Below are 72,089 nucleotides of genomic sequence, written 5' to 3'. Positions count from 1 at the left end.
ATAATATATCATCCAATATGTTTTTCCAACAAAAACAAAAGAGATGAACGTATAGGATAAGTTCACCCTTAGGTGAGTTCGTCCGCAACGGATTAACTAGGGCGTGGGAATTGCCAATAAATAGCTAACCATGAATTTTTTTATACATGTATAGTATAACAATAATATATCATCCAACCTGTTTTTCCATAAAAAAAAGCTAAAAAAAACCCCTATAATTTGAGTTTTTGACTGACATTATTCACACAAGCGCCCTTGACTTTCTTTTGGATATTTGAAAACGAATAAGGGGAGAAAAATGAAGCACAATACAATAACTCTGGTGATTTTGATGGCCAAAGTATAATGTTATTAGACGAATAAATTATGTTGGTAGAAAGGTTACTCATCGTTCATACAGATACATTAAGAATATTTGGAGCACCGAGCAATCTTTGTATCTCCAGAATTGAAAGCGGTGAACTGCATTGCCATAATTTATTAATGTACTGGGTAAGTATGTGGCGAAAGTGTTAATATATTAGAGAACTTAGTTATGGTGGTAGAAAAGTGAAACGACATTCACATAGAGAAACTACAGAGAATGAAGATTCAATCTCCGTTTTTTCTCAACGAATTAAATTATCACAGTAGTTAATTATCTCGATTGAAAAGTGAAACAACATTCGAGGAACTACAGAACATGAAGATTCAGTTGACGAGATTGGGGATACCGAGCAAAATTTGGTTACCTGGAAACGAATAAGGGAGAAAGAAGAAGCACAATATAATAACTTGGTAGATGTTTATGCCCAAAGTACAATGTTATTAGACAACTTAATTATGTCGCTAGAATAGTTGCTTATCATTCATGCAGATAATTAATAATAACCAGAAATGAAAGCGGTGAACTGCATTGCCATAATTTATTAATGTACTAGCTAGGTATGTGGCAAAAGTGTTAATATATTAGAGAACTTAGTTATGGCGGTAGAAAAGTAAACCAGAAGTTACACAAAGGAATTATTAAAAATAACAATCAATGTCAAAATAACGAGATTGGGAAACCTTTGGAAAATCATAAATTATCACGGATTCACGGGAAGACGCAACAGAATAATTTTTTTAATGTAATTCGATCTCCGTTAATTTCCAACGAATTAAGTTACTATAGTAGTTAATTATGTCGGTTGAAAACCTCACAAATACGAACTATAGAATATGAAGATTCAGTTGACGAGATGGGAGAACCAAGCAAAAATTTGGATATCTGGAAAGGGGAGACAGAGGAAGAACAATATAATAACCCGAACGATTCTCAACCTCTACCAATTCTAATCTATGTAATTTTTTCTACTGACATCATTGGTTCTCAGGCGCCAAGCTTAGATTTCAATAAACACTGATCGATAAGCTTGCTACAAATATTTGATATATGAGATCGTCCGTAATGTTCAAGCAAAGATGAACTACTGTTTTGCGTATGTTGTTTAGTGATCGTGCAATAATGCAGTTGCGGGACACTACTACATCTACCCACTGGGTAGATAACCCACCAACAATTAAAGCCGACTTGGATTCTACTACCCAGCTACTACTGTCTATTGTGGTATTACCACAAAATACATTAACAACAAGCACAAAACTTACATTACCCACTAAAAGAGAGGAACCAAAAAAGTATAATATTCAGAATCATAGGCTTCCTCTACTGCGTCATCATTTACATAAGCTTGCCTTGCATTATCACAGACTGTGGCCCTATACGTATTACCAACATTTCCTGCACCCTAGAAAAACGTATGTTCATTAGTTTTCGTTAACCTGTAGCACATGACGAATAAGGAGGTAACCAAGAGGAGACTTTAATGTAAGATTCACAAGAAAAAATATACAAGTATAGATTATTTCACAACACCATAACCGCTAGGTACCAAGCGGTCCCGATAGGCTGCCCAAGCAAGCGTTTCTTCCATCTCCCAAGCCTAGCTCTCCTTATACTGTTAAAATTGGTTCTTCAAAGTGTTAGCTATTTAGTTCCTTAATTTTAGTAATTTACAAATTAGTCAGATTAGTCAAATAGGTTAGTTTTTATTTAAGAGATATCACTAAGTTACTGGAGGAGATTGTGGGATATGAAGGAATTATGTCCTTAGACATTTCCGGCAATTACTAAATACAAATAGGAATTAATTATGAAGATAATAAGTTAATTATTTTAGTAATCATATTTGCTTGCTAGAGAATAAATGTGATTAGTAGGACAATATTGATTGGACCTACAACTAAAATAATTTAATCCTATAAGGTCACACATATAAGCACTAATTGGAATGGGCCCAAAAGGCCCGATGGCAACTGGTCTATTAAGGGAAAGAATGTTGGGCCTTGGTTTTGTGTTAACCTAAAACTCTCACATTATAATAGTTATAATGTCAGGGATTTAGAAATCACGTTCATTCAATATATCTGACAAAAAGAAAAACACAAAAACCCTAATTCTAATTCTCTAAACGCCGTACATCCCAAACAAAGCAAGAGACAGATTGTGATCGTTCTCTTCCGTACTAGCATACGTGGGATTCAATTCGTGCTTGTGGACTGAGTAGAGGAGCAACAAGTGGGGCTCTAAGATCTTCGAAGCTTGCATACGAACGGGAGAACACGCTTCAAAGGTGATTATTCTTTCGACTTAATCTGATCTATACTATTGTTATGCATGAGATCCTGTGATAGATGTTAGGAAATTATTTCCTGAAATTTCGCTTTATGCATCTATATGTTCCTACAGTGGTATCAGTTTTAGCCTCTTGCATAATATTTTATGATCATGATTGTATGCAACATTATTATTTTGATTCAATTAAGGGAAGATTTATTTATGGCTTGAATTTGCAAAATTAATATATGATATTAATTGATTGGAATCATTAAATCGTGATTTAATTAATTTTTGCTCAAAATAAATTTATAAAATTCCGAAATTTTTATCACAGGGTCGAAATTAACAGTTAATATCACATAAAAATTTTCGGATTTTTTAAAATTAAATTCGTCAGATTTTAAATTATTTAATGGTTAATAAGATTAATCATGGAAATAATTTTTTAACAATTAAAGATTTGATTTTTAATTTGTTAAATAAATCTACTGATTATCCCCTAATATTTATACAATAGCCGAAATTTTTTGGTAATTTTTTAACTAATTTTCGGAATTTTTGTATATTAATTATTGAATTTGGTTAATTTTTATGTTTAATTCGATTAATCATAAAATTTAAGGATAACAATTAAAATTTTTGATTTTATTTGTTAAGAAAATTCAATAGAACTTCCTGGTAATTTAATTCGAATTTTTTGGATTATAATTGTTATTTTCTTGAATTATTTGAATAAAATGAGATAATTATGCCTTAAATTTTGAATTCTTGTTAGATTTAATTTTAATAAAGAGTTTAAATTGAAATCTAACTTCTAAAAACCCTAAAATTCAGTTTAAGGATTGTTAATTTATTCAAATTGTTTTCCATTATTTTCGGATAATTAAACCCTAATTAAATTGTTAATCTTTAACAAAAGTTGAATAAAGATTAATTTAATTTAGGTAATTGTTACCCAAAAAATAACAACCTCCATGGCTGGGTGGCCACCACCCGCGACGGTGGAGCCACGTTGGAGGATAATTAGGGCGGCGTTCCGGCGGGAAAAGGGAATTAAAAATTGGAAATAAGATCTCCTAATTTTTTGGAAAAGTTAGAAATTTTCTCAAATTAAAGATTGTTTTCCAAAAGGTTTTGGGAAATAGTCTGGGTTGAAGGTTTTGGAAATTTGGTGTTTTGGTTCGATTCTCATTTATTAATTGAAATTGATAAGAAGAGTTGGAAATTAACTTGGGTTTAGTTCTTCTAAATTAAAAATAATTTCCAAAATATATTTTGAGTAACTTGAAAATATTTTTTTTTGAAAAACATATTTTCAATGTTGAGCATAAATCCATAAATTTCCTTTCAAATGCAAATTTTTGATTAATAAGATTATTCTAGCCATATTTAAATAGTAATTGAATTAAAATAATAAAGTTTCCCAAATAACGTTAAACTTAAATTGTTTAAGTTTTTTAGTATTATTTTGGAAATGTTATTTGCTTATTAATAGTTAATAAGTAAATAATTTTTGTCTAATATATTTTAATATTATATGCGTGTATGGAATATTATGATATTTTGTTACAGGCAAGTGACTAGTATGGCCCAAAATAGGATAGAAAATACGATCTGCGTATCGTTTTGTATTCTTGTAAATTTTGAAATACGATCTGCGCATCGTTCTGTATTGTTGTAATTTAATTTAAAAGTTTAAATTAGATTATAAAGTTCGTATTATGAGTTCGATGAAGTAAGAAGGTTCAATCAAAAATTCAAGGATGGAGATCCAAGAAAGATGAACAGGAACCCAAGAAGATTTGAGCTTATTTTTTAGGGGCCATACTAGGATCACATTTATTTTTATGCATTTTATATTGCCTTAAAATGCTTATTAAGTTTATGTATGTGGTTATTTAAAGCAATGTGTTCACTTTTAATTAACCAACATAGTAAACTTAGGTCCCAAAATAATATTGAGTTTAAGTGCTTTTCCATACAACACCTATAAAGCCTTAGATCATGAGTAATAGGTTCTGCCAAAGCAGGGTGTTGCTTATAATTCCGGGGATAGTAGGGTAGGTTTTTTGAAACTTACATGTTAATGTTTGGTTTAACTCAACAAAACTATCAAAAGACAAAGTTTTGGGTTTTGAAGCTAAGAGATAGGAAAATACAAAGAGTTGTTAACCTGTCTACCAAGAGTTATAATCAGTTATAATTAGTAAAATGTTTACTTACCTCGAATACTATAAATTAAAGTAGCAGGGCCAAAGTCCGTTTGATTGTAGTGGGAGGGGATCTTGGTTAATTCTTTATTCAATGGGGACTTCTAATTTTGAATAAAGGGTAGTAGTGAATTGAATTTATTTAATTGCTACTTTTGATAAACATTATATTGAATCTTGCTTTACTTTTTATTGTAGTTATCATGTCTGGTGCAAACAACGTAACTCTACTTTTAACTTGCGCCCTCTAATTGAAAACAAACTGAATGCACACAACTTCCTACAATGGGAAAAGGCTATGAGAATTGTTCTCAGAGCGGAAGGAAAAGAAAGTGTTCTTGAAAATCCACTCCCTCTTGAACCCCTACCAGAAAATGCTACTGAAGCTCAATGTCGAGCTAAACAAACTCTCCAGGATAACTCTCTGCAAGTAACATGTTTGATGCTTGCTTGCATGGAACCAGAGTATCAAAAGATTTGATGGTCTGGATGCCTACACAATAATCCAGCAACTGAAAACTTTGTTTCAGAAGAATGCTAGATTAGGGAGGTTGCATAGTATGATGGTTCAAGACGAGGGGAACTTACCTGGTGAACCTGAACATAAGGATGTTCTAATGGTCAAGAGAGGTAAGCAGTTCAAGAGTATCAATGTCATAGAAGTTAATTTAGCTACAACTACTTCTTGGGTATTTGATACCGCTTGTGGGTCGCACATTATTGGTAATGTGCAAGGACTAAAAAGAAGTAGAAGCTTGAGCAAAGGCGAAGTGGATCGCCGAGTATGCAATGGAGCAAGAGTTGCTGCTTTAGCTGTAGGAGATTATAGTTTACGCTTGCCTTCTGGTTTAATATTAGAACTTTATAATTTTTATTACGTTCCAGTTATTACCAAGAACATAATTTCTATTCCGATTTTGGACTCGGAAGGTTTTTCATTTCAAATTATGAATAATTGTTGTTCAGCATATTTGAATGGTATGTTCTATGTCTCTGCTAAATTATCAAATGGTTTGTATGTACTAGACTTACAAAACCATATCTATCACATAGAAAACAAGAAACACAAACCAAATGATTTGAACCCTACTTACCTATGGCATTGTCGATTAGGCCACATAAGCTCAAAGCGCATAGAGAAACTTCATAAGGATGGAATTCTCAAATCATTTGATTTTGAATCATTTGAAGTATGTGAGTTTTCCTTATTGGGGAAAATGACAAAATATCCTTTCACAGGCTCAAGTGAAAGGGCCAATGATCTTTTAGCCCTCATACATACTGATGTGTGCGGACCTATGAGTACTTTGGCTAGGGGAGGGTACGGGTATTTCATTACTTTTACTGATGATGTGAGCAGATTTGGATATGTTTACCTCATGCGACATAAGTCGGAATCCTTTGAAAAGTTCAAGGAATTTCAAAATGAAGTACAAAACCAACTTGGAAAGAAAATTAAAGCATTGCGATCCGATCGTGGTGGTGAATATTTATCTCAAGAGTTTGGTGATCATTTGAAAGATTGTGGAATACTTTCGCAATTGACTCCACCAGGGACACCACAATTGAATGGGGTTTCCGAAAGAAGGAACCGAACTCTATTAGATATGGTTCGGTCCATGATGAGTCTTGCTAACCTTCCTGCCTCATTTTGGGGATTTGCGCTTGAAACAGCGGCATTCACACTCAACAGAGCTCCGTCCAAAGCAGTAGAAAAGACGCCATATGAGATGTGGACTGGAAAAGTTCCAAAATTGTCTTTTCTAAGGACATGGGGTTGTGAAGTTTATGTAAAACGTTTACTTTCTGATAAGCTTTCACCCAAGTCCGATAAGTGTCTTTTTGTGGGTTACCCAAAACAGACTAAGGGATACTACTTCTACAACCAAAGCGAAAACAAAGTGTTTGTTGCTCGCGATGGTGTCTTTCTGGAAAAGGAGTTTATTTCCAGAAAAACAAGTGGGAGTAATGTATATCTCGAAGAAATTCGAGATGAGAAACAAATGGATGAGGTTCACACCTCGTCAGAGACGACCCAGCATGAAAATGCTCAGGAGGCGGTGCATTCCATTCATGCGCCTTCTACCGTCCCACTTGGAGATAATCCATGCGAAGTCCCTCAACCTAATGAGGTGGAAACTTCTCCTGTTGTTCCCCAACGTAGGTCTAGTAGGACTGTCATTCCGTCAAAGAGATATATTGATTTCCTTTTGACTGAAAGTTCTGAAATAGAGATTTTAGAACATGAGGAACCTATTAGCTACACAAATGCTTTGACGAGTCAAGACTCCGAGAAATGGCTTGAAGCCATGAGATCCGAAATGGATTCGATGTTTGAAAATCAAGTATGGGACTTGGTTGCTTTGCCTGATGGGGTTAAACCCATAGGTTGCAAATGGATTTTCAAACTGAAAAAGGACAAAGATGGAAACATTGATGTCTTTAAGGCAAGACTAGTGGCAAAAGGTTTTAGACAAATTCATGGTATTGACTATGATGAAACCTTCTCACCAGTAGCCATGCTGAAATCCATTAGGATAATTCTTGCGATTGCTGCCTTTCATGACTATGAGATCTGGCAGATGGACGTCAAAACCGCTTTCTTGAATGGGTTCTTGAAAGAGGATGTGTACATGACACAACCACAAGGTTTTGAAGATCCAAACAGTCCAAGAAAAGTTTGCAAGCTTAAGAAGTCCATTTATGGGCTTAAGCAAGCATCCCGGAGTTGGAACCTCAGATTTGATGAGGCAGTCAAATCTTTTGGCTTCCTCAGAAATGAAGAGGAATCTTGTATATACAAGAAGTTGAGTGGGAGTAGTATTGCTTTCCTAGTCTTGTATGTGGATGACATACTTCTCATAGGAAACGACAAGACCATGCTTGAGTCAGTCAAGGAATGGCTTAAAAGTTGTTTTTCCATGAAAGACCTAGGAGAAGCTGAATACATCTTGGGAATAAGGATCCATAGAGATAGATCCAAAAGGCTGATTGGAATTAGCCAAGAGACTTATATTGATAAGGTTCTTGCAAGGTTCAAGCTGGAAAACTCCAAAAGAGGTTTCATTCCCATGCAACATGGCATTTCACTTGGCAAGACTCAGTGTCCTTCGACACCTGATGAGGTCAAGCGCATGAGTAATGTTCCTTATGCCTCTGCAGTAGGGTCCATTATGTATGCCATGGTATGCACTCGACCGGATGTTGCATATGCTTTGAGTATGTGCAGCAGATACCAGTCAAACCCAGGAGAGGCGCACTGGATGGCAGCAAAGAATATCCTTAAGTACTTAAGAAGGACTAAGGATGATTTCTTGGTCTATGGTGGAGATAATGAGTTGGTTGCCACTGGATACACCGATGCAAGCTTCCAAAGTGACAAAGATGATTTCCGATCACAATCTGGTTTTATATTTTGTCTCAATGGAGGGGCTGTGAGCTGGAAGAGTTCTAAGCAGAGTACCATCGCAGATTCTACAACAGAGGCTGAGTATATTGCAGCAAGTGATGCAGCAAAAGAAGCTGTTTGGATCAAAAAGTTCATTAGTGAACTTGGTGTAGTTCCTAGCATTGAAAATGGCATTGAGTTATATTGTGACAACAATGGTGCCATTTCCCAGTCCAAGGAACCCAGATCGCACCAAAAATCCAAACATGTGCTCAGGAGATTCCATCTTATTCGAGAGATCGTTGAAAGAGGGGATGTGAAAGTAAGCAAGGTTCATACTGAGGATAACGTGGCTGATCCTCTGACTAAACCGCTTGCTCAACCTAAGCATGAGAGTCATACTAGGTCTATGGGGCTTAGGCATATGGGAGAATGGCTTTAGTTTGTTTACTTTATGTTTACAATTGTAAAGACATTTATTATGCTTTGAATGTTTATCAATAAAAGTTCATTCTTATTTAATTGTTTGGTTTAGTATTAAATAAAATGTTCAAATAACTTGTGTTTTCAAATAGGATTATCGAAAACGTTTTGATAATGGAACCCTATAAATGAACTGAAATCACAACTTATTAAGTCCCTAGTCTGAATCACTAAATTGGACATAAGTGATTTATGAGAAGACTAGCATGTAATTAATTGATAGTGCAGTTCCATGGGCTATGGAGACATAGGGATGTCTAATTGATTATATGGATGTATACTTGATGCATTGAGACTTGACCTAACTAGATTCTAAAAGTAGAATCAAAATTCTATATTTAGTGGATTCCTTAGACATGAGTATGTCTTAATAACCATGAGACAATTAGTTTAACCTTGACTCTGTTAAACGCCGCGCCGTAAAAGGAGGTTATAAAAGCAGTGATCAGGTGGGCTAAGAATTGAGTGGGAGTTATGGTCATACAAGAGTGAATAAGTCCTCCTATTTGATAGGAATGGTGTCTGGGCCTCTTGATGAGCGAGAACTGAAAAATTGCATGGCCATGCGGAATGGGATTAAAATGTTAATCTTTATTTGAACAGTTCGAACTCGGCGATCAAGAAACTAGAATTTGAGAATAACAGTGTGTTATCAAATTTTGGCATTAAGAGACTTAAGGAATTTAGCATTGCCTTCTTGTCTTCGGACAAGTGGGAGATTGAAGGAATTATGTCCTTAGACATTTCCGGCAATTACTAAATACAAATAGGAATTAATTATGAAGATAATAAGTTAATTATTTTAGTAATCATATTTGCTTGCTAGAGAATAAATGTGATTAGTAGGACAATATTGATTGGACCTACAACTAAAATAATTTAATCCTATAAGGTCACACATATAAGCACTAATTGGAATGGGCCCAAAAGGCCCGATGGCAACCGGTCTATTAAGGGAAAGAATGTTGGGCCTTGGTTTTGTGTTAACCTAAAACTCTCACATTATAATAGTTATAATGTCAGGGATTTAGAAATCACGTTCATTCAATATATCTGACAAAAAGAAAAACACAAAAACCCTAATTCTAATTCTCTAAACGCCGTACATCCCAAACAAAGCAAGAGACAGATTGTGATCGTTCTCTTCCGTACTAGCATACGTGGGATTCAATTCGTGCTTGTGGACTGAGTAGAGGAGCAACAAGTGGGGCTCTAAGATCTTCGAAGCTTGCATACGAACGGGAGAACACGCTTCAAAGGTGATTATTCTTTCGACTTAATCTGATCTATACTATTGTTATGCATGAGATCCTGTGATAGATGTTAGGAAATTGTTTCCTGAAATTCCGCTTTATGCATCTATATGTTCCTACAGGATAGTGGGATACTAAATCAACTACATGTACTCCACGTTTAGGTAGTTTCCTATTGTTTTGCGAATTTCTGTTTGGTTCAAGCCTATATAAAAGGCAATATTTCTTGTTGATTAGTTGAATGAGAATTGCAGTATATTTCCTTCGACACTTCCAACGTCTATTCTATTGTATCTGCTTCCTCATATCCAATGAAAATGAAATCATATTTATAAGCTATGAGCCTATGGGATGTTGTTGCGAGTGATAACTCCCCTTCACCTCTTTCCCAAAATCCAACACTAGCCCAATTAAAAAAATATGATGAAGAATAGCTCTCCTTATACCTCCTTGGTTGTTTCCTAGTATACAAAGCTATGAACCCATTATAGCTCTCCTTATACCTCCTTGGTTGTTTCCCTAGTATACAAAGAGAATTTTATTGCACGGCAAGAATAGTTCTAATCCAAATTCTAAAGAGGATATTGCAAAGTGCTACAGTAAACCAAAACAAGGAACTTACTGGATTTCCGTTTTAGTAGTCTTGCAAGTACTTCTTTATGCTTCCTTTTCTCCACACAATCTGATACATTCAAAGGTACTTCAACTAGAAAAGGAGCTGCTTCAGAAAATGTCTCTGGCGTATTTGATTCTTGTCTGGGTAGAACAACAGACTGTTCCTGGAGAACTTCTATTGCAACATCTCCAAACCTGTTATTAGCTTGGTCACCAATGTCTTCTTTTATTTTTCCCCATTATTCTGGGAGGGACAAAGCAACAACATTCCCAGTGTCACCAGCTTGAGTGGTAACATCAGAATCTCCTTCAATAGCAATATTCCCAAGAGAAATACCGGAATTTAGATGTAAAAGGGAGATAACTTCATAATATAGTTCAACTCTGGATTTTAAGATCTCAGATAGATGCATTTGTTCTCCAGGATTTCCTGCACAATTTAAAAGCAAAAGTATAAATATACGATCGTGCATTACACAATAAACTTGAAAAACATACAAGCTACGAGTTCAAGGAGGCTTATCCTCCATTAGTATATCCGGAACACACCCTAAGGGTTGCTCAAATACTTTTTTTTCTAACTACATGAAGTATTGTGACTGACAAAATCTTAGAACCTTAACACGTTTTTGGGTAAAAATACCAACCAAGTGAGGTTAAATCAGCGGGTTTTTAACTTATTCCCACCTTTATTTTCTTGTTTACTCGATTTTCCAAATTTCAGTGCAACATGACGCAATATGAAACTAATTACGGATATTTCATGAAATGCCCTCGAGTTTTTCCATAATTCACCAAACGCCCATCAAGTTTCAATAATTCATAAAATACCCCTCACAATTCGTACAAATACCCAACATACCCTTACTAATAACGGACCGTTAGTCTGCCGTTAGCCAAGTTTTCTATTCACCCAAATGCCCCTATTCTGAAACTTATTTCACCAAATGCCCCTATTGTGAAACTTATTTCACCAAATGCCCCAAACTTATGTATAGCTATTTTGATGTTTCAGCGACTAGTTTTTGTGTTTGAAAGGTAGCTGTTGGTCACGGTTGACTATAAAAGCCCCTTTGCTGAATGGTTCTTGTAATTTAGATGTTATTTTGATTTGCATTGCTAATTTCATAAGATTTTTGTCATGAGTTTTCTTTCAAAATCATCATCCAAACCCAATGAGTCCACATATACTAGAGTACCTACCAATTTTTGTTATTGTGGTAGGAAATTTGTCATTCGAAGCTTTGATACAACACTCAATCCACAAAGGTTGTACTACAAGTGTGATCCTTGAAACAATCTGAGATGGTGAAAGGGAGTAGTTGAGCAAAAAAACAAGGGGCAACAACACGAAGGACAATGCGGGGGAAGCTTAGGCGAAGGAGAAAGTATTGAAAACAGGCGAAACAGTAAGATGCAAGAAGAATTGAAGCAAATGAAGAAGAAGCTAAAACAACAACAAAAATTAGTCAAAGTTGTAATACAAATGGGGATATTGATGTTTGTAATTTTACTGTTTGTAATCATGAAGTAAACACAAGTAATCAGAAACAAATTCACATTTCATAAATAATTGATGTTGCATAATCTGCACAAAATACCAAACTGGGAAGCATTTCTGTTTTTAGCTTCACTTACAAAACATCTTTGCACCAACTACATTTAATGTTATTTTCTACTCAATGAATATGTGCAAGATCAAAACAGATGTGCAAAAAACTACCCCAAAAAGCATTAGCAGCTATCCAGAAGAGCTTGTGGAACACCACTTCAACCTCCATTCCTACTACAATAACAAAATTTGTTAGGTACCCTAATATATGTGGACTCATTGGGTGTGGAAGATGATTTTGAAAGAAAACTCATGACACAAATCTTATAAAATTAGCAAAGTAAAGTAAAATAACATCTAAAATACAAGAACCATTCAGCAAAGGGGTTTTTATAGCCAACCATGACCAAGAACCACTTTTCAAACACAAAAACTAGCTGTCGGAACATCAGAATAGCTATATTTAAATTTGGGGCATTTGGTAAAATAAGTTTCCTACTAGGGGCATTTGGTGAAATAAGTTTCAGAATAGGGGCATTTGGGTGAATTGGAAACTTGGCTAACGGCGGACTAACGGCCCGTTATTAGTAAGGGTATGTTGGGTATTTGTACGAATTGTGAGGGGTATTTTATGAATTATTGAAACTTGATGGGCGTTTGGTGAATTATGGCAAAACTCGAGGGCATTTCATGAAATTTCCGAACTAATTATTAGTACAATTGTGGGTCAATAATAATAATAACTTATTTTGATTAAACCCAACCTCCTTATGAAAATATGATAAAGAAAAGGTGTGGCAAAAATAAACAAATTCAAGTGAGTATATGATACTTCGTAGCACTTCAATGTGAGTAGATACCTAAAATGGATAAGATAGCAGCACCTGTTGCTAACTCCTCAGCCCCTTTCTTGTTTTCATCAGCTTTACCAACATATATCACCCCATTGAAAAACAAAAAGGAAACGAATCCAGGAAACAAAATGTTCTCCGATTGGGCAGTATGATACTCTGGTTTTTCTATTTCCATTTTCAAAGCCATCTCATCTAGTACAAACTTAAAAAATCCCCCCTCCTAAGAAAGGAAAATAACAAGAAAATGATCAGATCAAACTAATAAAGGCATAGAAACTATAATGACACAATAATAATTGTCAAAGAATTTAAGTGTCGGATTGTTTTCATAGTTGGCAAATTGACCATCAATTTTTGGGTAAATTAAACATGTCCTAGCAATGCAACAAGTGTCTCATCTTGTGTTCATGTTGATAATTTAAATCCTAAACTCACCTCGTCGGCTTGAGTTATACAATCATTATATCCATTGCTTGGTAGCGAATAGGAGATAACTTCAGGTAAAAGTTCAACTCTAGATTTTATGATCTCAGATAGATGCATTGGTACTCTTGCATTGTATGCAAAAATTATACAGCAAGAAAGACACATATACACAACCGTGCACTACACATATAACTTATTCAAGCAACAAAAAAAATACTTCGTATGGAATGCGGAGTACTTCGGAGAACTTAATTGTGAGTAAATACCCAAGATGGATAAAATAGAAGCACATGCTGTTAATTGCTCAGCTCCCTTCTTGCTTACACCAGAATATACTGCTCCTCTGAATGACAAACCGGAAACAAATGAAGAAATAACCCCCTCGGATTGTGATGATTCTAGTAAAGATGAAGAGGGAATTATGCAAATTGACCATCATAATTTGGTTTTTTAATGTTCATCTTCGCAGCGAACTAATCAAGTATGGACTTGCATAATTCCCTCTTCTGAAAAAGAAAAAGAAACAGAAAATGATTAGATAAAAATCATTTATGAAGGCAGAAAAATATTGAAACTAGACTAATTGTCGATAAATCCTAGTAAAAATGTATGTTTAAATCCTCATATGGACCATTACATCAAAGAGAAAAGTTTCATCATTTTTATTACATCATGCTCAACCATCAAGTAAATACATATAGGGTATGATATGGAAACAAATGATCCATAATACAGGATATCCAAAGAGATATCCAAATATACCAAGCATAAAAGCATAGGCCAATGGAAACCAAGCGCGAAATAAGTGCAAGGAAATCTAGAAAACAATAACTTCAGATCAGACATGAAACATACCAGATAAATTGGTGGAATTTCTTGTTCAATTGAATGATTGGATATGTAATTCTTTATCTTCTTAGAAATGCCTTCCAGAAACATTGGTGAAATTCCTCCTCCATTTGAATATCTGGATATGTAATTCTTTATCTTTTCAGAAATGCCTTCCAACGCAAGCTTTGTAGCATCTTGCTCAGCTGCCTTTTTTGTAGAACATTTGTTTTCAGCCTTGTGTGTTTCTCCATCTACCTCATTAGAAGACTCGAAACTTGGGCCCTGTGATGATTCTCCGTGGTATATAGTACGAAAAACAGGCAATGGTAATTTTGATATTTGAGTACACTGTTACAAGCCAGACGCGTACAGAACATGCTCCCAAATACCTATATAGGGTCAAACATAAGAAGTGGTATATGATCAACAACAAATCTGACGTTTTGGCGAGAGTGCAGATGTTTGCATTCTGTTCCATCACTCTTTCTTTTGACCTTTTAGTACTAGAAAACTTTTAGCTTAGTGCAAAAAAAAACTATTGCACATAGATTTACATTGAAGTAGTACACAACCAAGCAAGGTATGGCCTAGGGGACCAAAGGTTTGGCAACATAACCTCAAGGTCATTATGAAACTCAACTGGAAACTCTTTGGAGGTGACGATTCGCCTCACATTCAACGAGAAATACCTGTCAAAGCTGGCTATAAATACCTGCGATAGCTACCAATTCCACTGGGTCCTTCATCTTACCTTGTACAAATTAAATAAAAGTATTATTAGTAGCAGACAGATGTCGCATACAAATTGTAAGCATGCAATTTTACACAAGCACATCACGCTCAGAACCCATAGGAGCTGCACCAGTTAAACTATACGCTAAACTACTTCCCATTTTATTTTTTACGACTCAGTCTCAAGTGTTTCAAGGGCATATACATGGTTTGGGCTCAACGGATACTCAGATAGTGATACATTAGTAACTCTTCACGTTCATTTTTGCGATTGTCATTTATTCAAGTTTCAGACTTTTTTTTGCTCGTAAATAAAAAAAGTTTCAGACATTTTCTTCTCCAACAACTTATCCTTCTTCATCTTCATCTTTTGATAATATCTTTAGTACCGGTATAAGTACAAAGCCCATTATCTATGTTTTATGGTAATATTTTTTTTTTGTGTGTGCTAAAAGGTAATAACTTCTATTGACATGAAGCGCAAAACAAGAACAAGTCTACGAGACTTAGCCAAATAGACAAGTTCTTTGAAGAACATTTTTACAACAAACATAAGTGTGAGGGGGTCGAAAAAGCACGAGGCTAATGCGTGACCTCGTCCCTCGTGGGTGTGACGCTTCTTTTTGTCAAATCAAGTGTAATTGGATTTCCTGTGAGTTTACACCCAATTGACTAGTAATATAGGAGTCACCATTCAGTTTTTAACGACAATGAGAAAAACTGACAAAATCCGGTTATCGTGACATAAAGGGAGTGCAATTATGTTTGACCACGACGGCCGTAGGTTCCCTTGTGATCCCTGGTGGTGGGGATCGCTCAACGTACACTCGCAGGGTAGAGATTGAGGGTTCGGGGGACTGTAACTACCGAGAGGAGTACTCGCTCTTCGATAACTCCAGAGGCAGGATATCCTTACTAGCTCAGCATAAATAATTGAAGGGACATGCGTTAACTATTAAACTAATCTGAGTCGATTTTAACAATATGCAACATATAATACTAGATCGAGCGCGATTATCTGATTTAGATTGTATTAAGGGACCTAGCATGATAATCCAATTTCCCAAAAACATAATCTTTATTAGACGTGATAGAACAATCAGATTTAATTAGTTTAACATTTCATAAAAGGGCGAGGAAAGCAATTAAATCATAGAAAAGGGACACATTACGACGCACCCTTGAGAGGTACGTCACGGTTCTCAGAAAACTAACCACTTTGACTTTGCTATTTCTCCTTTTATTTAACGAATCTCAAATTATGGGACAGGATACGTTCTGTTTGATTTATGGATCGATTGCGACAGAACGCGTGATCAATTTCGCAGCGTGAGGCTTAGGCTTAGGGGTTGGAGTCAATACTCAGAATAATAATTGTGTGTTGTGTCACGTCGAACTTAAGGCCCTATTTATAGAAAAGAGTTCGTGGAAAGATAGAATTGTAGAACTCTAATCCACGAAGAATTAGGAAAGAACACGTCTCAGGTGTTTTCAGCGCCCAGGCCTGGGCGCCGAAGATTTCGGCGCCCAGAGCCAGGCGCTGAAAATAGGATCTGGGCCGTTTTCTTAGTCAGATTCGGATTCCTAGAATCCGGAGCGTTTGAGACTTAATCAAGTCTTTTAGTGCTTATTAACCTTGTGACGGAATGCGTCTGGGCCCGTTACGAACTCTAGGCTCGCTAGGATTTTAATTAATACGTGACTCTTATTTTCGAATCATATTAGGAATAGGATTCTCTCATAATCTCTATCTCATTTAGGATTTATGTTGGAGTGCAACACCTAATTCTGACAGGTTTCTATCTTTTATGACTTGCCACTTTTAACAACTACCCATTACGACAGTTACTATTTTTAGCAGGTTTCCATAAATAGCAGATTTCTATAAATAGCAGGTTTCGGGTGAAATGAAAAGGGGAATTGAGATTCGTTATTTTATAGGAGATGCGTTGTCAAGTGGAGATTTGTGTTTTCATCATTGAACCTTTCCCTTTCGGGAATGGGGACAAAAGTAGGTGTCTACAGTTAGCCCCCACTTTGACTGAGTCTCGGGATGAGACGATGGTCAAAGTACTGGACGGAGTGCGCCACACAAGCCATGGTGTATGTGACCTGTTTTGCGAGGGTCTCACGAGCCCCCGAGTGATAACATTTGACTTAAGGGTCATCACTTGAAGTGTCGACATATCCCTCACGTGTCATTGGGATTTGTCAACTGATAGTATAGAAACTTCCTCACTTTGTCATTGGAAGGATCTAAAGGTGCGTAGAAACTCCCTCACTTTGTCATTGGGAGTAGCTACAGATGTTTTCGAAATCAAAGCTATAAAGTGTAATTGGGCCTGGCCAAACCCAATCACGAGGTAAAAATGTTTATAAAGATTCTCATTTTCAGGGTTAGCTAAACGAGAAAACTCCCTTGTTTTTATGGGACGTAAAACGAAGGAAAATCCAGCACATCGTTCTTTTTGGAAAAAATGGAAAACCATTCATTTAAATTTTGGAAAAAAGGGAAAGCTACTCATATCGTTCTTTTTTGGAAAAAACGGAAAACCAATCTTTGGAAAAAGGGAAGCTACTCACATCGTTCTTTTTTGGAAAAACGGAAAACCAATCTTTGGAAAAAAAGGGGAAGCTACTCACATCGTTCTTTTTTGGAAAAAACGGAAAACTAGAAAAAGTTATCGCTGCAGTGATTAAGGACCTGCGCGATTAGTGACGCAGACCCCGCCGGCTAAAGATGGCGAGCCTGTCCGCTAAGGGTGGACACCCCGTCCGATAGAAGTGACGAATCTGTTTTTGAAATTTGAAAATAAGGACCTACGCGGTTTTGTGACGTAGACCCCGCCGGCTAAAGATGGCGAACCTGTCCGCTAAGGGTGGACACCCCGTCCGATGGAAGTGGACGGATTTGTTTTGAAATTTGTTTTGTGTTTATTTTTGAAAATAAGGACCTACGTGGTTTGCGCCGTAGACCCCGCCGGCTGAAGATGGCGAGCCTGTTTCATTTTGAATTTTGAAAATTTTATATTTGGAAAACTGAGGATTTGCGCGGCTAGTGACGCAGACCCCGCCCGCTGAGGGTGGACGAACCCTGTCCGCTGAGGGTGGACGTCCCTGAATTCGTTTTTTCGTTTTGGAACTCGCGTGGTTCGTGACGTGATCTTGCCAACTGAGACGGGCAAGTTTCCTATTTTTTTAATCGTGATTTCTTTTTCTTTTTTAGAATTTCTTTCGTTCATTCTTGCAAGAGCGAATTCTTTCGAGGGATGCTCGAATTTAGTTGTAACCTGAACGTGGGTTGACAACGGGTTTAGACAGACCTTTGTCTTGCGACCGTCTGCTTTCGTGGTTTCGAGCTAGTCTTTATGGCTCGATTTTTGCCACCACTTGGTCTTTGATCAGAGGACCACATAAAAGTGTCAATGACGACCCTTTTCTGAGGTCGAACCTGTTCTTTTGAGATCATCCAAACATGGGACGGCGCATAACGTAGTCCGGGAATGTGATTTCAATTGCGCACTCTTTGTTGGAGTATACTTTTCGCGAGCCCTCAAGCACTTGGGCTTTTGTTGGTCATTTTTCGCATACTTCATAACGTCTTTTAATCATGTTTTGGGGTCGTGCTCGTATGTGCGAGCGACCTTTCATAGTGGTGTGCTATTTTGGCGAAGTCATGGGGTGCGACTTCAGTCTTCGGGCGACGAGGTTTAATATCATCCGGTTTAGCTTGGCCCGGATTAATCTTTGACTGACAAACATTTTTTGAGAAACCAACGACTTAACAACATTTTCTGGTGTTTCGAAGAATGACCTTGATATTTCATATTTATTTTGAAAAGTGTACATATATGTTCCTTGAGACAAGTCTAAGTTTCGACCACGTTTTACCATTTTTGCTATTTGGGAGCTTAAAGGTGCTTTTGGGCTTGATCTTAATTGCAATAGGGCCTCGTGTCTAGCAACACGGTTTTAAGTCTTTTCCTGCTCCGCGTTTTGTGAAATCTGGGCCTTGGGCTGCATTTTCGGCGCCCAAGGCTGGGCGTTAATTATTTCGGCGCCCAGCTTCGGGCGCTGAAAGTCCTTTCCTGGCGAATTTTGACTTTCGAATTTCTTAACGCGTTTCCGAATGGGATCAGGATGTCACTTGATGCGTTCCGCTATATATATAGGGGCTAGATACGTCCCTATTTTCCATCACTCTCGATTTCCTTCTTTCTTTGCTGTGTTTTAGTTACTCCTTGCTTTCGTCATGTCGATTCCTACTTTCTCACTCCAACAGGCTGTTAGGCGTTGGCTACGGGCCCTTACTCCTACAGAAAAGGCTTTGTTGAAAGAATACCACTTAGAGGCACTTTTAGGCTTACAACAAATTAACATTGACTATAATTTTCTGCACGCAGCCCTAAGCTTTTGGGATTCCGATCATCATGTTTTTGTCTTTCGGGGCAACGAAATATGTCCTTTGCCAGATGAATTTGCTGCGATCCTTGGTTATCCTACTAATGTTACCCCCGCCACTCCTGGCACTATTGAAGAGGGTAAAACAACCATAGGGGCTTTCCTAGGACTAGATGCTAACATGCTTGCTGAAATTGTTGTAGGTGATGAGGTTAATTTGGCAAAACTTGTAAAACATCACTTTAGGCCTAGTAAGAATATGACCGAACAGAAATTGAATATTCGAGCCCTTGTATTTTTCTTTTTGAATCATTATTTGCTGTCGAATAACAATGGTGAGTTCGGTGACATAAGGTTTATCCCCTTGATTAGCCAGATGGAGAGTTGCTAGTATATTATGCCGTTGGTGGTTGCCGAGACTTTGCTGAGTGCGGATGAGATGAAGAAGGACGCCAAATCTGAATATTTTTTGTTCTTTGCGCACGTATACGTTTTTTTGAATATATATTTTTTATTCGTCCTGCCTTGGGGCTGAGTTTCAGCGCCCAGGGCTGGGCGCTATAATTATCGGCGCCTGGTCCTGGGCGTTGAAACTGCACCCCAGGAACCGTTTTCTTTTTATTATTTTTTTTGATCGTACCCGTTTTTGCAGATTTGGCTCGTGGAACGGCTTAGGCTCTTGGAAGCTCCTGCCGATCTTAAACATTATCGCCCTATAGCCTTGGGTAACCGAAAATATTTGCACCGAGGCCAGGACGAGGCCGAATGGGCCTCCTTTTTTACTCATGGCATCTGTTCTATTAAGTGGGTGGTACCATGGTGGGGTTTGACTACTATGACGGGGGATTCTGATGTATCGGTTTATGTTTCTTTGTTGGGGCTATCTCGACCCACTTATATTTTCCCTTACCGAGTCATGCGTCAATACGGTTTAAGGCAGACTATCCCCTTATCTGATACGGTACCACCTAAAGTAGCGGCCTTTTCACAAGCACAGGTTCAAGCGTGGGCTAAGTATTATGATGGTCTCCCGCGTTGGGCCGTAGCTACAAATGGCTTTGTGGGTCTTTCTGAAAACTACAAGCTGTGGATGAGCTCCGATGATAAAGCTGTGAGGACCGAGGCTCGAAATGGGGAGCCGGCTGAGCTTTTGATACCTCGTATTCGTGTTAAGTATGAGGGTCCTGATTCTGCCAAACCTCGTACCCATGGTATTAAGACTGTGAAAGCTCGTCCTGATCGAAAGCGAAAGGAAGTTCCTCCCCGTTCCAGTTCCATGCCTAAAAAGATGCCTAACATGAAGGGGCCTGCTGTTGTTAAAAGAAATGCAAGCTCTCGCGGAGATTGTCGCCGGAACAATGTTTGGGTTAGGAAGGCTCAGCCGCCTGTAGAAACAGTGACTAGTCTAGTTGATGATAATAATCCTTCTCCCACCATTGTCTGTGCCCTTGAGGCTGAGCGGGCTATAACTGAGAATGTTTCTGAAGCCTTGGCATCTTTGGAAGTTAGTGTCCAGGAGCCGGTTCTTATGGAGATTGATATAGGGGCAGCGCAGAAGACTGTGGGGGTGGATCCTGCGAACATTGCCCTCTACAAGACTTTATTTGATGATCCGGAAGAACTAGAGTAGTGTAGTTCTTGCTAGGGTGTAGGTGCCCTTTATTTATTTCAGTTGTGTTTGTTTTTCATTCCTTAGCACTTTGTTTTCCTTCTTATTTTTTTGAATAAAGGCGTATTTTATTTTTTCATTTTTATTTTTTGTTTCTCCTCTTTTTTTATATTTTTATATGTCTAACACTTTTTGCACAATTTATATATGTTTTTTTTTATTGGACCGAATCCGTTGGTAAGGATTGCCTACGTATCTTGTCAGAATCAGGTCACGCGTAGTTCTAGCTAGAATAAGTTCTAGGATGCCGGATTTTAATAGATATGCCCTAAGGTGGTAGCATATTACTTAATCGGTCAAATGAGTGAAGTATTATCATTATTTTCGTCTCGTCTACCGTTTTTGCCGTAAGTATTATGTAAAAATGAAATTCGACTATTTTTGTATGGCTATATTTTTTGGTAAGCCTGTTTGGATACGTGCTGTACGCCCCAAGTGTTCGTTATTTTTCCGTTATGTGCGGATAAAATGACGAGCACTTCTAAAAATTAGGCAGGCAGAGAGTTTCAACGCCCAGGCTGGGGCATCAAAGATTTCGGCGCCCAGCCCTGGGCGCTGATAATGATTTGGGCGGTCGTTTTTGACGCTTTGCTTCACGTGTTCTTGCATTTCTTTTTTCTTTTTTTTCCGTTTTAGTGCTTTGATTTTTGCTCGTATTTAAAATCAATTTTGAGGCTATTTCGGAGGCTTTTTTGACCGTTAGCGTGAGATGCATTTTTATCCGGATTAATTTTTTCTATCCGTGACTCAAAACGGCTTTGAAAATGGAGTTAGGGTGTGGAAGATATGAAGATCTTTGTGTAGGCTTTTGAGGTGGGTTGAGGTGCGTGTCGTTTTTGAAGGGTATGGCGGGGTTACATTTTGTTAATTCCCTTTTTAAGCAACATTTGCATTTGTTTTGGATTTTGATTTCCTTCGATTTCTTTGGGTTGCATGGATTGACTTTTATGATGACACTGGTTGACCCTTATGTTTTGGGGATATGAAGGGGATGGTGCGGTTTATTTTGTGGGTTTCGGGAATTGGTTCCCATGACACTATTTCAAGACCGAGTGGGCCTCGTTTGTTGGGCCTAGAGTGGGCCGCCTCTTTATTTTTGTATTTCGCAAGTACATTTGGTGCTTACTTTAGTGTTAGGATAAAAATTTTAGGAGAAATATTACGCCTTTATTAATTTGGAAAGTAAGGAAAACACACTGAAACAAAATTGACCTATATTCTAAGGGGTCTTAGGACCATCTAAAGTCTTTATTTTTATTTTTTTTTTACCAATCTAAAGAACTACTAGGCGCTTTTTACTACGGTGCTCTATGTGGCTCAAGCCTTGGGTTTAGTCTCGTAAAACTTTGGTCCTTCACCGGTACTCATCTTGAATTCTATTCCTTTTGCATTGACCCACTGATATGTCTTCACCCATCCGTTCTCGATCTCTTCTAGTGTTGATGCAGGAGCGATTAACCGGTGGATCGAAACCTTCATCTTGTAAAGCTAGGGTAGTCATCACAGTCTCGTCCTCCATAGGCCTCGATTCGTTAAACAATGTCCATAGAGCCTGGTCGTCCAATATTTCAGCTGTTTTAGTCTTGGTGAGGTGGGGTGCCTCATCCAAGGTGTGGCAGTCATGGAAGATTTCAAATCCTGGTTTTAGCAAGCCATCCTGAACGAAGGGTTCAGGGAAATCACAGCATGGGTGTCCTTCTCCTTCCCGAACGAACATTCCGTTAAGGGTTCTTTGATACGGGGGAAGGAGGGTGGTTTGTTTGGCCTTGTTAAGGCGTAGCCCAGACAGGCGGTCAGCAATATCTTCCTCCGTTGGTTCATAGCCTAAGCCAAAGGGAGTAGATTTGTTGGGTAAATGATGGAATGTGCATTCCTTCTTCCTTATGCCCAATGGGGTTCTAGGGAAATAACCTTGAGCTAACAGCATCCTAGGGATGACTCGGGATGCGTGCGGGTCTAGGAATGCTAGATCATAGTCTTCGATGAACTGGTTTGCTTCTTCCATTTGAAACCCGTAAAGGTCGTCTGCAGTTTCGGCCGTTCCAACCATAGTACAACTGACGTCGAGAGGAGGGGCACGGATTTCTAGTATTACCCCGTTATGGTTAAGTTTAACCATTTGGTGCAAGGTAGAAGCCACACCTCCTAAGTCATGGAGCCAAGGTAGCCCCAAGAGGAGGTTGAAAGTGGGCTTGATGTCGATTATTTGAAACTCCGTGATGCGTGCCACAGGCCCGGTTTGTATGGTAAGGTTGATTTTTCCCAACACAGGCTTTCGGGAGTTATCATAAGCTCGTACCCCTTGCGTGGAGGTTTAGAAGTGATACGGTTATGGATGAAAGTGATAGTCTTATGCTAGCAATTGGAACCAAAACTGATTTGGGTTCAATGGATCATTTTGTGTGCATGGTGACTTGGATTGAGTGAGCTCGTTATATGGTCCTTATTATCAAGGTGGTACGTTAATCAAACTGGTCCGTTTAATCACATTGGTCCGCTTGTTTAAACAGATTGTACGCACTTATTATTTTTAATTGCTTTGGTTAAAGTCGGTTTAATAAAGGGATATTTGTTTAAATCCCCAATTTAAATTCAGTCATTACTTAGCTTTGATTATTGCTGTTTGTAAGGAGAGTTTTAAGCCTTTGTAACCTCCAATTTAGTGACTGAATTAGGAGGCTTTAGAGCTTGTAATTGCCAGTTTTAAAGGCTCTTAAATGGCTCTTAATTAACCGTTTAAAGCTCTTGTAGCTGTTGGTTTATGGCTATTTATAGTCAGCTTCTTGATTGGAATAACAACCAACTGGATGATTAAAACACTTGTTTGTTACATTTCGAATTATAGTTTATAATTCAGCCTTTTTCTTTGTTTTGGACGCATTTCCTATTCAAAGAACTGATTGTGAGTCAATAGGTCTTGTCTTGCATTCACGATCAACGAGTTAAAGGTCTAGCTTGTTAATCAACTATCCTTGTTTATACATCGAGTTTTTAAACTCGTGTCATTAGTGGTATCAGAGCTGCCGTTCGTGTGATCCGCCCAAAAAAAAAAAAAAAAAAAGAGCTGTTGTTCGTAATTCTTACAAACTGAAATATGGATTTTGATGATCCTGACTTTCTACAACATCTCCAAGAAGCCTTGAAGAACATTCGAGATGGGGGATTTCGAAGGCATCCTAGACGTGATCCACTACGGGTTGTGGATGAATTCAAAGTCACAGAACTTCCTAAATTTGTTGGTGGACAGATCCGGAAGCTTATTTGGAGTGGGAGCGCAAGATAGAGCGAATGTTCGATTTCAAGGACATTGATGATGAGAAGCGTTGCAAATATGCCATATTGAAGCTAGGACGAGGGGCTTATTGTGGTTCGAGGGACTGAAATCCAAGAGAATACGTGAAGGGAAGGAGAAAATTACCTCTTGGGAGTCTTTGAAACGTAAGCTACGTAAAAGGTATGTGCCAACAACTCATAGAATAACAACTTATCGTAAAATTGCCGAATTGAGGCAAGGAAAAATGAGTGTGGCTGAATATATTGATGAGTTTGAAAAGTTGTCCTTAATGGGAGAAATTGAGGAAATTGAGGAACAAAAACTGTCCAGATTTTTAAGGGGTCTAAATTATAATATTGCCAATACCGTAGACCTTTATCCATATTCTGATTTTGGCACTCTTTGTGGACTTTGTTTAAAATTGGAAAATCAAGGGAAGGCAAAATATGGGGGAGGGTCTAGTATGGATGGTAAAGCCAAGTCTTGGGCTAAATCCGAACCTAGCTTGAAACCAAACACATCACCTAGTACCGTAGGTTCAAGTAATTCTACGGCTGCCCCTAAACTATCTAACCCAACCAAAGAAACAAGTCTGTCCAAGGTGCGTTGTTTTAAGTGTCAAGGGTTTGGGCATTATCAAAATGCGTGTCCAAATAAACGAGTAGTGACCTTGAGAGAAGCTGTTGAATGTCGTGAGGAGTTGTTGGAAGAGGAAAAGAGGTTGGGGGACGTATTTGTGTTTGATGAGAGTGGTGATGAGGAGGAAGAGGAAGGGTATGAGGCTCCAATTTATGACACAAATCTGGTTCTTAGAGCGCTACAAACTCAAATTTCACCTACTGATCTAGACCAACGAGATCAGTTGTTTCATACTAAATGTCTAGTGAAAGATAAGTGGTGTAGTGTAATTGTTGATGGGGGGAGTTGTACCAATGCTGCTTCTAGTGAAATGGTGTCAAAATTAGGCTTAATCCACTAATGCCCATCCTAGGCCATACGCACTCCATTGGCTTGATGATGGTAATAGTGTAAAAGTGTCGAAGCAAGTAAGGGTTTGTTTGACTATGGGTTCGTATGTGGATGAAGTTCTTTGTGATGTTATTCCTATGGATGCTTGTCATATTTTGTTGGGTCGTCCTTGGCAGTTTGATAGGGACGTGATTCATAAAGGGAGAAGCAATGAGTATGAATTGAGAGACAAAGGCAAGAAAATTGTGCTAAAGCCTATGTCATCTCAAGCGGTTCGATCCATGAGTGTGAAACAAAAGAAAAAGCCGAATCTCACCATGTTGGCTAGTGAACGAGAAATTGAGCAAGCTCTTGATCATGGAGAGTTGGTGTATTTGCTCGTGTCTAAGGAGAGTCCAATTGAAGGCCAAAATTGGAAAGAAGGCAGTCCCATTGCCGAATTGCTGTTTGAGTTCAAGGATGTATTTCCGGATGAATTACCACCAGGTTTGCCCCCTATTCGTGGTATTGAACATCAAATTGATCTTATTCCAGGAACTTCTTTGCCTAATAAGGCTGCCTATCGTTGCAATCCGGAGGAAACAAAGGAATTACAAAAGCAAATTGATGAACTTGTGAATCGAGGCTATGTTAGAGAAAGCTTGAGTCCATGTGTTGTTCCGGTGTTGCTTGTGCCTAAGAAAGATGGAACATGGCGAATGTGTGTTGATAGTAGGGCTGTGAATAACATTACCATTAAGTATCGTTTTCCAATTCCGAGACTTGATGATATGTTAGATGAGCTCCATGGTTCGAAGTTGTTCTCAAAAATTGATTTGCGAAGTGGTTATCATCAGATTCGGATGCGTGAAGGAGATGAGTGGAAAACGGCTTTCAAGACAAAACATGGTTTGTATGAGTGGACCGTCATGCCATTTGGTCTCACTAATGCTCCTAGTACGTTTATGAGGCTAATGAACGAAGTGCTTAAATCATTTTTGGGCAGATTCGTTGTGGTATATCTTGATGACATCTTGGTGTATAGTAGGAACGAAGAGGAGCATCTGATTCATTTGAGGGATGTTTTTGAAACACTTAGAGCTCAAAGACTCTATGGGAAGCTAGAGAAGTGTTCATTCCTTGTTGACAATGTTGTATTCTTGGGCTATGTGGTTTCGAAAGATGGAGTGTCCGTGGATCAGTCCAAGATCGAGGCTATCAAATCGTGGCCTAATCCTAAAACTATAAGTGAGGTGCGTTCATTTCATGGTATTGCTTCATTTTATAGACGTTTCATTCGTGATTTCAGTACTATTACTAGTCCTATCACTAGTTGCTTGAAGAAAGGTGCTTTTGTATGGGGAGAGGACGCTCAAAAGGCGTTTGATGTGATTAAAGAGCGTTTGTGTGCTGCTCCTATTTTGGCGCTGCCAGATTTCTCTCAACCTTTTGAGGTCGAGTGTGATGCTAGTGGAGTGGGGATTGGTGCTGTTTTGATCCAAGGTAAGCGTTCCATAACTTATTTTTCGGAAAAGTTAGGGGGTGCTCGTTTGAATTATTGCACTTATGATAAAGAGTTCTATGCCATTGTTAGAGCTTTGGATCATTGGAGTCATTATTTGCGTTCTAGCCACTTTGTTTTGCATTCTGATCATGAATCTTTGAAGTATATTAATGGGAAACAAAAATTGAGCCCAAGGCATGCTAAGTGGGTTGAGTTCTTGCAATCCTTTCATTTTTCTTCGAAATACAAAGATGGTAAAAGCAATGTGGTGGATGATGCATTATCATGAAGGTACACTTTGCTTGCTACACTTGATGTTCGTTTGTTGGGGTTTGAGACCTTAAAAGATTATTATCATGATGATGGTGATTTTGGAGTTGCATTCGAGAAATGTGCAGTTGGTGCTTATGGGGAGTACATGTTGCAAGATGGGTTTCTTTTCAAAGGTAATCGCCTTTGTATTCCTAAGCATTCAATTCGTGAGTTACTAGTGCGTGAGGCTCATGCTGGAGGATTGGCTGGTCACTTTGGCATAGCCAAGACCTTGGAAATCTTGAGAGAACATTTCTTTTGGCCTAAAATGTTAGGTGATGTAACGAACATTGTGAATAAATGTGTGACTTGTCATATGGCCAAGAGTTCTTTCAAACCCGGTTTATACTCACCTTTGCCGGTTCCAGTTCGCCCTTGGGAAGATGTATCCATGAATTTTATAGTGGCTTTGCCTCGTACTCAAAGAGGTAAGGATGCTATTATGGTCGTGGTGGATAGATTTTCAAAAATGGCTCACTTCGTTGCTTGTCACAAAACGGATGATGCTTGTAATGTGGCTGATTTGTATTATAAGGAGATTGTTCGTTTGCATGGAATTCCAAACACTATTGTTTCTGATCGAGATTCCAAGTTCTTGAGTTACTTTTGGAATACATTGTGGAGAAAGGTGGGAACCAAGTTGTTGTTTAGCACTTCACATCACCCTCAAACTGATGGGCAAACAGAGGTGACAAATCAAACCTTGGGAACGCTATTGAGAGGGTTGGTAAGTAAAACGCAAAAGGATTGGGATGTCAAGCTTGCTCACGATGAATTTGCTTATAATCGGTCTCCTACTTATGTTACTGGTCATTCTCCATTTGAGGTAGTATATGGGATTGATCCATACTTGCCCTTGGATTTAATTCCATTACCAAAAGATGAGTTGGTTCACAAGGATGCCGATGCTAAGTTAAACTCTATGATGAAACTGCACCAACAAGTTCGTGAGCGAATTGAAGCTATTAATGCCTCTTATAAACAGAAATCAAATAAGAATCGCAAACCGAGGTTGTTTGAAGAAGGTGATTTGGTTTGGGTTCATTTAACGAAAGAGCGTTTTCCAAGCAAACGCAAGAACAAGCTTATGCCTAGGGCTGAAGGTCCTTACAAGGTGGTTGCACGTGTAAATGATAATGCTTACAAGATTGAGCTTCCGGGAGACTATGGTGTCCATGCTACTTTCAATGTAGGTGATCTTTCACCTTATCTTGATGATGATGGCCTTGCTGAATTGAGGTCAATTCCTTTTAAAGGGGGAGGGGATGATACGGTTATGGATGAAAGTGATAGTCTTATGCTAGCAATTGGAACCAAAACTAATTTGGGTTCAATGGCTCATTTTGTGTGCATGGTGACTTGGATTGAGTGAGCTCGTTATATGGTCCTTATTATCAAGGTGGTACGTTAATCAAACTGGTCCGTTTAATCACATTGGTCCGCTTGTTTAAACAGATTGTACGCACTTATTATTTTTAATTTCTTTGGTTAAAGTCGGTTTAATAAAGGGATATTTGTTTAAATCCCCAATTTAAATTCAGTCATTACTTAGCTTTGATTATTGCTGTTTGTAAGGAGAGTTTTAAGCCTTTGTAACCTCCAATTTAGTGACTGAATTAGGAGGCTTTAGAGCTTGTAATTTCCAGTTTTAAAGGCTCTTAAATGGCTCTTAATTAGCCGTTTAAAGCTCTTGTAGCTGTTGGTTTTTGGCTATTTATAGTCAGCTTCTTGATTGGAATAACAACCAACTGGATGATTAAAACACTTGTTTGTTACATTTCGAATTATAGTTTATAATTCAGCCTTTTTCTTTGTTTTGGACGCGTTTCCTATTCAAAGAACTGATTGTGAGTCAATAGGTCTTGTCTTGCATTCACGATCAACGAGTTAAAGGTGTAGCTTATTAATCAACTATCCTTGTTTATACAACGAGTTTTTAATCTCGTATCAGGAAGTCATCGTTTCCTAGCCCCAAGCAATGGGCGGTTCGCAATGGGCAAACATTAACCTTCGAACCGTTATCTACGAGCGCTAGGGGGATGTCTTGTCCTTTGCATCCAACTACTAGATAGAGGGCTTTATTGTGAGCACCCACCTCTTTGGGCAAGTCTTTGTCAGTGAAAACTATGGCCTTTTCTCCGGCATCTCTAGTGACATGGCTAACCAATGAGTAAGGTGTGATATATGTAGGTACTGAGATGAGGTCGAGTGAGCGAATAAGCTTTTCGCGATGTTCCTTTGAAGTACACATGAGATCCCAGATGGTAATTTCGGCTTTAGTTCTTTCTAGTTGTTTCAAGAGAGGATTTTCAATGACTTCCGCGACGGTGGTGTGCCGTCCATTCTCAGGAGTTTGCCTAACTGGGATATCGCCCATAGGAGGTGGGCGAATATCCGGTTGGTATATCCTTCCGGATCGGGTGAGGTTGTCGACCTCGGGCTCCTGAGGGGTGGTGTCAGTGAGAGCATACCCGGGCCAAGTTTCAGTAAAGAGGTCATGGCCCGACACTTGAGATAGGTAAATATCTTCAGCATCATCATCCCACACACCGCACACTTCTCTCTCGATTCGATCCGCAGGGACCACAGCGAGTGGTGCACCTTGAGGTGTAATGTATACCGTAGGGTCAAAGTTCTCATTTTCTGATTGGTCGAGAGAGATGTGACAAGAGCCGAGTGGGCTCTTGTTGTTGTTGGGTTTGCCAACGTTAGGGAGAGGTATCACTTCATCCTCTATCATGTCCTGGATTGTATTTTTTAGGTTCCAGCAGTTTTCAGTGTCATGTCCATTTCCTTGATGGAATTTGCAATAAGTACCTTCGACCCAATATTTGCTCTTGACAGGAGGGTCACGGGTGGGGCCTATAGGTCTCAATTTTCCTTGATTGGTTAGTCTTTCGAAGGCTTGTACCAAAGTCGACCCGAGTGGGGCAAACGTTCGGTCTCGGACCCATCTTCCAGGGCTTCTTCGGGCGGGAGTCTCCTCTACGGCATGGACTTCTTGGGCTTGGGATGTGTTGCCCCTGTTGTAGGTGTTGCTTTTGTATGCGGGTTTACTTTGTATTGTTTTTGCGAGATCATCCTCGATCTTTATTCCCACATCATAAACTCTTTTGAAAGTGTCAAGTCCCAGGTACCTAAGGTGTTGTCTGTAAGCCGGGTCCAGGTTGTCAATGAATTTTTGGACCAATTCTGTTTCGGGAGGCCTATTGATTAGTTGGGCCGCCTGATCCCTCCATCTAGCAAAGTAGGTTGTGAAACCCTCATTTTTCTTTTGGAAGAGAACTTCCAGCTCGCGCATGGTGACTTGAAAATCCATGTTCGACATGTATTGCTTGATGAAGACATTGACAAAGTCTTCCCAAGTGGGGAAGAGCTTAGGGTCCTGGTGATAGTACCATTTGAGCGGCACAGGTTCCAAGGACAAAGGAAAGGCAGGTAAATACATGGACTTGTCCGCGCCTTTCAAGTTCATGGCATTCACAAAGCTCAATAGATGATCACGGGGATTGTCCGTGGCTTTAAACTTTGGTAAGTCAGATGAAATAAACTTTTCTGGTAGTTTGCCAGGAAAAGGTTCAGGATCGAGGGAGAAGTACTTGCTCCCCATGGTTTGCTGTAGGACCATTTTTTCAATCCTCTTCTCGTTATCAAGGTCATTTTTGGCTCGTGCAGCCGCTAAGGCTTCGTTTTCCATTTTTAGTTGGCCCATGAGTTGGGTCATTTGAGCCATCTAGTCTCTCAATTGTTCGATGGACATGTTTGAGGGTGCGAATCGAGGTTGGGGAAGCGGAGATCCTTGAAATGAGGGATGACGGACGGAGCTTGGAGTCACTAAACCTGGTGTTGGCGATGTATCTTTGAGGCGCACTAACCGTTGATTTCCTGATCGGCACCAAGTGGCAGGACCAGTCCTATGCATAAGATAAGCTAAAGTTTAGGCCCCCAAGTATTACTTAGTCTAGACTTCGACTCTCTCTATTGGTTTTTTTACTCTTTCTTTTGTTGGTACACTTTTAGTTTTTTTCTTTTGGTCATTCTTTGGATTTTCGAAACACTTGCCCGTGTGACATTCATAATTATTAGCATGTTCGGTTTTGGTGCCGAGCATTGTCGTCGTAGGAGGCCTAACAACGACGCAAAGAGTTACTCTTTTTCATGAGTCGCTTTTAGAATCGAGTGCTTTTCTTACGCCCTCGCAGCAATTTTTTTAAGAACGATTTTCTTGCCACGTGTTTTCTTTTTTGCGGGCACCGAGGCTGCTGCGCCTGACCAGAAGGCCAAGCAGCAACTTCAGCGCCCAGCGTCGGGCGTGAGAAATTCTGGCGCCCAGCCAGGGGCGTTGAAAATGCGTCCCTGGCTGGTTCTCGTTTTCTGTTTGCGTCTACTTTTGTTTATGCGACTTCGATTTTGCGTGCTTGCCTAATAACGTCCTTTACGCGTTGTGCAGCGTTTGTGGGATTCGTTACGGGCCATCCCGAGCGTCGCTTATTTTTGTGGCGATCGTTCGGGTTTGCGGAACACGTATTTCTGTATAATCTTTGGCAAATTGGTTTATGAATGTTTGGGCAATTTTTAAGGTCGTTAGTTTTTCTAGGATAGTTTGCCACACACAATCATATATTTCGCTACACATAACTAACATTCCATCATGAGGCAATAATAATATGTCATGTAGTTTATGATAGGCTTCTATGGGTAGTTATTTGCGCCTGGCTTGGTACCGCTTCTATCGCAGATCCAACACATGCCCCGGTCGAGGTAGTGTCTTCAACAGACGAATTTCGCCCAAGAGGCCAATCACGATGTAGGCCAAGGGGCCATGCACCAATGAGAGGGACCTAATGGGCGAGCGATTGGGTTTGTTACGGGTGTACTACTAGCGAAAGTGCCGAGTGGACAACATTCGAAGCGTATGCACCCCCCGGTTGGCGATGGGTATCCTTAGTCCCAACTCCCGAGATGAAACACCAAGGGAGCCAAGATTCGTTATGCGGTTCTGTCCGTTCACATTAATATGCTGATTTTCAGGTCGTCCCAACTTGATGGGGAAATAAATGCGGGGTAGGATCGTTTCACCCTTCGGCTATTTTGATTACCTACGAGCACGAGTATTTCCTTCACTATCCCCAGTGGAGTCGCCACTGTGAGGGGTCGAAAAAGCACGAGGCTAATGCGTGACCTCGTCCCTCGTGGGTGTGACGCTTCTTTTTGCCAAATCAAGTGTAATTGGATTTCCTGTAAGTTTACACCCAATTGACTAGTAATATAGGAGTCGCCATTCAGTTTTTAACGACAATGAGAAAAACTGACAAAATCCGGTTATCGTGACATAAAGGGAGTGCAATTATGTTTGGCCACGACGGCCGTAGGTTCCCTTGTGATCCCTGGTGGTGGGGATCGCTCAACGTACACTCGCAGGGTAGAGATTGAGGGTTCGGGGGACTGTAACTACCGAGAGGAGTACTCGCTCTTCGATAACTCCAGAGGCAGGATATCCTTACTAGCTCAGCATAAAGAATTGAAGGGACATGCGTTAACTATTAAACTAATCTGAGTCGATTTTAACAATATGCAACATATAATACTAGATCGAGCGCGATTATCTGATTTAGATTGTATTAAGGGACCTAGCATGATAATCTAATTTCCCAAAAACATAATCTTTATTAGACGTGATACAACAATCAGATTTAATTAGTTTAACATTTCATAAAAGGGCGAGGAAAGCAATTAAATCATAGAAAAGGGACACATTACGACGCACCCTTGAGAGGTACGTCACGGTTCTCAGAAAACTAACCACTTTGACTTTGCTATTTCTCCTTTTATTTAACGAATCTCAAATTATGGGACAGGATACGTTCTGTTTGATTTATGGATCGATTGCGACAGAACGCGTGATCAATTTCGCAGCGTGAGGCTTAGGCTTAGGGGTTGGAGTCAATACTCAGAATAATAATTGTGTGTTGTGTCACGTCGAACTTAAGGCCCTATTTATAGAAAAGAGTTCGTGGAAAGATAGAATTGTAGAACTCTAATCCACGAAGAATTAGGAAAGAACACGTCTCAGGTGTTTTCATCGCCCAGGCCTGGGCGCCGAAGATTTCGGCGCCCAGAGCCAGGCGCTGAAAATAGGATCTGGGCCGTTTTCTTAGTCAGATTCGGATTCCTAGAATCCGGAGCGTTTGAGACTTAATCAAGTCTTTTAGTGCTTATTAACCTTGTGACGGAATGCGTTACGAACTCTAGGCTCGCTAGGATTTTAATTAATACGTGACTCTTATTTTCGAATCATATTAGGAATAGGATTCTCTCATAATCTCTATCTCATTTAGGATTTATGTTGGAGTGCAACACCTAATTCTGACAGGTTTCTATCTTTTATGACTTGCCACTTTTAACAACTACCCATTACGGCAGTTACTTTTTTTAGCAGGTTTCCATAAATAGCAGGTTTCTATAAATAGCAGGTTTCGGGTGAAATGAAAAAGGGATTTGAGATTCATTATTTTATAGGAGATGCGTTGTCAAGTGGAGATTTATGTTTTCATCATTGAACCTTTCCCTTTCGGGAATGGGGACAAAAGTAGGTGTCTACAATAAGACAGTCTGCTTACAAATTATTAAACCAAAACAAAGTGCTACTGCTTATAGACATTGGAAGAATAGACTGATTCTTCCCTTAACTTCTATGGTACAAAAATTGGCAAAGGAGGAGAAGGAAGGGAAAAGAAAATCAATACAATGCAATTTGGTTCAGTGAAAGCAACAAAAGGCGAAAGAAAGAAATCTCAAATTCCTTTCCCTTCCTTGTCCTCCGTATTTTTGAATCCAATAACATTTTTGGGAATATAATGTGGAAGTGAATATTTTCTTACTTGAAAAAAAAAATTCCTTTTTCCTTCGAATTCCTCGTTTACTTAATTAGTATTAAAAGGGTGAAAAAACAGAAGCAACATACTTCGACGCTGTTCGGCAACGCTAGCTAGCAATAGCAGTGAGCTTGGCCGCCAACTATCGTCTTCAGCCATAAAAATTGGAACAAAATAAAGAATTTTTTTATTTATTTACGGGGGAACAAAGTAAAGATAGATGGATGGCGTTATGTGGCTTTATTTTCTCTTACCATTGAAGCTTGGCAATTTGGTATGGTTTTATGGCTTGGAAGTCGGAAAGGTAAGCTACAATTTCACGTTGCTGGAGTGGGTCCAACTATTTATACTCCGTATTTTTTGACGGTATTTTATTTGTTCAATGTGAGATGAATGTACAAAACTAACCAAGTGTGTCTTGGCCTAGTGAAAAGGATTCCACCTTTCAACTAAAAGGTTGGAGGTTCAATCCCCACTAGGGACACTTTGAGGGAGGGTTCCCCTTATCAATCTCCCACTCTCAAAGCGTCTAGCCGGTTAACCCGGGCAGGTTGACCCGTGCGGGGTTCTGACCCGATAGGGCACTTTATCTTACCTTACAAAAAAAGAAAGAAAAAATAGAATGAATGTACAAAAGATTTATACTATTTACATAATTGTGTTATCTCGTCTCCTCTTATTCTTTTCCGGGGATCCAACATTCACATATATAGGTAAATGTGAATATTATTAATGTAGTAACTCAGAACATCACCTGGGCCTAAAAAACTAGTTAACAACTCTAATTACCGCAATCTCGTGTTATGGCTTCATTTCATAGTTTCCAGACGCGCTCGATTACAATCTTCAAAAATTCTTCTATACGAATGCTACTTGTATTTTCTACGATATAAATCCATTATGTACTTCTATAATAACATGAAAATTTGGCCATAAATTAACAACTACATATATTAACGATTAGTAAATTGATCGAGTTTTCTCATCTAACCGTATTACTTTATGGGGATTCAAAGTTTTCCTCGGTATAACCTCAGTCGTCATTAAGGCTCCGTTGCTCGGTATAATAATTTTCATAATTCCTCTGTGTTGGGTCTTATTCTCATTCCGGGGATACAACATGTTGCTAGGTTCTCCCAATCTCGTCAATTGAACCTTCATATTCTATAGTTCCTCTGTGTGAATGTTGTTTATCTTTTCAACCTATTTAATTAACAACGCCAATAACATAATTGTTGAAAAAGGATATCTAATTATATACCCCTCAATGATATTATCAGAGTAGTAAATTGTGTTTTCTCGTCGCACCGTGTGTATTTATGGGGATTTAAATTGCTCCTCTATGATTCTTGTCATTAAGGCTATATTTGTCATTTTTCTGACGTGCGCGGTTATTTTCTTCATAATTCCTTACTACAAAATATTACCTAAAATACCATCCAGCATAATAGATTCTCTAATAACACAACAATTCTTGTCATTAAGGCTTGGTTTGTTAATTTTCTAATGCGCACAACTATATATGCTTCATAATTCTTGGGGCTTACTAAACCCGGCCCCATAAATACTCACCCGCCCTATTAAATGTCATAATTACCCCTTCATTTTTTTTTTATCTTTCACCTTACTTTCACTCACCATCTTACCTCCAACCATACAACCCACCTTCAATCTTACAACATTCCGGCAGTCACCACTCCGACCGAAATTCCGGCGTCCCCAAATTCCGGTTACTCGAAATCCGGCGGCTGCCACCACTACGGCGAGCACTTTTCCCGGCGACGCAAATTTCCGGCGTAAAAATGCGTCGGAATTCTTACATGTACGAGTCATCCAGGGGAACATCCACGTCATCCCAAGAGGTAATTCTTTTTTTGTCCGGCAAAACTTACATAGGCTTCTTCATTTTAAGCTTCCACCACAGTAGAGACTTATACCGTTTAAGCTTCTACCATGGCACGAGCTTAAACTGTTGAAGTCTCTACCATGGTACGAGCTTAAACTGCAGAAGTCTCTACCATGGTGGAAGCTTAAAATGAAGAATTTTGCATATTAATTCTATTTTAATTATTGTACGTTGAATATGAAATAATTATTCCGGAAAATATTAGTTAGAATTTTTCGTTTTGAGCTCGCACCATGGTGGAGACTTTTGTTGTTTGAGCTTCTACCATGGTGGAAGCTTAAAACGAACAAGTCTACACCGTGGTGGAAGCTTAAAACGTAGAAGTCTCCATGCTAAAAAATTGTAATTGTAATTTTTTATTTATTTAATAACAGATATTAAAACGATATAGTTTTGGTAATTAACTACTGAGTTGAAATAATTATTCCGGAAATAAATTAGTTAGACTTTTTCGTTTTATGTTCGCACCATGGTGTAGACTCTTCGTTTTAAGCTCGTACCATGGTAGAAGCTTAAACTGTAGAAGTCTCTACCATGGTGAAAGCTTAAAATAAAGAAGCCTTTATAAGTTTTGTCGGACAAAAAAAAATTACCTCTTAGGATGACGTGGATGTCCCCCGGATGACTCGTACATGTAAGAATTTCGACGCATTTTTTCGCCGGAGATTTGCGTCGCCGAAAAAAGTGCTCGCCAGAATGGTGGCAGCCGCCGGATTTTGGGTCACCGGAATTTTGGGTCACCAGAATTTCGGCCGGAGTGGTGGCAGCCAGAATGTTGTAAGGTTGAAGGTGGGTTATATGGTTGGAGGTAATATGGTGAGTGAAAGTAAGGTGAAAGGTAAAAAAAATAAAGGGGTAAGTATAGGGAGGGGTAGTTGTGGCATTTAATAGGGTGGGTGCGTATTTATGGGGCGCGGTTTAGCGCTCCACTAATTCTTTTGCAGAAATCTATATCAAGTCTAGCTAGTCTAGTCTAATATTCTAGTCTAGTCTAGTATTTAAAAAGCGAAACCATATCGAATAGATGACAAGTGTCATCCCCTCATTTTTCATCCATCAATTAGTTTTTTCCCTTTTTGTGTTTGTTATCTATCTATTTATTACATCTACCATAGTCTATACCTAGTATAACCATAGATTATTAGATGACACGTGTCACCCATCTTAATTTCACCCACAATATTATTTTTTTTGTTTTCCAATTTTTCCTTTTGTTGTTTTTTATACGAAATACTTTACAGCTTCAACACTATTTCATCTTCCTCATTTATCCCCAATTCACCATTTAATTCATATATTCATTCAGACTCTTTCACTTCAACTCCATGTTTAACACTTAATATTAATTAACCATCTAACTAGCTTGTATATTATTTCAACTTTCAAATTTATTTCTATATAAATCATATATTTCCACGAAAATCACAAGGCATCAATAAAAATTAGCACTTTAAAAAGACGTCAACGTATAATTGCACATTCATTATAAAACAGACACCGGGAATTACACTTGTCACTTCCTGGTGAAATTTTTTCCCACCAAAACTTTTTCTTATTTATTTATTCATATATCTCAATTAAATTTTAAGGAAAAGATTCAGTATTTTGACAAAAAAAATATTTTTCCTATTCATTTGATTTTCAATATACAACTGTAATTTTATTTTATTTATCAAAAATAATATTTGTAAAAACATGAAATATATCATAGCTTTATTACTGTTTTGAAAATCGGCAACATCGTTTGTACTTCGTACTACTTTATTTTTTGACAATTGTTTTGTTATTCAAATACTTGACAAAAAATGGTTAAATAATTTTTTCTCAATACCTGAGCATGCACCAGTTCTGATCTAGTACTTTACAGTTCCATTTTTGGATTGAATTTTATGTTAAATTACTGTTTAAATTTGGATGACTTTTATTTTAGATTTAGTTTTTACTTATTAGAGTGTTTTATTTTAGATTGTTTTTACCACAGTCGTCATTAAGGCTTTGTTGCTCGGTATAATCATCATAATTCCTCTATAAAAATGATATTTAATTTTTTTTGCGGACTTAATAAATTCTCTTATAGCAGCATACTTCGTATTACATGCATTTACCATAAACATCTAATTATTTAAATATTTTATTACGCCTCTCCGTCACCCTTTATAAGAGTCCAAAGTGTTCCAAATCACGTCATTAATTAAGGGTTTTTTTTATTTTTCTGACGCTAGCGGTTAAAACTTTTATCATTCCTCAGCTCTGTAGGAATTCTAATCTACCTACTCAGCCGCCAAGCTTGGATTTCAATAAAAGCTGATCAATAACCCGCCTTCCTACAGATATTTGATATATGCATGCGATCGTCCTAGTGTTCAAGCAAAGATGCACGAATATGAGATCACTATGTTGTTTAATGATCGTGCAATAATTCAGTTCCGGGACATTAGTATATCTACCAACTAAGTAGATAACCCACCAGTGCCTCCACTAAAGAGTACATAAATTGCTACTCTATGATTCTCGTCATTAAGGTTTCGTTTGTCATTTTTATGAAGTGCGCGGTTCTAATCATCATAATTCCCCTATTACAAATTAAATATTACTTAAAACACCATCCGGCGTAAGAGATTCACTAATCACACAACACTTCTTGTCAATAAGGCTTGGTTGCTCGGTATAGTAATCTTAATAGTTCATCTGTAGAAATATCTAATCATATTAATAATTTGTGCTATTATACCTCACCGTATTAGGTTTTAGTCATACTTTTGTACTCCAATCTCTTCTTAAGGATTCATTTGATATTTCCCGACGCACGCGGTTATAATTCTCATACGAAATATATGTAATTCCCCCGTACCTCAGTCGTCATTAGGGCTCCATTGCTCAGTATAATAATATTCATAATTTCTCTATAAAAGTATCTAATTAATTTAATAATTAATATTTTTTGCTGTTAATTTTGCCTCACCGTATTGGTCTTTGGCTATCTTTCTGTAGTCAAATCTATTCTTAAATAGATATTACCTTTCTTTTTTTTTTCAAACGAAATTGAAATGATTGAAGTTTTTCTATTTGGAATCGTCTTAGGTCTAATTCCTATTACTTTGGCTGGATTATTTGTAACTGCATATTTACAATATAGACGTGGTGATTAGTTGGATCTTTGATTAATTCACAAATATTTTTTTGATTGACCTCCTCCTTTCTCGAATCAACAGGAGGTCAACTTTCGATTAGATTACTGTTCATTTATTTGAGTCTAATTCGATAATTCAATTTGCTCTACCAACAATGGAATCACGCTCCGTAGGACTTGAACCTACGACATCGGGTTTTGGAGACCCAGGGTAGTGACATTGATCCCCAAGAAGCTCAACAAACTCTTGAAATAGTAGAAGCTAACTTGAGGAAAGCGGAAGGAAAGAGACAAAAAAATTGAAGCAAATTTAGCTCTCAGACGAGCTAGGACACGAGTCGAGGCTAAATACGATTTCTTCGTAACCATTCGGTGCGCGCCTAATTCTCCGGAAAGGATCAATTGAAACCCTCTAATTGTTTCTGCTAGACCAACATATTTTCCTGGAGAGCCTGTAAATACTTCTGCTACGAAAAAGGGTTGTGAAAAGAAACGCTCAATTTTTTTTGATATTTTCCGACGCACGCGGTTATAAATTTCATATATGTAATTCCTCTGTACCAATTCTACTTACCTTTTCTACCGACAGAATTAACTTCTATTATAATATAAAACTTTAACCATAAATTAACATCTAATTATATTACCGAATAGTAAATTCATCCAGTTTTCTCGTCTAACCGTATTACTTTAAGGGATTCAAATTTTTTCTCGGTATAACCTCAGCCGTCATTAGGGCTCCATTGCTCGGTATAATAATATTCATAATTCCTCTATAAAAATATCAAATTATATTAATAATTTGTGCTATTAACTTTGCCTCGCCGTATTGGTCTTTGGCTATCTTTCTGTAGTCAAATCTCTTCTTAAGGATTCATTTGATATTTTCCGAGGCACGCGGTTATAAATTTCATATATGTAATTCCTCCGTACCAATTATAAATAACTTTTCTACCGACATAATTAACTTCTATTATAATATAAAACTTTAACCATAAATTAACATCTAATTATATTACCGAATAGTAAATTCATCGAGTTTTCTCGTCTCGTCTAACCGTATTAATTTTTGGGGATTCAAAGTTTTGCTCAGTCTAACCTAAGTCGTCATTAAGGCTCCGTTTCTCGGTATAATAATCTTCATAAATCCTCTTTAAAAAAAACTAAAAATATCTAATTATATGAATAATTTGAGATGTTCTGCCTCGCCATATTGGTTTTTGGATATCCTTCTATAATCCACTCTCTTCTTAAGGCTTCATTTGATATTCAAATCGTTGATCGTTATTACCACAGTCGTCATTAAGGCTCCGTTGCTCGGTACACTCTTCATAATTCGTCTATTAAAAAGCTACTTAATTTTTTTTCCAACATAATAAATTCTCTAATATCATACTTCGTAATACTTTTTATCATAAACTTCTTGTTCCGGTGTTGTAAAGATGGAAACAATGGGCTTCGAATGAAGGCCCTTTTGTATGTGTTGAAGATCTTGCTTGTTTGAATGAGTGGAGTCCGAATTCACCTGCACAAGAGCAAAGTTACTAGCCTCGGGGGTGTTTCCGAGGAAAGCCCCTCCGATGCCTAAGTAAGAATGATGCTCGGATTCTAGAGAGAAGTTCTCTAGAAGAGTAGTCTTAAGGCGGTAAATTGGACGTACCTTCAGGTGTGAGCCTTGGCGGCCTATTTATAGTGTTTGCATAATAAATGCCCATAGGTCATTTATTGCTTTTGGGCCTTGGGCCTTGATGGATGGCTGACTAGCCATTGGTGGGTTTGATGCTGTTTGTTTAGAGCCATTGGGCTTTGGACTTAGTGGCCCAAGTGAGAATCAATTGGGAGCCCAAACAACATGCCCCCCAGACCCGGTCCATTTAGAATTAAATGGGTGGGTTTCCAGCTGTCAGAAGTCCGAAAGTTCCCTCTCTTTTTTGAAAAGAGATGATTTGCATTGATGACAAGTGTTGGGAGTTGTATCGCGTCGTGGAGATCGTGGGTTGAGGAAGTTGATGCGCCCTTTTCTTTTCTATAAATACTGGGTGCTTTGCTCTCTTTGAACTTTTTATTCCTTCTTTCAAACCCATTCTCTCTCTAAATTCCGGCGATCGCAGTGCAATTTGCTTCTTCAGATCTACGAAATTCGGCCAACTTTAGACTTCGGGAACTTGTGTTGTTCGTTTTATCGGCGAATTCCGCTTCGGAAAAAGGTAATTTGTTTCTGAATTCTCCTTTTTTTCTTCGTTTTTCCTTCTACCCCTCAATCTCAACCCTAGACCGAGAATTCGCGGCCATGGCAAAGAATAGGGGCAAGAGCAAGTTCGTCGTTGATTCCTCTAGTGAGAGGGAGAACGTGCCTTCGGGAAGGTTACCGAAAACTTCGAGGGGTCGGCCTTCGGAGAGGCCGGTGGAGAGGCGTTCGACTGGTTGGGATGCTTCAAAAGATGACGTTGTTGGCGGGTCTAGCGTGTCTGAACGCGCAACTTCTGGTAAGAAAGCTGGCTCTTCGGGTGTGCGCCGCTCTTACCCTGAGTTTCCAGTTCATTGGACTGAAGCTGATCCGCAGGGCAAGTATGCCCCGATTCTGCATGAGACCACTAAGATCGATGGTCCCTTGGAAAAATCGGTCAGTGGTGACTGGTTGGTGGAGGCGAAGCTGGGGAACTACCATCGGAGAGCCGAAGAGTTATACGGAATCCAGCACGCCTTGGGGTACTGGTGCGAGCTTCCCGACCAGGAGCGTCCTCGGGTGACTCATCCGCCGAGGGGGTTCATCTCTGTGTATACTCATCATTTGGAGAACGGTCTCCGCTTTCCTTTGGATCCCTTCGTTTCCGAGCTCCTGGTGTCGTACAACATCAGTTTGGCCCAGCTTACCCCCAAATCTATGAGGCACATCATCGGATTTAGATGGGTGTGCGATTTTATTAACTTTCCATGCTCTGTTGCCGTGTTTCGGGATCTGCACGATCTGTCTTTCAACCATGCCTCCAAGGGAGATGGGTATGGTTGGTGGACCATCATCAACAAAAGATCCCGAAGGAAGGGGGAGCCGAACTACATTACGGCCTACCCTTACCTCAGCTCTGATCATAATTGGAAGACGGAGTGGTTGTTTGTTCGTGTGCCGACAGATCCGAAGCATCCACATTTTTACCGCCCTCCGAAGTGGTTTGTGACTCCTGATCCTGATATGCGAAGCGTGGCTGCTCCGGATCGGAACCATCACCACTACGTGGATCTCCTCCAGTGGTTTTTGGCTCGGGAGGACAACTACAAACTGCCGTCCAACTGGCTCCCGAACCTCAACTATATCTTGCGGGAGGACATTCTTGCTGTTGCCGGTCTCAGTAGGATTTTTGACAGGGGTAGGTGTCTTTCGGCTGGGACCGTGCTTTAGTAAGTTTGTCCTCTTCCTTTTTGTTTCGTTTTATTGACTTTGCTTTGTGCTTTGTTTCTGCAGAGTACGGCTTTAGCTGCGTTGATCCTGTGGTCTTGGGCATTTCTTTGGATCTGAAGACCATTCACGACTCGGCCCCTGATTACAAGTTCGGGAAGGAAAATCCTCGTAATCCTCGTTTGAAGGATTACGTGCTGTCTCCGTCGGGTGTCGCTCGGATATCTGAAGTTCGAGCTGATCCGTGGGATTCTGCCTCTTCTCCCGAAGCTGTTCCGGTGAAAGTCGTGCTCCCTGATTTGAGGACAACCTCGGATCCGGTGAGTGTTTCTATATCTCGAAGTCTTTTGTTCTTCTTTCTTTCTGGTTGGCCGTCGGCTAACGTCTTGGTCCTGGACCATCTTTTTAGGGTCCTGGGACTGACACTGTGCCGCGTGCCGTTCCTTCGGTTTCATCTCCGGCTCGGATAGATATCTCTTTATCTAGGAACCGGGTACTTCGCGTTTTTTCTTTATTCCTTCCTTTGTCTTCTTTTACATTTATTGACCCTTGGTCTCCTCTGTTTAGGATCAGCGCAAAAGGAAGGGCAGCACTCTTTTGAGGCCTTCTGCGCATCCGAAGAAAGCGAAAGCTTCTCAGTCTTCGGAGAAGGTATTCGTTCTGACTTGGAGCCTTTGTGATCCGTTCTCTCTTTTTCTGAAACTGACCTTTGAGCGTTTGCCCTGTAGGAAGAAGTTTCGGAAGTCATGCCTCCTCCAAAAAATCTCCTTCACTTCATGCCCTTGCCAGGGCAGAAGTTGAAGAGTGTGGTGGTTGCGGAACCGCCGCCCGTGGACCAACCGTTGGCCGAGGAAGATACCATCCCCTCTCCGCTGAAGCCGTCTGCTGCTTTGGGGATCGAGATCCAGGATATAACCAAGGTGATGGAGGCAATTGAAGCCGACCTTGTTCCTGGCTCGGATGTCCCTACTGTGGCCGAGCGGAAGGAGGAATCTGCTGACGTTTCTCTCGCAAGGGAGAGAAGTCCAGATAAGGAGATGGTGGATCTCACCGAGGCTCACATGGAGGTTCCCGAAGCTGAGAAGGAGGTCCCTTCTGCTGAGAAGGAGCAACCCGAGCAGGGTCTGACGAGGAAGAGGCGCCACTCGACCTTGGGCTCTACTTCGACCTCGGCCCTGGATAGACTGATCCACGCTGACCCTTGCTCGGATGTTCCGCTGAAACGGATCCCCGAGGAGGTAAGGGAGGCGATGGCTCGCTATGCTAGGGCTCCGGTTTTGGGGGAGAACCCCATGGCTCACGTGGGATCTTTGGTGGGTCCCGAAGCTGCACGGGAGAATCTTCTTCGGGCCAACCCGCAGTGGAGGGTTCCTGGAGCTGAGGAGAGGAACCCAGCTATGATGGCTCAGTATTATCTGAATGAGGTAAGTGTTGGAAATTTTGTTTTGAGTTCCGTTTTTGGTTTGTTGTTTTCTTCTTTCCTCATCTTTTCTTGTCTTTTCTTCTTTCCCAGGCTGTTTTCTGGTCCTCGTTCGCTTCCGAGTGTAGCTCGGTTGAGGAGAGGCAGTTGAGGAGGTATCAGGAGGCTTATGCTCGTGATATCCCTGTCTTGGACCAGAAGGCTGGGCAGCTCATGGCCGAGATGGTGGACCTCAAGCTACTGTACCTTCAGTACAGTCGTGAGGCTAGGGAATCGGCTGAGCAGATCGGGGCCGAAGTTGGGAAGCTTACTTTCCGAGTCGAGGAGGATGCTGAAAAGATAGCTTCCTTCGACAAGGAGAGGAAAGAAATGGCTGCCAAGTTTGCGAGCGAACTTGAAGAAAAAGACAGTCTTCTCAAGGAGATGACGTCTAAATTTGAGGCGGCCATTAAGCAGAGCCAGGAAGCGGAGGCGAGGCTTGTTCAGTTTGTTAAGAATCGGGAGATTGTTCAGAACCAAGCTGACAAGGTGCCCGTTCTCCAGCTGAAGATCCGAGAGAAGGATGCTGCCATTCGGAAACTGGAGCAAGAGAGAGTTGACCTCTACACTGCTGATCAGTGTAGGGAGCAATACTGGAATGGCATCCTGGGCGCTCGGCGGATGTTCGCGAAGCATATGCCTCATTTCCCTTGGAATGAGAAGGTTCCGCTCTGGATGAGGGCCCAGGATCACTTGGTGGAGTGCCAGGCCGATCGGGACGAAGCTGAAGCTGAACGCCAAGCTGCTCTTGCAGAGGCTCGGGCCCAGAAGGCGACTTCCGAAGGTGATACTACTGCTGGGGGTTCTTCGAAGGATGCTCCCCTGGGGGATGCTCCTGAGACTCCCAAGAGTTAGGGATTCGGGCAGTCGTCTTCTTCAGAGTCGGTCGGTTCCAGTTGAGGACTTCCGAACATGTGCTTGCCTTTCCCCCTTTTGCCTCGGCGCTGCGTTGTACTCATTTCTTTTTGCTTTCTTAGTACTTCGGTAGGCCGGTATTGTCTGTTGATGGCTGCCGATTTTAACTGTTTCATTTTGTTTTCAATTTTTGAGGTTTTCAATGTATTTGTACTTCCCCCAAATATTGAATAAAAAATGAATGTTTGTTACTTGGCTGCTTCTTTTCAACTTGTTCTTTCGCAATTTTAGGTCTTTAAATCCGTAGATTTCTCGAGCTCCTCTTTCTGTAGACTTGCTGAAAACCTTTTGATCTTGCGAGCTCTTTAAATCCGTAGATCGGTTAAGAGACTTTTTAACTTTTGCGAGTTCTTCAAATCCGTAGATCTGCTAAGAGACTCTTTGACTTTGTGAGTTCTTCAAATCCGTAGATCTGCTAAGAGACTCTTTAGTTTTGCGAGTTCTTCAAATCCGTAGATCTGCTAAGAGACTCTTTAGTTTTGCGAGTTCTTCAAATCATTAGATCTCCTAAGAGACTCTTTAGTTTTGCGAGTTCTTCAAATCCGTAGATCTGCTAAGAGACTCTTTAGTTTCCAGACTCTTCAAATCCGTCGATCTGCTCAGAGGTTTGGATTGTTCTTCCGATCTCTTGTGGTTCGGAAACCTGGGCAAGAGATCGCTAGTCTGCCTCTTTAGTTATGCCTTCGGCGATCCGTGGATCTGAGCCGGAGTTTTATAACTTGATTCGAGCGACTGTTTGTTGCGAACAAATTTTATTAGGGTACCGCGAATCCGAGGATTCTGGACGATTCCCTGAAGTGTATGATTTGGTCATTTCTTGCATTTTATCAAGGAATGGGCAAAGTCAGCCTGTTTTTAGTCTCGGATTGATCAGATCCGAGGCTGCATATATATATAAAGGGACAATAATTATAGAGATAAGTTTAATGAAACACATGGTGCCAATGGCTTTCCTCTTCTCATTAAACAACTTACTTGGTTTACAGACAGAGATCATACAAAATATTTCTTGAGAACATCGGTATTCCAATGGTTCTTCAGAATTGTTCCATCTAACTGTTTCAGCATATACGTGCCTGGCCTTTTTTCGGAATGGATGATGTATGGTCCTTCCCAAGTGGCTGAGAGTTTGCCATGGATCCGTCCTTTCTGAACCGAGGCGGCGTTTCTGAGTACTAGATCACCGACTTTTAGGGGTCTGGCGTTGACTCTTCGGTTGTAATGCTTGTTGACCCTCTGCAAATAGGCTGCGTTGAGTGTCCTTGCATCGTTCCGAGCTTCGTCCAGTAGATCGAGAGCTTCGGATAGAAGTTGATTGTTGCTTTCTCCTTGGAGCCCATCATACCTGTTGTATGCCTGGATCCTCAGGCTTTCTGTTCCGATTTCCACAGGAATTACAGCTTCGGATCCGTATACAAGGTGGAACGGTGTTTGTCCGGTAGCTTCTTTTTCAGTGGTCCGAAGGGACCATAGCGTTCCGGGTAGCTCTTCTAACCATTTGTTTTTGTCATCCTCGACTCTTTTCTTGAGTGCGTTGAGGATGAGTTTGTTAGCAGCTTCGGCTTGCCCGTTGCTTTGTGGGTGACAGACTGCCGAGTACGCTAGGTGTATGCCGAACTGTTTGCACCACTTTTGCAACGGGGTGTTGTCGAACTGTTTCCCGTGGTCGAAGACCATCAGTCTTGGTATGCCGAACCTTGTGATGATGTTCTGCCATATGAACTTGCGGACCTGAGGTTCGGTGATGGAGGAGACAGCTTCGGCTTCGATCCATTTGCTAAAATAGTCGACTCCTACAATCAACCACTTCTTCTGGTTCGTCGTTGAGGGGAAGGGACCAATGATGTCTAACCCCCACTGTGCGAATGGTAAGGGATACAGTGTTGATTGTAGGGTTTGAGCTGGTTGATGGATGGCTGGTGCGAACTTTTGGCATTTCTCGCATTTCCTTGCCATCTGCTTTGCCTCGGAAACCATAGTGGGCCACCAGTACCCAGCCCGAAGGGCTTTATGTGCTAATGTCCTACCTCCAATGTGGTTTCCGCATATCCCGAGGTGGATTTCCCTTAGGATGTAGTCAGCGTCTGTTGGACCCACGCATTTTAGCAGCGGAGCAGAGAATGATTTCCTCATGAGCTCTCCTTCGGCGCTGATGATGAACCATCTGTTGAATCTTTTCAGTTTTCTCGCTTGCAGCTTATCTTCGGGAAGTTCTCCCCTTTCTTTGTATGCAACTACTGCGTCCATCCAGCTAGGTTCGGAACGCAAGCTGCATACTGTGGTGGGTAGCAAGTCGATGCTTCTCTCTTGGTGAACTTCCACGTGGACCGACCTGTTTAGGTCGATGAGTGTTGAGCTTGCGAGTTTTGACAGTGCGTCTGCTTGCGTGTTCTGTCCTCGGGGAATGAGGATGACTTCAAAGGATCTTAACTTTGATGTTAAGGATTTAATTTTTGCTAAATAGGCTGTCATGCTGGGCCATTTGGCCTCATACTCCCCTCGGATCTGGTTGGCTACAAGCTGGGAATCAGTTTTGAGGCGAACATGTTCGGCCTCCAGGGATAAACAAAGCTCTATCCCTGCGATTGCGGCCTCGTATTCGGCCTCGTTGTTGGTTGCTTTGAAGCCGAACTTCAATGCATACTCTATGCTTTTCCCCGTCGGGGGGATCAGTACAACTCCCGCCCCTGAGCCGTTTATTGTGGAAGATCCGTCAGTGAAGACCTCCCAAGTGCTTTTCGTATCATCCAACATTTCCTGGTATGAGCACTCGGCCAAGAAGTCTGCCAATGCTTGTGCTTTGATTGCTGTCCTCGGCTGATATTTGATGCCGAACTCTGATAGTTCGAAGGCCCAGGCAGCCAATCTTCCTGACCTCTCTATTTTGTCGAGTACTTTTTCGAGCGGTTGGTCAGTTAGCACTGTGATCTGGTGGGAGTCGAAGTATGGCCTCAGTTTTCGTGCAGCTACCACTACTGCATATGCGACTTTCTCGATGAGTGGGTACCGGGTTTCGGCCCCTGTGAGTGTTCGGCTGGTGAAGTAGATTGGCTGTTGCTTCTTTTCTTCTTCCCGAAGAAGCACTGCGCTGACGGTTCCAGGGCTAACTGCGACATATAGGTACAGGGTTTCCCCCTCCTTCGGTCTGGCCAGTGTCGGCAGTTGAGCTAGGTGGGCTCTGAGTTGCTGAAAAGCTTCTTTTTGCTCCTGTTCCCATATCAGTTCGGGATCCACTTTCCTCGGGACCCCTTTTTTCTTGACTGGTTCTGCTTCTCCTCCGGGGAGGTTCTTTGGTTTCAGTGCTTTGAAGAAGGGGGCTCCCTTATCCGAGGCCTTTGATATGAACCTTGTTAGTGCGGCTAACCTGCCGGTTAGCCTCTGCACATCTCTCTTGGTCTTCGGCTCGGGTAAATCCAATGCCGCTTGGACTTTGTCCGGGTTCGCATCAATTCCTCTTTCGCTCACCATGAATCCGAGGAATTTACCTGACTTCACCCCGAAGACGCATTTTTTTGGGTTCAGCTTCATGCTGTATTTCCTCAGATTTCCGAAGGTCTCTGCCAGGTCTTTAACGTGGTCTTCCTCCTTGATGCTTTTTACGATGGAGTCATCCACATAGACCTCCACATTCCTCCCTTTCTGGTCGGCGAAGACGTGATCAACTAGCCTCTGGTAGGTGGCTCCGGCATTTTTCAAGCCGAAAGGCATCATTTTGTAGTTGAACACTCCTGCGCTTGTGATGAACGCTGTCTTTGCTCTGTCATCGGGGTGCATGAATACTTGGTGGTAGCCTGAAAAGGCATCCATGAAGCTGAGCAGTGCATGGCCGCTGGTGGAGTCAACCAATTGATCTATCCTTGGCAGGGGATAGCAGTCTTTGGGGCAGGCTCGGTTCAGGTCTGTGAAATCTACGCACATTCGCCAGGAGCCGTTCGCTTTTTTGACCATCACCACGTTGGCCAGCCATTTCGGATACATGCATTGTTCAATGAATCCGGCCTCCTGCAACTTTTTCACCTCCTCGGCGATGGCTTTGTTTTTCTCCGAGGAGTAGTTCCTCTTTTTTTGCTTGACTGGCCGAGCTTCAGCGTTGACGTCCAGCTTGTGACAAATCAGCTTCGGATTTATCCCTGGCATATCTGCTGCTGACCATGCAAAGATGTCTTTATGATCCCTGAGTAATCGGACCAAATCGATTCGGAGCCCCGAGCTTAGGCCCTTGCCTATTCGGACGCTCCTGTCTGAATCCTCTTCGAGGAAGATATCCTCCATTTCTTGATCTGGTTCGGGAGATAGGGTTTCGGGGCGGGCATCAACTTCTGCGGGAGACAAGCTGCTCGTGCTTGCTCTTCTCCTTTTTGCCTCGCTTTCCTCTCCCTTAGCTCCTTTTTCTTCCTCGGGGCCGTCTTCTAGTTTGGGCTTTCGGACAGCAGTGTGGCAGGTTCTTCTCGCCACTTCTTGATCACCTCTGATTCGTTCGGCGAATCCTGCATCCGAGACGTATATCATCAGCTGGTGGTATGTGGAGGGGACTGCTTGCATCTTGTGAATCATGGTTCTCCCCATGATTACGTTGTATACGGAGTCGCAGTCCATCACCAAAAATTCGTCCCGAAGGGTTTTTGCTGCCTGGCCTTCGCCCACTGTGACTGGCAGGGTGATCTTTCCTCGAGGGATAGCTGCGGATCCGTTGAATCCGATCAGAGGATAACTGACTTTCGTCAGTGCTTCCTCTGGCTCTTCGAGGATCAGCTGCTCGAAGCAATTTCTGAAGATGATATTGACGGCACTTCCTCCGTCGACTAACACTCGATGTACGTTGTGGTTATTGAGGTCCATGGAGATGACCAGAGGATCGTCATGTTTGTACTGGACTCCGAAGCAATCATCAGCAGTGAAGGTCATGTTCGGGGGGTGTGGCTGGTTGTCTCCCACCGCGCTGAAGTTGACCCGATGGGAGAGGGCTCTTAGGTGTTTTTTGCTGGCCTGGCCAGACTTCTGTCCCCCGAACACCACTAGGATGTCATTTTTCTTGTGCCCTGTTGCTTCGTAGACCCTTTTCTGGGGTTGCTCGTGTTGTTTGCCGCTTGCGGCCTTTTCTTTCTCCTCCCTTCGGTCTAACAAGTACTGTTTCAGGTAGCCTCGGCGAACGAGGTCCTCAATGTTGTCTTTCAGCGAGTTGCATTCTTCGGTATGGTGACCGAAGTCATCATGGAACTCGCACCATTTGTTCTTGTTTCTCCGAGCTGGGTTGGACTTGAGCTTCCCAGGTAGTTTCCACTTTTCGTCATTTCTATTGAGGCTGAATATCTCCTTTCGGGGCAGAGCTAGTGGAGTGTAGTTGGTGTACTTGGGTTGAAGTTCACCCCTTCTCCCGTCTTTCTTCGGGCTCATCTCTCTAGCTCCTACTTTCTCTTTCCCCTTCCTTGAGCCGCCCTCGGGCTTGCTCTGGGTATTCTTTGTGTCTCTCGGATCCGACGATCCTTTCAGTCTTGCAGCGGCCTTGTTGAACTCTTCGGTTCTGATGAACGCATCAGCCATTTGGAGCACGTCAGCTATTCTGGAGGGGTTCTTCATTGAGAGTTCGTCACGGAACTTCCCTTCCTGGAGCGCGTGCTTCAAGGCGAAGATGGCCACGTCTGGCTGCAAGTTTGGTATGTTTGTTGATTCCTTCATGAATCTGGCCATGAATTCTCTCAGACTTTCGTCTCTTTCTTGTTGGATTGAGGTCAGTTCTGCTGTGGTTCGCTCGGGGCGATTGTTGCTCACGAACTGTGTGCAGAATCTCTTTTTCAGCTTTTTCCAGCTCTTGATCGATCCCTTCGGCAGCGATCTAAACCACTCTCCCGCCACTCCGGTTAGCGTGGTTGGGAAGTATTTACACCAGCATGCTTCGGAGTAGGGACTCAAGAACATTTGCTGCTCGTAGGAGATGATGTGATCCCTCGGATCTGTGATTCCGCTGTAGGTTAGGTGAGCTGGCAGTCTTACCTTCGGTATTTCTTCCATGATCAGCTCGTCCGAGAAAGGGGATGACGTAGGAGTCATGATTCTTTTCCCGAGTCTAGCCCTGATGCCTTCGTTTGCCGAGGTTCTGTGATTAGAACGTTCGGGCGTACGATGGGGGCTAGGGGTTCGATCATGCCTCCTGTCTCTTCTTCTTTCTCGGCTACTGACCTCGGGTCGTTCGCCAGATCTGCTCGACTCACCTACCCCGAGTCTCGTATGGATCGAAGGTCTTAACCTTGAGTGGACCGAGGGCCTCAACCTGCTAAGTACCGAGCTTCGGACCCGAGGGTTACGAGTAGTTGATTCGCTTTGGAGAGCTGTTGGAGTAGGCGATGGTCTCGCAAACCAATCTGGTTGCTGTTGTGCCCTTTTTTGGGTGTCCCACGTGCTTTCCACCCACCTCGACGTCAAGTGTGTACCTGTCAAGGGAAGGAGTTCTCGTTCGGGTCTGGACACTTCCGCACTGGGTGGCTCGTTCAGCCTTCGCCTGGTCCTCCTCTCTTCTCTGCGGTCATTTGCCAGTCCTTGCTGCTTCTCATTGAAGAGGAAGTTTTGCATGATGGTCATGGCCGCAGTGAGCTCTTCCCTAGTTGGAATCGGAGGTCCTGCATTTGTGGCGGTCGTAGCTCTGCTTGGCTGTGACCTCGCCATCGATTGAGGGTGCCCCTCTTGGTCAGATTCTGAATCTGACCGCACCATCATATCGTCGTCATTGTTGTTAACAACATCGTTCACCATTTTCGCGGAAAGAGGTGATTGATGTCTTTCAAAGGCTTTGAAGTGTTCTTCCCCACAGACGGCGCCAAATTGTTCCGGTGTTGTAAAGATGGAAACAATGGGCTTCGAATGAAGGCCCTTTTGTATGTGTTGAAGATCTTGCTTGTTTGAATGAGTGGAGTCCGAATTCACCTGCACAAGAGCAAAGTTACTAGCCTCGGGGGTGTTTCCGAGGAAAGCCCCTCCGATGCCTAAGTAAGAATGATGCTCGGATTCTAGAGAGAAGTTCTCTAGAAGAGTAGTCTTAAGGCGGTAAATTGGACGTACCTTCAGGTGTGAGCCTTGGCGGCCTATTTATAGTGTTTGCATAATAAATGCCCATAGGTCATTTATTGCTTTTGGGCCTTGGGCCTTGATGGATGGCTGACTAGCCATTGGTGGGTTTGATGCTGTTTGTTTAGAGCCATTGGGCTTTGGACTTAGTGGCCCAAGTGAGAATCAATTGGGAGCCCAAACACTTCTAGTTATATAAATACATTCTTTTATTACGCCTTTCCGTTACCCTTTATAGAGATCCGAAGTGTTCCAAATCTCGTCAATAAGGCTTATTTGTTAGTATTTTTTAACGCAACCGGTTGCAACTTTTATCATTCCTGTGTAGGAATTCGAATCTAAGTAATTTTTCCACCGACATAATTGGTTCCTAGCCGCCAAGCTTGGATTTTAATATACGCTGATTGATAACCGGCCTTGCTACAGATATTTGATACATGAAATTATATGTAGTGTTCAAGCAAAGATGCACCACTGTTTTTTGTATGTTGTTTAGTAATCGTGCAAAATGCAGTTGCGGGACATTACTATATCTACCCACTGGGTATATAACCCTCCAGTGCCACCACTAAAGAGCATTAAAATAGGAAATTTTTAGCACAACCCACTTCGCAAAAGTGCATTTTGGAAAGCCATGCATTATGTCACGGATGAAAGTGGTCATTAATTCAGATTCGCAACAAGTCTTACACCGCTAGAGAATCCAAATAATTGATGCTAAAACTTAAATTTTAACTTACCATGCTAACAACACTTTTTAATTTAACTTACCATGCTAGCTTGCATAAAAAAGATTAAAAAGTTAAAAAATTAAAAAATTAAAAAATTAAAAAATTAAAAAATTAAAAAATTAAAAAATTAAAAAATTAAAAAATTAAAAAATTAAATAATTGAAAAATTAAAAAATTAAAAAATTAAAAAATTAAAAAATTAAAAAATTAAAAAATTAAATATGCTTCTATTTAAGACCAGTCACATCCAATTCATGAGTCTTATAAGCATTCAACACACAATCTGAATCCGTGATGAAGTGAACTTCCCCAGAATTAATAATTTCCACTTTAATATTCCAAACCAAAATTATGGCATAGAAAATCTATCCCTTCAGCCAAGGTAGCCTTCCTAGCCTCTCTAACATTCCATAGTTCATGAGTTATGTACCTCCCACTTGGGTTGAATTCGTTGATTTCCTTCAAGGCAGTAGTTGTTGGAGTTTGTTCCTCCAAAAAAAGGAATGCTTCAAAAGAATGAAAAATCAATTGTCCCACATTGATAAAAAACCCACATACTACCTTCTTTATATATTGCACTACCCTTTAATCATTTGTTTAAGAGTGCTTGAGAGTGGCATGGGTGGTCACAACACACACACGCGCGCGCGCGCGCCGGGCCGGGCTCGGGCTCGGGCCTCGGGCCTCGGGCCTCGGTCCTCGCTCCGGTAACTGCTCCACTAGCCGTTTATGGCTGTTACATTTTCCCAAAAACTCTCTATAAATTCATCATCTTTTTCCACAGAAAACACACAGAAAATTGGTTCTTCTCCTCTTCTCCGAAATAAAAACACAAAACCTCCATTATTCTGGGCATTGCTTAAGGGTGTTCCCAATCTAGTTCTTCGTCGTACACAGAAGGATTGGAGTCGTGTATCCCTGGGGGTCGGTTGCTACGAGTCCGCGTGTACTTAGCGGGGCAAATTCGACTTTAGGGCAGTGATTGGTGTCACGCCACGACATTGTTACAGATAAGCTTGTTCTAATTATTGTTCTTATTAGTCATAGTTCATACAATCTAAAGTCGAATTTTATTTTCTTTTCGTGAATTATGGCTGGTAATATTCCTACTGCGGTACCCCTTTCCTCATCCATGCTTTCCCATGCTTTCATTCCTGATATGTCGAAAATGCAACATTTTGATGGGAAAAACTATAGGATGTGGTCTGATAAAATGGAATTTTTCTTGGGTCAAATTGGGGTAGATTATACTCTCCTTATTGATGTAGCCCCTGTTGATTCTATTAGGGATTTCGATAAGGATAATAAGACCTGTCGTGGTATGTTGTTGCATTATATGACTACTTCCCTTTACATGATTCATAGTAAGTCAAAGAATGCAAAGGATATTTGGGATGCTTTGAAATCTAAGTATGGTACTGATGATTTTGGGACTAAGAAGTATGCTTGTTCTCGTTGGTTAAATTTTCGTATGACTGATGATAAGCCTGTTTTAGATCAAGTACATGAGTATGAGAATCTATGTGCTGATATTATTGCTGAAGGAATGAAGTTTTGTGATCAGTTTCAAGCCAATTGTCTTCTTGAAAAACTACCTCCTTCCTGGCAGAATTATGTTCACTCCATGAAGCATAAACAGAAGGATTTCACCCTCCAAGAGTTGGTTTCTGGGATCAAGATAGAAGAGCAGAATCGCATCCAAACCAAAGGGAAATCTCAGGATCATTCCTCTTCTACTGCTAACCTTGTTGAATCTAAAAATGCAGGTTATAATAAAGGTTCGAAAGGCAAAGGTTCTAATCAACTTCATGGGACCAGACAAGCCAACAACAACTTCAAGGGAAATAGGCAATTCAAGGGAAACTGCTTCACTTGTGGTAAGTTCGGGCATATTGCAAAAGATTGCAGACAAAGGCATGGACCAAACAACAAAGCAAAGGAGAATAAAGCTCAAGCCAATCTTGTTGAGGATGAAATCATTGCTGCTGTGGTGTCGGAAGTAAACTTGGTGAGCAACGTAACAGAATGGGTGCTTGATACCGGTGCAACTCGTCATATTTGTTCTAGCAAGGAGATGTTCAAGGAGTACGAAAAAGTTTCTGAAGGAGAATGTGTCTTCATGGGCAACTCAAGCACTGTGAGTGTTCTTGGCAAAGGAAAGGTTTTTCTGAAATTAACTTCCGGAAAAACCATTGCTTTGCAAAATGTCTTACATGTACCTGATATTCGCAGAAACCTCATTTCTGGTGCATTATTGAACAAAGCTGGCATCAAATTAACTTTTGAATCTGATAAACTTGTACTCACCAGAAATGGGGATTTTGTGGGAAAGGGATTTTGTAATGGGGGTTTGTTTGTGCTTGATGTTGTTTCTGATAATAAAACTCCTACTGCTTCTGTTTATATTGCTGAGTCTGTTTCTTTATGGCATTCTAGACTAGGTCATGTGAATGTTGCATCTGTTAAACGACTTAAACAACTTAGTTTAATTCCTGACTTTAGCAATACTTCTTTCGATAAGTGTGAAGTATGTGTGGAGGCTAAACACCCTAAGAAAGCGTTTAACAAAAGTGTATCTCGTACTTCTTCTTTACTTGAGTTAGTTCATAGTGACTTAGGTGACTTTAAGAATTCAATGAGTAGAGGAGGTAAGCATTACTATATTACTTTTGTTGATGATTTTTCCCGATTTACTAAGGTTTATTTGTTGAGTACTAAAGATGAGGCTGAAGAAAAGTTTCTTATCTATAAGGCTGAAGTTGAAAACCAATTAAACCTTAAGATTAAAAGGCTGAGATCAGATAGAGGTGGAGAGTATGATAGCAATCCCCTTAAGAAATTTTGTGAAACTAATGGTATTATTCATGAGACTACAGCTCCTTATACCCCCGAACAAAATGGAATAGCTGAGCGGAAAAATAGAACCCTTAAGGATATGATGAATGCTATGCTTATTAGTTCGGGTATGCCTACTAACATGTGGGGTGAGGCCATTCTTTCTGCTTGCTATGTGCTTAATCGTGTTCCCCATAAAAAACTAGATAAAACCCCTTTTGAGCTATGGAGAGGTTTTAAACCAAACCTGAGTTACCTTAAAGTGTGGGGGTGTCTAGGAAAAATAGGACTTCCTGATTTCCAAAGGAGTAAGATTGGTCCTAAGACTGTTGATGGGATTTTTATTGGTTATGCTTCTAACAGTGCTGCATATAGACTCATTCTTAAGGATGCATCTGGTTTTGGTCCAATTCGTGAGTCAAGGGATGTTGAATTTTTTGAGCATATTTTTCCTATGAAATTGAATGTGCAAGCAAGTTTACCTGTTCCATCTCCATCTTCTTCTGTTGTGCATCATGACATTGCATCATCTAATGTAGAACCCAGAAGGAGTAAGAGAGCTAGAACTGAGTCTAGTTTTGGTCCTGATTTCATAACTGCATTTCTTATTGAAAATGAGTTTCTGAATGAGCATGAGATAGATGCATTTATTTTAGAAGAAAATCCTAGGACCTATGGGGAGGCTATGAGGTCTGTTGACTCTAGTTTCTGGTTAGAGGCCATAAATAGTGAGATAGAGTCTATCATGAGTAACAATACTTGGGTTTTGACTGAACTTCCTAGGGGTTGTAAAGCTTTAGGAAGTAAGTGGATTTTTACAAAGAAAGAGGATACTAATGGAAATTTGATCAAGTTTAAAGCTAGATTAGTAGTTGGTGGTCATCATCAAAGGAAAGGTCTAGATTTCTTTGATACCTATTCTCCTGTGACAAAGGTTGCTACCATTAGAGCTTTAATTGCACTTGCATCTATTCATGATCTTATTGTGCATCAAATGGATGTGAAAACTGCTTTTTTGAATGGTGATTTGAAAGAGGAGATTTACATGAAGCAACCAGAGGGATGTATTGCTCCTGGACAGGAAAACAAGGTATGTAAACTCATTAGATCGTTATACGGTCTAAAACAAGCACCTAAGCAATGGTATGACAAGTTTCATCAAACTATTATTTCTGATGGTTTTTGTGTTAATGATTCTGATGCTTGTGTGTATTCTAAAATTGACAAGTTTGGTTGTGTGATCATATGTCTATATGTGGATGATATGTTAATTTTTGGAACCAATATAGATGTTGTTAATGCAACTAAGGCCTTCTTAAATTCTTGTTTTGAAATGAAGGATTTGGGAGAGGCGGATGTTATTCTTGGCATAAAAATTATTAGAACTTCATATGGGCTGTCTTTAAACCAATCTCATTATGTTGAGAAAATTTTAAAGAAATTTAATCAATTTGATTGTACACCTGCGAAAACCCCATATGATTCTAATATTACTTTGAAGAAAAATAAAGGTGATAGTGTGTCTCAGGAACAATATGCCAAGATCATTGGAAGTGTGATGTTTTTAATGAATTATACTAGACCAGATATTGCATATGCTGTTAGTAGATTGAGTAGGTATACTCATAGTCCTAATCGTGATAATTGGAATGCTTTAATAAGACTATTGAGGTACTTGAAAGGCACTATCAATTGGGGTTTGCACTATCATAGGACACCATGTGTTTTAGAAGGATATTGCGATGCTAATTGGGTGTCAGATAACGATGAGATTCATTCTACTAGTGGCTATGTTTTCACTCTTGCTAGTGGTGCTATTTCATGGAAATCATCTAAACAAACTTGTATTGCTAAATCTACAATGGAATCTGAGTTTATTGCTTTAGAATTGGCAGGTCAAGAAGCCGAGTGGCTAAGGAGCCTGCTAGCTGACATACCATTGTGGGGGAAGCCAACTCCATCAGTGTCCATGCATTGTGACTCACAAGCTGCGATTGGGGTAGCGAACAATCAATCCTATAATGGAAAAAGGAGGCACATTCGCGTGAGGCATGCAATTGTTAGAGATCTGATCAGAAATAATGTGATATCACTTGAGTATGTAAAGTCGGAGAGGAATATTGCAGATCCTCTCACCAAAGGCCTTTGTAAGAAAATGGTGCATGAGTCAGCACAAGGAATGGGTTTAAAGCCTATTGAGGAGTGAATTGTGATGGATACCCATCTTGGAGAAATCTAAGTTCAATGGGTCAAACTAAGTCACAAAAGAACTCGCGTTTTGTATACTACTGCCATTCCTATTAATAAAGTGATGTAGTATTTTGTCTTACTGTTAAATGAGTAAGGATGAGCCAAAGCTCTTAATAAGTTCATAGCCTATTGAGGTGGTTTATGACAGTATAAACCTGATGAACTTACCTATGTGAATGTGGGGGCTACGCCCAACCCCCTATGAGGTCCCCTGGCTTAGGACCTCTAGAGCGTTCATGAAATACCAGGAACTTGTGGGGCACTGACTATTAAAGTTCGCGAGAACACTACTTGTTTTGAGAAAAGTTTGGTGCGCTGTTGTGTTACTACAATCCCCATGCAGGGTTCAAGGATAAATCCACCTTATATGGCTGTATGACATACTAGTATGCACTAGGTATCAATTCAAGTCCACAAGACATTGATACTTGCAAAACTAAGTATCCCTTGCCCAGAACATCTTTCATTACCAAAGCCGTCCTTCTTTTGAATCATGTGGGGGAATGTTGGAGTTTGTTCCTCCAAAAAAAGGAATGCTTCAAAAGAATGAAAAACCAATTGTCCCACATTGATAAAAAAAACCCACATACTACCTTCTTTATATATTGCACTACCCTTTAATCATTTGTTTAAGAGTGCTTGAGAGTGGCATGGGTGGTCACAACACACACGCGCGCGCGCCGGGCCGGGCTCGGGCTTGGTACTTGGTACTTGGTACTTGGCGAATGCGGTTCGCGGGCGTGGGGTGGGTTTTGTGGACCGGGTTATTCTTTTTGGTCAAGGGCAGTTTGATTAAGTCAGGAGACTTAATCAACCCACTAACTCTGGAAACTGCTCCATTAACCCCACTAGCCGTTTTATGACTGTTGGAGTTCCCCATTACTCCGGTAACTGCTCCACTAGCCGTTTATGGCTGTTACAGTTTCCCAAAAACTCTCTATAAATTCATCATCTTTTTCCACAGAAAACACACAGAAAATTGGTTCTTCTCCTCTTTTCCGAAATAAAAACACAAAACCTCCATTGTTCTGGGCATTGCTTAAGGGTGTTCCCAATCTAGTTCTTCGTCGTACACAGAAGGATTGGAGTCGTGTATCCCTGGGGGTCGGTTGCTACGAGTCCGCGTGTACTTAGCGGGGCAAATTCGACTTTAGGGCAGTGATTGGTGTCACGCCACGACATTGTTACAGATAAGCTTGTTCTAATTATTGTTCTTATTAGTCATAGTTCATACAGTAGTTACAATTCCATACACTTCATTACCCCACTGGTTCTTCAAGTTCATCAAATTCTCATTCGAATCATCTATTACTTCATGTAAATATAAACTTGGTTAGTGTTCAAATTTTTAAGAGGTCAGGATAGTGAAAATCTTATTCTTGTATCATCACATACCTTATATTCATTGTTAACCGAACCATTTTAAAAGGCTGAAAATGGGGGTTCCCAAGATAACCAACCCACAACTGATAGAGTTCTTTAGTCTCTTTTTGATCTGGTTTTTGTCCCCGACAATTTTTCTTGCAAGCCTGTATAAAGACATCTTTGGGCAGTTCTCCCATATTTTTAACACAAATATTTCCAACCATGCATCGGCCTCTAGATGATTTTAGAACCTTGAATTCAACAAGTAAACGTATATTAGTTAAACTGTTGTGTCATTGTGTGTGTGTTAGAATAAGAAACAGGATAAACGTGGCATTTAATACATACATCTATCATCTTCTTACGGGCATCTATGAGCTCGTCCTTTGTCAAGCAATGCAGCCTAGTTAGAGCCGCATTTGTAGATTGAGCATCCTCTAAATCTTCTTTTCTTCCCTGAAGCTCACACTCAAGTTGCAGTAATTTACCACGAGGATCATCCACTTCGATCATATTCTTCAAATTGTCTTTTAAAAACTCCTTACCTACGCTTTTGTAGCTGTTTACAAGATTGCATGTATTGAGCATGCTTATTTGAAGTTATCTTCAAAAGATCTCGAGTATTCATATTAATATTCACCATCTCTGTCAATCATGAGTCATGAATACTGTCAATCTACAAAAACTTACTATCAAAACATAGTATCAAACTAGAAAGTACCTTCATTATATGACTTGTGAAGCTTGTCACTCTCATCCAGCATCTTTTCTAAGGATAAAGAAGCCTGGATAATGTTGCATTCCTTTTCCTGCAAAAGCTTCTTATGTTCTTGCAATTCAACGGTATCAGAAGCTTCTATCGCAACTTCGGAGCTCTTCAAAGATCCATAATTCTTTAAAAAGTTTTCGATAATGCCATGTGAATGATAATCATCAATATTAGCAAACCAGGCGTAAAGACCACATTTGCACTTGTCATCATCGGACTTCCAATGCAGTTTTCCATGCTCATTTGATTTGAAATGTCTATCAAAAGCCAAGGCATCGAACCACGCCGACCGATTCCTGCCAAATTCCACTAAAGCAGAACCAGAATGACCATTCAAGCCGAACAACAGGATGATGTTTCTCAGGCTTAACCCCATCTTTGTCAACTCATCCTGTAAGTTGAAACCATCTTTTTCATAAAACTTTTCATCTACAGCCATATTAGGAATATTTAATATGACACCACACCATGGCCAAACATATTTGCCAACATTTTCCTCCTCCAATTCCAGTCTCTTTCTTTTCCCAGTGTCCATAACAAGTCCTTCAAAACAACTACGAATTATATAAAAAATCAGTGAAAAAAATAAACCAGCACATATGACAATCTTGAACGCTAAGTGCCAAGTTTTGTATAGTTTGAATTTGTATTTTATGTACCCCTTTGATCCAAATTCCAAAATATTATCTAAAACTAATTCAACATCACACTTTTCATAAGATAATGAATTCTATAAATTATCCTCTCGTTATTAAAAACAAAAAAAACAAAAAATTAAGTAAATTTAACAATCATATAGTTTTTTTTTGAATCGTCATAACCTTCGGTTGGAACTTGGAACAGCAACAATCATATAGTTAGATAAAAAAAAAGTTTTGGCTACTTCAGATAATTCTAAAAATTCACACAGAGTGATTTGGATCCCGTCAGAATAGGTAGTTAGAAAACATCACTTTCAAAAAAGAATTTGGTACCAAGCAAAAAATTAATTAAATTTAACAATCATATAGTTAGGTACAACAAAACTTAATAATTAATTATATTTTTGTATAACAAAACTTACAAAGACTTCCACGATTTGAGCTTCAACCATGGTTGAGACTTCTAGTCTTTGAGCTTATATCATGGTAGGAGCTCAAACAAAAGTAGTCTACCACGGTAGAAGCTCATACCGTGGAAGTCTCCATGTTAAAATAATAAAAAAATTATTTCAATTTTTATTTGTGATTTTAATTAGTGTTTTGTAATTTAATGTAGAATTCAGAAAAATGTAATAATTATTTATTTGATTAGTTTATTGACTATTGATTGTATGTTAATTAAAATGGGGTACAAGGTGTAAAAGATGGAAGAAATATAAAAAGAGTAGTTGGGTCATTTAATAGAACGGTTAAAAGAGATGTGAGTAATACTAGGGTGAGGTTTAGTAAGCCCCGTTGAAAAGTGAAACAACATTCACATAGAGGAACAACAAAATATGAAGATTCAATTGACGAGACTGGAAGAACCGAGCAAAAATTTGGATACATGGAAACGAATAAGGGGAGACAGAGGAAGCACAATATTATAACCCTGTAGATGTTTATGGCCAAAGTATAACATTAATAGACAAATTAATTATGTCGTTAGAAAAGTTACTTATCATTCATACAGAAAAATTAAGAATACTGTGAGTATCAAACAATCTTTGTATCCCCAGAATTTAAAGTGGTGAACTGCATTGCCACAATTTATTAATGTACTTGGTAGATATGATGGTAAAAGTGTTACTATATTATAAACTTAATCATGGTGGTAGAAAAGTTAAATAGAAGTTACACTTAAGGAATTATTAAAATTTATTACTGCGCGGGAGATGAAAGTTACATTCAAAGTTAAAATAACGAGATTGGGAAAGATTTGGATATTCGTAAATGGTAACGGGAAGACGCAACAGAATTTATTAATGTAATTCGATCTCCGTTAGTTCTCAACGAATTAAGTTATCACAATAGTTAATTATTTCGGTTGAAAAGTGAAACAACATTCACCCAAAGGAACTACAGAATATAAAGATTCAGTTGACGAGATTGGGAGAACCGAGCGAAAATTTGGATACATGAAAATGAATAAGGGGAGAAAAAGAAAGTACAATATAGTAACACGTAGATGTTAATGGCCAATGTAAAATGTTATTAGACAAATTAATTATGTCGGTAGAAAAGTTACTTGTCAGTCATACAAAAAATTTAGAACATTGGGAGTAACGAGCAATCTTTGTACTCCTAGATATGAAAAAGGTAAACTCCATTGCCACATTTTATGAATATACCAATTGAGATTGGCATGAGTGGTTAAGGGTCTCTTGATCCATAACCACGGCCTCGGGTATGGAAAAAATCTCAACTAGGAGGGATGTTGCCCATCGAGGAACCCATGCAAACTCCAGCGGCAGATAAATCTTTGTACTCCTAGATATCAAAAAGGTAAACTCCATTGCCACATTTTATGAATGTACCAATTCAGGTTGGCATGAGTAGTTAAGGGTCTCTTGATCCATAACCACGGTCTCGGGTATGGAAAAAATCTCAACTAGCAGGGATGCTGCCCATCGAGGAACCTATGTATGATGGTAAAAGTGTTAATATAATTAGAGAACTTAATTATGGTGGAAGAAAAGTTAAATGGAAGTTACAAAAAGTAATGATTAATAATTATAACTGCGTGCGGGGGATGAAGGTTACAATTAAAGTCGAAATATCGAGATAGAGAAACCTTTGGATATTTGAAAATGGTAACAGCAAGACGCAACATAATTTTTTTTTTTAATGTAATCCGATCTCAACTAATTCTTAACGAATTAAGTTATTACAGTAATTAATTATGTCGGTTAAAAGTTAAACAACATTCACACAGAGGAACTATAGAATATGAAGATTCGGTGCATGAGACTGGAAGAATCGAGCAAAAAATTGGATACATGGAAACGAATAAGGGCAGACAAAGGAAGCACAATAATATAACTCTATAGATGTTTATGGCCAAAGTATAACGTTAATAGACAAATTAATTATGTCGATAGAAAAGTAACTTATCATGCACACAAATAAATTAAGAATATTGGGAGTACCGAGCAATCTTTGTATCCCCAAAAATGAAAGCGGTGAACTGCATTGCCAGAATTTATTAATACAATTGGTAGATATGATGGTAGAAAAATTAATCATTTTGGTAGAAACATTTGGGAAAATTATAAATGCGCGGGAGATGAATGTTTCGGTTAAAGTCAAAATAACGAAATTGACAAACATTTGTATTTTCGTAAATGGTAACGGAGCCAGTTTTTTTTGGAAAATTTGCTGTATTATGAAACATAAACTTATATAAGTAAATGATGTTGTATCACCGGATTATTTACGACGATACAAAAGTGTTGCTTAGGACACTCGATGTCGCCAAGAAGACTTTGTTATTTTTTTGACACGCGAGATTACAATCTTCATAATTTTACGGGTGAATTATTTTTTACCACCTGAAAAAATTAATAAATAGTTTTTTACCACCTAAACAAATAAAACTGTCTTTTTCCACCTAAAAAGTAAATAACAATTGTTTTTTTTACCACCTCTTAACCGGCAAGGTGGACAAAAACGTTATGCGGACCCGTTTCAACGACTATATTTTTTATTTTCTTCTCTTGTCCCATGATTTTTATGTATATAAGCTACCATTTTCCCTTACAGCCCATTAATTCATATAACGTTTTCGTTCATTTTGTAGTTAAAGAGGTTGTAAAAGACAATTTTTATTTAATTTTTAGGTGGTAAATTTTTTATTTATTTTTCTAGGTGGTAAAAAACAATTTGTCAACTTTTTAGGTGGTAAAAAAAATTTAACTTATTTTTACGGTAATAGTTATACTTAGCTGATATAATTAACTTCTCGAATGATTCAAAACATTGACCGTAAACATCTACTTCGTAATAATTTTGCAATAGTTAATTATGTTAGGTTGAAAAGTTAAGGTTAAATTGTTTTTTACCACCTAAAAAAATTGGAAAATTGTTTTTTACCACCTAAAAAAATAAAAATTGTTTTTTACCACCTAAAAATAAAATGAAAATTGTCTTTTACCACCTCTTAACTACAAAATGGATGAAAACGTTATGTGAATTAATGGGAAGTGAGGGAAAATGGTAACTCATATGCATAAAAATCGTGGGAGAAGAGAAGGAAACAAAAAATATAGTCGGTGAAATGGATCCGCATAGCGTTTTCTTGCATTTTTTCGGTTAAGAGGTGGTAAAAAACAATTTTTATTTTATTTTTAGGTGGTAAAAAACAACTTTTTATTTTTTTAGGTGGTAAAAAACAATTTGTCAATTTTTTTAGGTGGTAAAAAACAATTTAACCAAAAGTTTAACAATATTTACACAAAGGAGTTAAACAACATTTAAATTAATTATGTCGGAAGAAAAGTTACTAATCATGCATACATATAATTAAGAGTTTTGAGAGTCCCCAACAATCTTTGTACTACTAGATATAAAAAATGTAAACTCCATTGCAACAATGTATTAATGTATCAATTGAGGTTGGCATGAGTGGTTAAGGGCCTCTTGATCCTTAACGACGGTCTTGGGTTTGAGCCTTGGGTATGGAAAAAATCTCAACTTGGAGGAATATTGTCCACTAAATGTACCTAGTAGCTAGTTATGATGGTAAAAATGTTAATATAATAGAGAACTTAATTATGGTTGTAGAAAAGTTAAATAGAAGATACATATAGGAATGATTAAAAACTAATACTGCGCGCGGGAGAGATTAAAGTTACAACCAAAGTCAAAATATCAAGATCGGGAAACCTTTGGATATTCGGAAATGGTAACGGCAAGTCGCAACAGAATAATTTTTTAATGTAATTCGATTTCCGTTAGTCCTCGACAAATTAAGTTATTACAGTAGTTAATTATGTCCGTTGAAAAGATAAGCACCATTCACACAGAGGAACAACATAATATGAAGATCCAGTTGATGAGAGTGGAAGAACCGAGCAAAAATTTGGATACATGGAACGAATAAGGGGAGACAGAGGAAGCACACTATACACAATAACTCTATAGATGTCTATGGCCAAAGTATAACGTTAATAGACAAATTAATTGTGTCGGTAGAAAAGTTACTTATCATTCATACAGATAAATTAAGAATATTGGGAGTACCAAGAAATCTTTGTATCCTCATAAATGAAAGCGGTGAACTGCATTACCACAATTTATTAATTTACTTGGTAGATATGATGGTAAAAGTGATACTATATTAGAAACCTTAATCATGGTGGTAGAAAAGTTAAATAGAAGATACACTTAAGGAATGATTAAATTTATAACTGCGTGGGAGATGAAAGATATAGTCAAAATCAAAATATTTAGATTGGGAAACATTTCGATTTTCGTAAATGGTAATGGAAAGAAGCAAAAGAATAATTTTTTAATGTAATTCTATCTCTAGTAATTTTCAACAAATTAAGTTATTACGGTAGTTAATTATGTCGGTTCAAAAGTTAAACAATATTCACACAAAGGAACTACAAAATATGATGATTCAGTTGATGAGATTGGGAGAACGGAGCGAATACTTGGATACATGGAAAGGAATAATGGGAGAAATAATAACTCTGTGGATGTTGATGGCCGAAGTATAATTTTAGACAAATAAATTATGTTGGTAAAAAAGTTACATATCAGTCATACTGATAAATTAAGAATATTGGGAGTACCTAGCAATCTTTGTAATCCCAGAAATTAAAGCGGTGAACTGCGTTGCCACAATTTATTAAGTTAAATACCGAGATTTGAAAAACTTTGGATTCTCCTAAATGGTAACGGGGAGACGCAACAGAATAATTTTACTAATGTAATTCGATCTCCGTTAGTTCTCAATGAATTAAGTTATTACAGTAGTTAATTATTCCAGTTGAAAAGTGAAACAACATTCACACAGAGGAATTACTGAATATGAAGTTGACGAGATTGGGAGAACCGAGCGAAAGTTTGGATACATGGAAACGAATAAGGGGAAAAAAAGGAAGTACAATATATTAACAATGTAGAATGTTAATGGCCAATGTACAATGTTATTAGACAAATTAATTATGTCGCTAGAAAAATTACTTATCAGTCACACAAATAAATTAAGAGTATTGGGAGTACTGAGCAATATTTGTACTCCTAGATATGAAAAAGCTAAACTCTATTACCACAATTTATTAATGTACCAATTGAGGTTGGCATGAGTGGTTAAGGGTCTCTGGAGCCTTAACCACGGTCTCGGGTATGGAAAAATCTCAACTCAGAGGGATGTTGCCCATCAAGGTACCCAAGCAAACTCCTGCAACAGATTAGTCTCCTCGTAATAGGACCAAAAAAAATTATTAATGTACCTAGCTCGTTGCTATGTATGATCCTAGAAGTGTTAATATCTTATAGAACTTAATTATGGTACGTGGAAGAAAAGTTTAATAGAAGTCACACAGAGGAATGATTAAAAACTATAACTGCGTGCGCAGGAGATAAAAGTTACAATCAAATGCAAAATATCGAGATTGGAAACCTTTGGATATTCGGTAATGGTAACGGCAAGCCGCAACAATTATGAGAAATGTACCGTTTAATGCACAAGAATCACAAAATTTTTTAGGGAATCTTGCTTCATACTGACTGGGCGCCCAGCAGGCCCAATAGGGGCTTGCCACGTATCCCAGTCAGCTGCATCAACCAATCAAAAGTCTTTTGAAATTCTAATTTTTCTATTGTTTAATGGCTAATTTGTGTTAAAAATAATAAATAAATAAAAAAATTACACGAACGGTTATAAAATTTCAAGAACTATAAACAGAGACCCAATTTGCTATATTTCGGCACACTTTCAAAAATAATTTTCTTACAAAAAATTACTATATATAATTTGTGTTAAGTTCTAAAAATTACTGAAAATTTTGAGAAACACGTATTTACGATAATCCTATATGGGTAATAATTTTAATTAAATTTTAGAATTCATTAAAACTTCACTTTACATACGATGGTGAAAATCAAATTAATTATGTCGGTAGAAAAGTTTCTTTTTTGTGAGGAAAGTGATGTGGAGAAGTAAGAAAGTGGTGAGGAGTTTTTTTTACTCCCTCTGTCCCAGAATACTCGCACCGGTTCGAGTCGACACGCTTGCCAATGCACAACTTTGACCACCAATATCTTTAACTACATATTATAAAAACTTATGAAATATTAATATTTTGAAAATATATGTTAAGATGAAGCCAACTATATATTATATGCTAACTTTTGTTTTCATATACTAGAAATAAAATAGGGTCAAATTGAATTATGTGAATAGTGCAAAAAGTCAAACCGGTGCGTGTATTCCGGGACGAAGGGAGTAGTTCATTGGTTGGGTGAATTTTTTGTGGAAAAATTTGTTTGTGAGGAAAGTGATGTGGAGGAGTAAGAAAGTGGTAGAGAGATAGTGTTGAGCTTTTTTTTCCCCATTGGTGAGAGTTGTCTTTGTTGGCTGAAATATAATTCTATTGGACAAATAAATTACGTCGGTAGAAAAGTTACTTATCAGTCATACAAATAAATGGAGTACCGAGAAATCATTGTAATCCCAGAAATTAAAGCGGTGAACTGCATTGCCACAATTTATTAAGTCAAATAACGAGACTGGGAAACCTTTGGATAATCCTAAATGGTTACGGGAAGACGCAACAGAATAATTTTATTAATGTAATTCGATCTCCGTAAGTTCTCAAAGAATAAATTTAATACAGTAATTAATTATTCCAGTTCAAAAGTGAAACAACATTCACACAAAGGAACTACAGAATATGAAGATTCAGTTGACGAGACTGGAAGAACTGAGCAAAAATTTGGGTACATGGACAGGAATAAGGGGAGACAGAGGAAGCACAATATTATAACTCTGTAGATGTTTATGGCCAAAGTATAACGTTAATAGACAAATTAATTATAAGCCACGCCGCGACAAAGCACGCTAAATTTATTAAAATTAGCCTTCTGCACGACGGCCCGGTCTGACACGACACGATGCCCGTGGTCTCGTCTGAAACATTCATTTCATAGTTCTAGGCGCTCTTGGTTACAACCTTCATAATTCCTCCGTAATAATTCTACTGATATTTTCTACGGCATAATGAACTTCTATTATACCATAAAACTTTGGCCATAAATTAACAACTTAATATATTACCGAATACTCCCTTCGTCGCTTAATACTCGCACCGCTTTTCTTTTCGGGCCGTCCCTTAATACTTGCACCGTTTCTATAGATGGAATTTTTTTACCAATATTATATTATTTTTTTACCCATCGAGGTACCCATGCAAACTCCCGCGGTAGATTAGTCTTCTCGTAGTAGCTAGGTATGATGGTGAAAGTGTTAATATATTAGAGAACTTAATTATAGTGGTAGAAAGGTTAAATAGAAGTTACACAAAGAAATGATTAAAAACTAATACTGCGCGCGCGGGAGATGAAAGTTACAATTAAAGTCAAAATATCAAGATTGGGAAACCTTTGGATATTTGAAAATGGTAACGGACAGACGCAACAGAATAATATTCTAATGTAATTCAATCTCCCCTAATTCTCAACGAATTAAGTTCATTATAGTAATTAATTATGTCGGTTGAAAAGTTAAACAACATTCACACAGAGGAATTACAGAATATGAAGATTTAGTTGCCGAGACTGGAAGAACCGAGCAAAAATTTGGATACATGGAAACGAATAAGGGGAGACAGAGGAAGCACAATATAATTACTTTGTAGATGTTTATGGCCAAAGTATAACGTTAATAGACAAATTAATTATGTCGGTAGAAAAGTTACTTATTTGTACCGCATATCCAAAGGATTATGTCAGCTGTATTTCTTTTAGTAATAGTCATAGACTAGATCGTGGGTCTGGTCGTCCTGAACCCCGACCCGACACGAAAATCCAGGCACGGCCTGAGCATGAAAAATCTCGGCCCGGCACGGGTACGAAGTCGTGGGTTGTGGGTCGGGCCTGGGCCTTATTTTTTTCAAAAAATTGCGACAAGGCACGCTACGACAAAGCACGCTAAATTTAGTAAAATTAGCCTTCGACACGACGGGCCGGTCCGACACGACACGAAGCCCGTGGTCTCGTCTGAAACATTCATTTCATAGTTCTAGATGCTCTTGATTACCACCTTCATAATTCCTCCGTACTAATTCTACTGATATTTTCTACGGCATAATGAACTTCTATTATAACATAAAACTTTGGCCATAAATTAACATCTAAATATATTACCGAATACTCCCTCCGTCCCTTAACACTCGCACCGCTTTTCTTTTCGTGTCGTCCCTTAATACTTGCACCGCTTCTATAGATGGAATTTTTTTACCAATATTATATAATTTTTTTACCCATCGAGGTACCCATGCAAACTTCCGCGGGAGCTTAGTCTTCTCGTAGTAGAACCATAAAAAAAAGAATTTATTGATGTACCTGGTAGCTAGGTACGATGGTAAAAGTGTTAATATATTAGAGAACTTAATTATAGTGGTAGAAAAGTTAAATAGAAGTTACACAAAGAAATGATTAAAAACTATTACTACGCGCGCGGGAGAAGAAAGTTACAATTAAAAGTCAAAATATCGATATTGGGAAACCTTTGGATTTTCGAAAATGGTAACGGCAAGACGCAACAGAATAATATTGTAATGTAATTCATTCTCCCCTAACTCAACAAATTAAGTTATTTATAGTAATTAATTATGTCGGTTGAAAGGTAAAACAACATTTACATAGAGAAATTACATAATATGAAGATTCAATTGATGAGACTAGAAGAACCGAGCAAAAATTTGGATACATGGAAACGAATAAGGGTAGACAGAGGAAGCACAATATAATTACTCGGTACATGTTTATGGCCAAAGTATAACGTTGATAGACAAATTAATTATGTCGGCAGAAAAGTTAATTATTTGAACAAAAATGTCGAAAAACCCATAGTAAAAGCTTTTAGACATCACACACAAAATACTTGAAATAAATTAATTATGTCGGAACAAAAGTAATATATCAGTCATACAGATAAATTAAGAAAATTGGGAGTACCGAGCAATCTTTGTAAGCCCAGAAATTAATGCGGTGAACTGCGTTGCCACAATTTATTAAGTCAAATACTGAGATTGGGAAAACTTTGGATCCTCCTAAATGTTAACGGGAAGACGCAACAGAATAATTTTATTAATGTAATTCGATCTCCGTTAGTTCTCAACGAATTAAGTTATTACAGTAGTTAATTATTCCGGTTGAAAAGTGAAACAACATTCACTCAGAGGACGCAACAGAATAATTTTATTAATGTAATATGAAGATTATGAAGACGAGATTGGGAGAAACGAGCGAAATTTTGGATACATGGAAACGAATAATGGTAGAAAAAGGAAGTACAATATATTAACATTGTAGATGTTAATGGCCAATGTATAATGTTATTAGACAAATTAATTATGTTGGTAGAAAAGTTACTTATCAGTCATACAGATAAATTAAAACTATTGGGAGTACTGAGAATATTTGTACTCCTAGATATGAAAAAGGTAACTCCATTAGCACAATTTATTATTGTACCTATTGAGGTTCGCATGAGTGGTTAAGGGTCTCTTGATCCTTAACCACGGTCTCGGATATAAATGTACGTGGTAGCTAGGTATGATGGAAAAAATGTTAATATATTAGAGAACTTAAGTATGGTTGTAGAAAAGTTAAATAGAAGTTACATAAAGGAATGATTAAAAACTGAAACTGCACGCGCGAGAGATGAGAGTTACAATCAAAGACAAAATATCGAGATCAGGAAATCATTGGATATTCGGAAATGGTAACGGCAAGATGCAACAAAATAACTTTTTAATGTAATTCGATCTCCGTTAGTTCTTAGCAAATTAAGTTATTACAATATTTAATTATGTCTGTTGAAAAGTGAAACAACATTCACACAGAGGAACAACAAAATATGAAGATTTAATTGATGAGACTAGAAGAACCGGGCAAAAAATTGGATACATGGAAACGAATAAGGGGAGACAGAGGAAGCAAATTATTATAACTCTGTAGATGTTTATGTGCCAAAGTATAACATTAATAGACAAAGTAATTATGTCGTACCATATATTAATTATAACATACTTAGTATGTGTTGTGGGGTCTTTTACGGTGCTGACGTGGCACGCGTTCCTCGGAGGTATCAAGTATGACCTGGCACGAACTTCTGGCAACCTGCAAAACAAGAATATTCCCGTAGGAATATTCCCTCCGATGCTTAAGTAAGTATAAGCTAGAGAGATAAGTAATTTGTAGAGAGAAGGCCGAGCCAAGATAAGTTTAGGTTGGTGGGAATGAATTGAATGTCCTCTTATCTAGGGATCTGCACTATTTATAGTGCTAGGGTTTCTCGGGAACTGGTCCTGCGTGATTGGGTGTTATGCAAGATCAGGACATGTGTCCTGCTAAGCTTTTGGAGGCTTGGTTTAGACCAAGTGAGCCTCTTAATTGTTTGGGCCTTATTCCTTGGGCTCCTTGAGTAGGTGGATCCCACGACCCACTGATGGACCTTGGCCCTGTGAAGTTGAGATTTGCCCGCTAGGGGGCTTTTGGGCCTTCTTTCTGGGCTTTAATGGTACAGCCAAGTGGCATTCTTTTAGGCCACATCATTTGCCCCTCAAGGAGGATGCCCCTTGTCCTTGTGGGGTAGGCTGCTTGATCGGAGGAAGTGCCACGTGTGAGGGCTTTTCAGAGCTTAGATTTTCCTTTAAAAGCTTCAGTACTTTTTTCATTTTTCTTTTGTTACTTCAGAGCAATTTTCTTAGAGAGAGAAAGCAAATCTCGTTCTGCCAAAGATCTGCTTGTGTTTACGCTTGAGTGTTCTTGGATTCGTTGTCCAGTGTTCTTGAGGGTTTGTCAAGACTTCTCATCGGTTTGATCATTTTCTGGTAAGTTCTCTATCAAAACTTTGTTTTCTGTATGCTTATGGGCCCCCTCTTTTTTATTGTTTATAGTGTTCTGTGGAGGCGTCTTCGGGGTTATGACGCCCATCTCTTTCTTTCTTTTGCTAAAGTCAGACGTCCTGTCCCTTATGCAGGACGGCATTGCTCGAATTAGACAAACAACCAACGTGCGTGCATGGGCTGCACCGCGAGAGGGGGACGATAGGGTTACTTTTTCGAACCCGTCCCAAGGAAGTAGGAGTGGAGTCCATTCCTCCCGTAATAC

At 39.3% G+C, this 72,089-nt stretch overlaps 3 protein-coding genes across 3 annotated transcripts; 2 read left to right on the top strand and 1 right to left on the bottom strand.

Annotated features, from left to right (window-relative positions):
* The first annotated feature begins 35,770 nt into the window (after positions 1-35,770).
* Positions 35,771-43,431, top strand: LOC130471629 (uncharacterized). Its single transcript, XM_056841866.1, has 6 exons — positions 35,771-35,830; positions 36,475-36,712; positions 42,402-42,718; positions 42,966-43,049; positions 43,127-43,377; positions 43,428-43,431. The coding sequence occupies exons 1-6, from the start codon at positions 35,771-35,773 to the stop codon at positions 43,429-43,431; spliced, it is 954 nt and encodes a 317-aa protein (XP_056697844.1).
* LOC130459612 (uncharacterized) lies at positions 43,401-44,963 on the top strand. Its single transcript, XM_056827080.1, has 2 exons — positions 43,401-43,822; positions 43,912-44,963. The coding sequence occupies exons 1-2, from the start codon at positions 43,436-43,438 to the stop codon at positions 44,710-44,712; spliced, it is 1,188 nt and encodes a 395-aa protein (XP_056683058.1). The 5' UTR covers positions 43,401-43,435; the 3' UTR covers positions 44,713-44,963.
* Positions 44,964-58,526: 13,563 nt separating this feature from the next.
* On the bottom strand, positions 58,527-60,316 carry LOC130471628 (factor of DNA methylation 3-like). The gene is made up of 4 exons (XM_056841865.1): positions 59,734-60,316; positions 59,361-59,557; positions 59,043-59,263; positions 58,527-58,584 (listed from the first exon to the last, which is right to left on the bottom strand). The coding sequence occupies exons 1-4, from the start codon at positions 60,314-60,316 to the stop codon at positions 58,527-58,529; spliced, it is 1,059 nt and encodes a 352-aa protein (XP_056697843.1).
* Between the last annotated feature and the right edge of the window lie 11,773 nt (positions 60,317-72,089).

The sequence above is a fragment of the Spinacia oleracea genome, chromosome 4 (genome assembly GCF_020520425.1).
Source record: "Spinacia oleracea cultivar Varoflay chromosome 4, BTI_SOV_V1, whole genome shotgun sequence".
Lineage (NCBI taxonomy): Eukaryota > Viridiplantae > Streptophyta > Magnoliopsida > Caryophyllales > Amaranthaceae > Spinacia > Spinacia oleracea.
Note: the sequence above shows the minus strand (reverse complement) of the source record. Positions and strands in the feature narration are given on the sequence as shown.

Bases quoted from the DNA above. Each gene is read 5' to 3' on its own strand.
- LOC130471629 (XM_056841866.1), top strand. From the start codon at position 35,771: ATGCGTCGGAATTCTTACATGTACGAGTCATCCAGGGGAACATCCACG. The intron at 42,719-42,965 runs GTGAGTGTTTCT...TCCTCTGTTTAG, and splicing joins TGAGGACAACCTCGGATCCG to GATCAGCGCAAAAGGAAGGG. The intron at 43,050-43,126 runs GTATTCGTTCTG...TTTGCCCTGTAG, and splicing joins CTTCTCAGTCTTCGGAGAAG to GAAGAAGTTTCGGAAGTCAT.
- LOC130471628 (XM_056841865.1), bottom strand. From the start codon at position 60,316: ATGGACACTGGGAAAAGAAAGAGACTGGAATTGGAGGAGGAAAATGTT. The intron at 59,264-59,360 runs GTATGTATTAAA...GTTGAATTCAAG, and splicing joins CCCGTAAGAAGATGATAGAT to GTTCTAAAATCATCTAGAGG. The intron at 58,585-59,042 runs GTATGTGATGAT...ATGAATTTATAG, and splicing joins CGGTTAACAATGAATATAAG to AGAGTTTTTGGGAAACTGTA.
- LOC130459612 (XM_056827080.1), top strand. From the start codon at position 43,436: ATGGTGGATCTCACCGAGGCTCACATGGAGGTTCCCGAAGCTGAGAAG. The intron at 43,823-43,911 runs GTAAGTGTTGGA...CTTCTTTCCCAG, and splicing joins CTCAGTATTATCTGAATGAG to GCTGTTTTCTGGTCCTCGTT.